Raw genomic sequence first — 72,089 nt, forward strand, 5'->3', positions numbered from 1 at the left:
AAGCATAAGAATAACTGGGGATGAATGGATACTCTATAAGAGCGAGTAATTATCTGTAGGGGTATTCATGCGGCAAGGACTGCAGGGCAGTAAGCATAAAGGATCCTCGGAATATCGAATAGTATTTCAGGACATCTTGTAATAACAAGAGCAACTGGGGATGAAGGTATGAACAACAAATGTAGGTAGTTACCCATAAGGATTTATTGGTGGTAGGGATCGCAACGACGAAGGGTACAAGGGTTTCAGGAAAGCATCCGAGAGTATCTTTAGGACCTTCTGGTGCACCAAGCAATCATCTGGAGTGAGGGGCTCTTCGGGAAAAAGTATTTACGAGAACCTAGAGTTGTTAGCAAAATCGTTTAACCTGAATAGAATAGAAATCAGATTCCCAGAGTATAGACGAGGAGTAAAAGATCCTAATACCACCCAATTGGCGACGTGGGCCCGTAAGCCACACAGCCATGTTAGTACAACAATTTTTCAAACGCTAGACTCAACTTCGGCCAAGGAGTTGGAAAGGGGGATCCTACAGGCAGTTGGCTCTGATACCAACTTGTGATGCCCCCAATTCAATCATACACAAATCATACACGCAAATGTGTACGATCAAGATCAGGGACTCACGGGAAGATATCACACCACAACTCTAGATACAAATAAAATAATACAAGCTTTATATTACAAGCCAGGGGCCTCAAGGGCTCGAATACAAGCTCGATACACAAGAGTCAACGGAAGCAACAATATCTGAGTACATACATAAGTTAAACAAGTCTGCCTTACGAAGGCTAGCACAAAAGCAACGCGATCGAAGAGGCAAGGCCTCCTGCTTGGGACCTCCTAACTACTCCTGGTCTTCGTCGACCTTCATGTACTAGTATCCGTCGGCGGTGGCATCTGGCTTCAAGGATCCACCATCTGGTTGCATCAACCGGAAAGAAGAGAGAAGGGGGGAAAGGGGTAGCAAAGCAACCGTGAGTACTCATCCAAAGTACTAGCAAGCATCAGATCTATACTAAGTATGCATTGGTATCAAATGGAAGGTTTGTATCTGTGGACTGAACTTCAGAATGTCAGAATAGAGGGGGAAGGCCTAGCCTATCAAAGACTAGGATCTTCACGCAGCTCCTCGCATCTTGCAGCATGTAGAAGAGTAAAGAATAGCAGTTTAATATTAAACAAGCATGTTGTAACATTAATGCCCAGAGATCCTTCCTCGACTCCCTGCGAGAAAGCAATCCCGGAGCCACATATTTCAAGTATCCATTTGTAGTTGTATAAGATCAGGATATAAGTCTGAACGTCTATTACCGTGGACACGACTATTAATAGATAATCTTCCCTGCAAGGGTGCACCATGTTTTTCAACACGCTCGATCACTCTGGCTGGACACACTTTTCTGGGTCAATGCCCGGCCTCGGAAGATCAACACGTCGTAGCCCTACCTAGGCTCAGTAGAGAGGTCCCCGCCGGTCTACCTCCTAAGCACTTCAGGGTTTGGGGCCATCGCCTGTTGCACTCGGGGTCGTTGCGAGCAGGGCGAACCAGGCTCCACCACTACAGGATGGTGCAGGCCCAGCCGTGCCGCACTGCTGAACAAGACATCTGACAAAGCTTCGGCTGATACTACGACGTCGAGGCCCATAACTATTCTCACGTGTGGTTGGTGCGTAAAGGCCAAAGGCCAACTCAGAACAAATACCCAAACCATAGTGTATTATTAGCTTGCGGAGATGAGCAAAGACTCACGATCAAAAGTGACCCCGTCGCCCCGTCTCGTGGACTTACGACAAGGGCCTAGAATGCCCGGCCATGCCACGTCATTATCTTGCGGGTGCTCTCCGGGCCCGCACGACTTTCACCAAGGTCTCAAGTAAAGTCAAGGTAACTGTGTCCAGACATCAAGGGGAAAACCCGAGGAATCACCCCTGGTGGATTCCACTCAATGTAATCATCAAGGTGAACGTAAGAGGGACCACCCTCGAGGTTCACACTTGAGGTGTTGAACGACAGAGCCGTATCGGGAATGGTGAAAGAGGAAATCACCCTCGATGACCACGACCGAATAGCTACACTATAGAATTATCATTAGGGTTGTGTTATGAGGGATCACCCTCGGCACTCGATAGTAGCTTTGCAGAGTCGAGCAACAAAAGGGGCGTGATGTGATGTGAGGTGTCGGGTTCTGGTCGTCGATCACGTTGATCGAGTCGTCGATGATGAAGCAGGGGCAACAAGAACAAGTGGGGGGTCACTGATGGATCACTAACCAACCTATACTAAGAAGTTTAGGATAAGCAGGTAAGGTACAACAACAGGTTACAAATGCAGGCTATGCATCAGAATAGGAGCAATCAATAACAGTAGCAAAATCTAATGCAAGCATGAGAGTATAGAATGGGCAATATCGGGAAGATCAAAGGGGGGGCTTGCCTGGTTGCTCAGACAAGAAGGAGGGTCATCAGTGACGTGGTCGATCACAGTGGCATCAGCAATGGTCTCAGGTCTACCGGAGAGAAGAGGGGGAAGAAACAGTACATACAGAGCAAACAGATACATGACAAGTCAACAAGCAGAGCTAGGGGTGACCTAACGCAGTACTAGGCGATATAGGTGAAGGGGGAATTCAACCGAGAATGTTTTCCCTGTTCTGGACCTGTGTCAGACAAATGACCAGAGAGGAATGTTCCATGTTAAACATGCTAGGGGCACGTGACAGATGAATGGACCGCATATTCAGATTCGTTGGATTTTTCTGAGCAACTTTCATATAGAAAACATTTTCAGCGGAGTTACGGTTTAATTTCTATGAATTTTCAAAGTTTAAACAATATTCTAGAATTATTAACATTAACAGGAATGGAATATGACGTCAGCATTGCGTGGGGATGATGTCAGCAGTCAACAGAGTGGCTGACCAGGTCAAACCTGACATGTGGTTCCAGTGGGACCCACATGCCAGCCTCTGTTAGCTTAATAGTGGATTAAACTAATCTAACAGGCTAATTAGAGGGGTGGGCCCCTGGTGTCAGTGACTAACTAATGATTAAAACTAAATAACAAATTATTTATTTATAAAACATTTAAAACAAGTGGGGCCCACATGTCAGTCTTACTAGGCAGCCCAGTCAGCAGTTGACTGGGTCAACCCAGTCAACTGGGGGCCGCTGGCAGCGACACTAGGAGTGTCCCCAGGGCGGCCACGTCAGCGCCAGGTCAGCACAACGGCCGGAGCAACGCCGGCGAGCCTACCCGCGGCGGTGTGTCGCCGGAGTTGGCCGGAAAACGCGTACGGGGCATGAAAAGAGGTGCGGCTAGGCGCGTTCGAACGGCCACTCGTCCGCGCGTTGAGTGGTGGTGGTGGCATCGCCACACCTGGCCGGAATCGTCGCCGGCGACGAGGTCAGCGGTGGAGCAGCTTCGGGCGAGAATGGGATCAGGGTCGCGGGGTGCTAGCTGGCTAGCTAAGGGGCTCTCTGGCCTCCTGAGAGGGCCAGGAGCACGTGGGGATCACCGGTGCGGGCAGAGAAGCACTGGGTGCGCGAGCTCGACTGTCATGGCGGACGGCGGAGCTCGGCTAAGCTTTGAGCTAGCTGCGGTGGAGGCGGAGATGCGCGAGGAGAGGGAAAAGGGGCCGGAGCCCACCTTGGGGGCACACGGTGGCCCGTCGACGACTTAGTAGTTGCAGGGCGGCGCCGGAGTCGAGGGAGATGGCGGCGACCGCAGCAGATGGAGGTTGAAGACGGGAAGCCAGTGCGTTCCCTGGTGGCTTCCGACCCGAGCTCGTGGTCGGGGAGAGCGTAGCAGAGGCCGGCGAGGCAGGTGAACACGTCGGAGGCGCCCGGGGATGGCAGTGGCCGTGGTGGTGGCACGGCGACGGCGACGAAAGCATCGGCCCCCTTCTCCAGATTGGCGGAGTGGGAGTGAGGAAGAGGAGGAGAGAGAGGGCGAGCGCGGGAGAAATATCTCGGGGACGGCCTCGGTGGAGGCCTTATCCTCATCGTCCTCGACGATGAGGTGGTGCGGCGGGGCGCGGCACTGTCACGGCGCGGTCGGAGGAGCAGTGAAGGGGGAAGGCGACCCGGTGGGTTGGGTGGCATGGCTGGGCCAGCCCAGGTGGGAGTTAGGCCCGGGGGGGCAGGGGCCTCTTTTCCTTTTTTTTTTGTTCTTCTGCTTTTCTTTTTCTTTTAAACTTTCTGCTTCCTGATAAGCTTTATTTTATTTTATTTTTTATATAAAATATGATGTTAGCACCTAAATCAGTATTTATAATTAGGCTACTTCCGCAGTTAGTTTGAGATTTAAATAAAATGGTTTAGCATTTTTATAATTTTAAAAGCATTTAATCTATTATTTTAGCCACCATTTTGATTATTAAAGGGCATTAAACCACTTTATAAAATGTTGGTTCATCACCATAATTGGTCATGGAATAATTTCCACACTTTGAACATTTTTGTTTGAATGTTTGAGAAATTTGAATTTTTGGGCTTTAATTTGAATTTGAGTTTGAATTAAGATTTGGACCAAGCAAGGATTAGCAACAGTAATGTGATGACCTGGCATCATTACCAGGGGATTACTGTAGCTTAATTATCCGGGCGTCACACTTGCGAACCTGGCCCTCCAACAGCTATATGCTTGATATCATTGGCGTCATCATCTGAGAACATAGCTTGGAGCTTGGCCTCGTCCCACGCATCGCCTGTGGGGTTCAGCAAGTCGGCCACCTTCTGCATGCCCAGAATGAAGTCTGCGCCTAGTGGCAGCAGACTCCCTTGTCGAGGGATCCATGGATCATGGTGGATGTTCACCACCGAGCCGTCACCGATGCGCCATATGACACCCTCTTGAAGCAAATCTCTCCCATGCAGAATACTTCTGAAAATGTAGGATCCACCCGATGGGCACGTGACATTCATGATGGAACTGTCACTAAAATACCGGGCTCGAAGAATTCTGGTACATAAAGACGTCGGTGTCTGCAAAATCCTCCATGCCTGCTTTGCTAGTAGGGCTTGGTTGAAGGCCTCCGAGTCCCTAAAACCCATACCACCCGTGCATTTAGATTGACACATCTTATCCCAAGCAATCTAGTGCACTTTCCTCTCACCGTTTGTTGCTCCCCACCAGAATTTTGAAGAGATTGAAATCAGGTTCTGGCACATCTTCTTCGATAGGTGAAAACAACTCATGGTAAGAGTAGGTGTGGCCTGCAAGACAGATTTCACAAGTAATTCTCTAGCCTTCTTCGAGAGCCCTTCCTTTTCCATCCCGTAACTTTTCCTTTAGAGCACTTCCTCACGTATTTGAACGTGCCATCCTTAGATCTCCCCACCACCGTTGGTAGGCCTAAGTATCACTCACTGAGGGCCTCTTGTTCAATGCCCATAGCTTGCTTGAGAACATATTTTTGTTGTTGTCCACATCCTTTGCCAAAGAAAATAGACGACTTTTGGAGGTTGATCTTTTGGCCGGATGAAGCCTCATACCTGACTAAGATGTTCTTAAGCACATGAACATTTTCCGGAGTACCCTGCAAGAACACAATACTGTCATCTGCGAATAAGAGGTGCGTGACTTGGGGGGCCAGTGCTCCCAAATCCAACTCCTTTGATACTACCATCTATTTGTGCTCTCCTCAACATCGCTGAGAACCCTTCAACACAAAAAAAAGTACAGGGACAGTGGATCCCCTTGCCTGAGCCCCCTTGATGGCACAAAACCCCTTGCGAGACCCCCATTAAGCTTCACAGTAAATCATGCTGAAGTGACACATCTCATCACCATCTTGATCCACCCCTCCGCAAAGCCATATTTAGCTAGCATTTGTTCTAGGAACATCCACTCAACTCTGTCGTGAGCTTTTGTCATATCCAACTTTACCGCACAAAGGGGTTTCTTCCGTTTCCGAGTTCTTATTGCATGCACACACTCATATGCCACAATCACATTATCAGTAATAATCTGTCCCGGTACAAAGGCACTCTCCTCCTCTGAGATGAGAAGCGGAAGAAAATTCTTAAGTCTATTCACGAGCACCTTTGCAGCCACCTTATAGAGGACATTACACAAGCTAATAGGACAAAACTGTGAAAGTAACTCCGGTGAGTTAACCTTCGGTATCATTACTATCGTAGTCGCATTGAAAGAGTCCGGGGCTGCAACACCTCCAAGGAAATATTTGACCGCTCGACATACGTCCCCTCTCACCAGCGGCCAGTGCCTCTGATAAAATAACGCAGGCAGGCCAACAGGGCACGGGGCCTTTGTTGGTCCCATCTAAAAAGGCGTAGCTTCAATTTTGTAATCTGATAGCCCGGCCATGAGCTTGCTGTTCATCTCATCCGTCACCATGGTTTGTATATTCTCCAGGAGCTCATTCACTCCCGTTGAGCCTTCTGATGTAAATAAGGACTCATAGAATGCCGCTGCCATCTCCCTCATCTCCTTGCCGATCATGCACCTCGACCCGTCTTCTTTCCTTAAAGCCTGAACCATGTTCTTTCTCTTCCTGTGCGAGGCTCGGCCCTGAAAATACTTGGTGTTCTGGTCGCCCACCTTGAGCCAGTCCACACAAGATCGTTGTCTGTAATAAACCTCCTCTCGGGCATAAATATCTTTGAGCTAGCCTTCAAGATCGTGCACCTCCAGTGAGGAACCCGACACCAGTGCCCTCTCCTTTGCGTCCTTAAGCTGTGCTTTGAGCTTTGTGATTTGTTTTCAATCAACCCAAACACAGCCCTACTCCACCTTTGCATATCACCAGAGACTTGATGGATCTTGTCCAACACCGCAGCAATCCCGTCCGCTCCAGTTGACGCTTCAGCCCATGCCTTCGCAACCATTCGCTCATAGTCATCGTGCCTAGTCCATGCCTCTTCAAACCTGAAAGAACACGCCCCCTGCCGTTTTGTTAGAGCCGTCTCCAACACGTGCACCAGAAGGGCCAAATGATCAGACTCTTCTGTGATAAGGTTCTCCACATTAGTCTCCGGGAACATCTCTAAAAAAGCGTCAGTGCACGTTGCATGGATAAGCCGGACCTGCACATTAGCATCACCATCTCTCCTATTATCCCATGTATACCTATACCCTGAGAAGCCCAAGTCGGCCAAGCCGCAATCTGATAAAGAAACTCTAAAATCTTCCATTTGTGTAAAACTTCTCAAGTTGCCTCCCTATTGGTCGGATTGGAACATGGCCTCATTGAAATCGCCCACACATAGCCAAGGTAGATTGTCCTGTCTCCGTAAGAAACGTAAAGCATCCCACGACTTCTTCCTTTTATTTGTGTATGGTTCCCCATAGAATCCAGTGATCCTAAAGGTTTTACCATCCAACACCACTTCCGCATCTAGGAAGTATTGGCACCATGGCCTAATCGTTACATGCACATGTTCTCTCCACCACAGCGCAAGACCCCCAATTTTGCCCACACAGCAAATAGCCACACCACTTCTGAAACCCAAACTCCACTTCAGCTTATCCATAGCCCTGTCACTTTTCTTTGTTTCACTCAAAAAAACCACCGCTGGGTTGTGGGACCTAATCAGGTCACGAAGTTCGCCAACTGTCGAGTCCAACCCCAAGCCTCGATAGTTCCAGGCAATCATATTCATTGCTCCCGGCGGCCCCGATGCCCGAGGTCCACCGATCTACTCTTGTTGTTGTCAGAAATGCAATCAAACACTAAGGAAGTTTTCTGCCTCGTATCGCGAATGAACACATCCGCGTTGCCCCTCCTGCCTGGATCACCTTTAGTCACCCAAACCTGTCTTGGCCTCCTCTTCCTTCCTTCCCCTTTTTGATCATCGCGGAATACCTCCCTCTGCCTCTCCACAAAAACCTGGCTTGGCTTCCTAATGTAGCGCCCCCTTGATCTTCCATGCATCCCATGCATATCGGGTTGACCCAGTGGACAAACCCGACCCGTCTGCATGTAGTGCTGCTTGTACTCCGGCATTTTATCCTTCCCCTTTCTCTCATTTTCTGCATCCCCGTAGTCCTTTCCTTGCCTTTGAGATTGCTGGTCCATTAACTTGGTTTGCAGGTCTTGCTCCCTCCTGGACTCCAGTTCAGCTCGAAGATCTTGGTCCCTCGGCAGTCCATGGCTACGCTTGTCCTTGCGAGGGCTCTGTACCTCCCCCTCGAAATTACCCTGCCTACCGCCAGTGCGATTTTCAGCAGAGCGGGAGAACTCAGAGCCTAGGTTCCTCTTGGTAGGTAGTGCACTACTAGGGAAAAGGCTAGCAGCAGCGCGGGTTTTAGGTGTAACAGTAGCACGGGGAGTGGCGCTACTAATAAGGCGCTATACCTAACACATAGCAGTAGCGCGTGCTCACCGACGCTACTGCTACACAAGTGTAGCTGCAGCGCGGTTAGTGGAAGCTCGCTACTGCTAGTAGCTCTAGCGCGCTTTGCCTGGACGCGCTACTGCTATCGCGGCGCTGCTCCTAACTTTTATGCACTCGCTACTGCTAATTTAAGTAGTTTTTTGTTTTTTCGGCATATTTGTTTTGTATTTGAACAGGCTTTATAGAAGAATCTTTAGCACATAGAAATGTCATCATGATACACATACAAATGCCTGCGAGACCACAAATGTAATCATAGCATATACATACAAATAGTCTCATCATAATCATCATCCAACACAAAGTGGTATCTTGTCATCATCTCGAAAATAGCGATACATGCAAGTCTCGAATACTTGCAACTACAACAACGTCATCCATCTAAACAAAGGTATACGCAAGAAGAGCTATCACTATGAGTGAGAGCGGAACTATGCAGTACATGAGGTGGCGGTTACGAGCCCTCTCTCGTGCTAGCGTGAACCTCAAGTAACTAGCTTCTCCTTCTTGTCTGCTTTTGAAGCCTTTATGGCTGGCGCCTGTGAACCCATTCACTTGCGCCTGACACTCATGCCACTCGTTGTACACCCCCGGAACCTTCCCTTTGTACACGACATAGCAATTCCATCTCGCCATCAAGAAACTAGGTACCTGTTAGAGATGCATGTTCATGAAGAGGATGTACAATCATATATATGCAACAAAATATACTAGAGCAACACCGAAAAAGAAAAGGTTAGCAACTAGATGCAACATACAGTACGCAAATTAATTAACTAGAGGTACGCAGGTCATCATACGCAAACTAACAAAGTAGCGTTGCGCAAGTTCGGCAGGGACCGTGGACATCACAAAGTTTCATCACTACAAAAAGTATACAAGTTCAACCGACACATATCATCATCATCGGCATCATAAATCACTAGAAGTTCCATCCTTCCATATCATCGAGGATGAACCCTAGCTTCTTGAACGGCGTGAGGTCTAGACGTTGCATGCCTATGCGAGTTCGAACGTCAGCTCGCGATATAGGGCCGTGGTGGAACATCCCCTTCTCATCGACGACTTCTTTCATGATGATCGTTGCAATGTCGCTTTGGATGTGAAAGAAGTCATCTCTAAGTTTATAATCCGCTTCTCCATGAGATTCTAGCCACTTGTGGATATGATCATCATTTCTGCTTCTCATGCGAAGCTTTTGGTGATCCGTGTTGAACTGAATCATGAGATGGACGATGTAGAATCCATCCTTCTTGCTTGGTTTTGGGACATGGATGCAGGAGAAGTTAGTTTTATGCGTGAAACCCATCTTCTTGTTCCTTTGTTTCCTGATCTGCACGTGGCCACCTCTAAAGCTGAAGCCTTGGAGAGCATCATCTAGAATATTCATTATGTGGGTGTAGTCTTTTTTCTCGTAGTCTCTGGAAGGGTCAAAATACACGGCGTGGGAGACTTGCGGGTAAAGAATGATAAGGACGGCGCGCCCGTTGCTGCGGGGAAATGACACCTCAAATTATTCCCCATATGAGAGAGAAGGAATGATTGAAATGTACGAAAGGGTTGTCCGGAACTGACTTACTTAGGATGATAAGGCACGAGGACAATTTCCCGGTCCTTATTCTTACCATGAAGTTTTGGAGGTACTCCCTAGCAGTTTCACGCTCAAAGTCGCCGAGACTCAAGAAAGACTCGTGCATGTAGTACGGATCCGCCACACAGATTTGCGAGACTTCTTCACTCTTCATGACGGAGCTCATATGTAGCGCAAAAAGGCGGGCGGTTGTAAAATCGAGCCGCCTTGTTAGAAACATCTCAAAGATATGGTCAAACCGCAGGAAGAACACCTCCGCGGGCCGTGTCTCGACGTAGCACTTCCCCTCAGGCACACGAGCCGCGTATGTCGGATATCCTGGATCCTTTGAGGCTAGTAGGCTTTTCTCAGTCAACAACACATGGTCGTGCAGTCTCCTGAGATCCCCTGATAGTGCCTCCAGCGGTTTTGGCGGTAGCATCGGCTCGCCCATGAGATGGAACATGACCGCACCTTTCACGGGTACACGCTCTTCAGAATGCATTGTCTGGCTGCTATGTGCTCTAGCTTGTTCGGAGGCAGTTATCTTCCCCGATCTCTTCCTCTCCTTTTTCTTGGGCACACCTTCCAGACCCTTCCTTAACCCCCTGCCCCAGTGTTCCCAGGCTAAGTACTGTACGACCCTCACGCCCGGCTAGTTGAGCCTGTGTTGAGGCGGCATCTTCAGGCGTGTCCTGTGAGGATTTCATGAAGAGAGACCTTTTGCAATCCCTGCTATGACCCTGCCCGGGCATATCATCCATATCCTCATTAGCAAGCTGATAGCCCGATTCGTCATATGGTTGACTCATCATATCTATGTCACAGTCATACGCGTTTGTATTGAGGAAATCCATAGGTTCGACCTCCGTCTCATCATCCATTCTCTGTTCTACAGGAGAAATTACATCAGCCAGTACTATTGCACCCCCTTCATCATGTTGTCCGCCGCTCTCACCTGGCACTACAGGAGCTGGTAATTGCGTAGGCGGGGTGGTGGTCTCCGCACATGCTTGTTGATGTGTGGTTATTGGTGTGCTCTCGGCCGGCTCCAGACGAATAAGATTATTCGGCCATAGCAGCACCCAACCCTTGCAGCTTCCAATCCACGGCGGGGTCTCGTCGTCCGGTCCCACATGCTGTACTGGAGGAGGCAAATCCTCGTGCCCCGATTTCACACTGGTCAAGCTAACCCTGAAGTGCCCAGCGGGGATCGGCCGGTTGTGGAACGTGGGTTGCGAGGGGTCCATTATCATCCCCTTTCCCACGTCCACCTTCTGGCCTTTGATCAAGTAGAGTATGGTGCATGGGGTTTCTTTCGCCTGCAAACACATATGTCTATGGCGTAAAACAACCGAAAGGCAACAAAAATGGAATATTATATATATATATATATATATATATATATATATGTTGGTGCGACATGTAATTACCGTGACGGCGTCGAGCTCAGCCAAAGACGAAGGCCCACCTAGTGCGCCTGAGACTGAGGACGGGCTGCTATGAGCGGGAGAGGCTGCGAGAGGAGGCCCAATTGCGTGAGCAAGTGATGGTGTGATGGTGTTGTTGTTCATGGAGTTGCTCCCTACGAAACTGGGCAACGGGAAATCATGTACCGTCTTGTCTGGATTTTCCTGCGTCCAGTTGATGATAACTGGAACCAAGTTAGTAGCAAAATCATGTCTGCAGGCAGTTACATCTGCATTGACTGCGTGCTGTAGCAACTCATATTTGTCCTCGGCTGCTTTTTTCGCGTCCTCAGCTGCTTTTTTCTCGACCGCAAGCTTCACCTTTGCGTCGATGTCCGCCTGACTAAACTTCTTTTTCTGCTTCTTGGCCTCCGGGTCCTCGTTGTAAAACACCTTCCACGTGGCGCCGTCTCCAGCGCCGTGCACACGATCATATTGCGGCCGCTGGCCCAAAGGAAGTCCCTTAAGTTCGTTCAAGGCCCGGTTGAGAGGGGTGTCCCACTTGGGCCTCATCGGAGAAATAGGGCTTTCGGCTGCAAGCTGGTGTTGCTTCTCCAGTAGTCTAATCAATTTTCTCGTGATCTTGTCCGTGTAAAAAACCTTTTTCTCCTTGTCCCACTTGTAGCGGGCCTTGATGAAGTCACGCTCCAAGGGGTTGGTGAACTTCGCGAAGGGGTCTGGGAGACCCGCGGCTTCACGTTCCGCGTCCTCCTTATCCCATATGGGCCTTTTACCGAGGTAGCCACGGCTTCCGAGGCGATGCTTCCCCGTGTTCCTTTGCTAAAGGCTCTTGAATTTCGCAGCCTTAGCCTTGGCTGCCTCGGTAGCGAAAGTGTCCTTGAACTTTTCGAACTCCTCTTCCGTAAGTGTCGGATTTTCCTCCAGAATCTTGGACAGGGGTTCATCAGCCTCAATAGCTCGTTTCACCTTCCCTTTCCAGGAGGCCAAATCATTGCTGAACATGCCCATGGCGTGATTGTTAATCTTTTTCATCTTCGGATCATCCCACGGTTGTTCTATGTTATCATCCCGGTCGGGGAACTTGAATCTCTTGTGCAACTTTGTTAGGAGCAACTGCGTCAAATGTTCTTTACTCCTTAAGTCATCGTCGTTGATGCTCGTGCATTCCCGTAGGATGCATCCTACTTGGTTCCCATAGCACTTGTGAGGTTCTTCCGGCTCTAACGGCTCAAACTTGCCAGGTACCATCTTTGTGATCACAAGTCGTCCAATCCCTAGTTTGTTAGGTTTTCGTATTCTCTGCTTCTTATGCTTCCTCTTTTCGGTAGCGGCATTGGGGCCGGTACCTTCCCCGCCGGTATCTTCCCCGCCGGTACCTTCCACACTGGTCTCGGCGCCGCCATCGGAGCCGGCGCCGTCGGTGTCAATGTCGGCGTCGGTACCATCATCGAGGCCGACCTGCAAACCTTGCTTAGCAGTCAAATAGTCGAGGTACTCTTGTTCACCCTCATAATCCATCTCGTCTGCATCTTGGTCAGAAGGCCCAGTTTCTTCGTTGTTCGACATGTTTCCTATGATTAAGTGTCCTCATTTATTTCTAAAAGTATGAATAAATGAGAAATGACATAAAAAGAAATCTATGTGTCAGCACTCGATATGCCAACTATGTAGCACAAATCATGCCTTTATTCACGGGAAATTTCGGCATGACCTTTGCTAAAAAATGGACATATCGAGCGCCTGAAATTCACCGGAACGGAAATGAATCAACATTCCGGCGTAACATAGGCCACTCGGATCATTTTCCAAACATGACATGTCCAAAACATGACATATCCACATATCACATGTCCAGTTCAAATTTGCATATAAATTCAGCTAATTTTGAAACCTAGCTAAATTCATAACTAAATAGATAACCTAATTAACATACTGCCCTAACTAAAACCTAAGTAAATTAACCGAAGAACCCTAGCAGAGAGAGGGGGGGGGGGTTTACAGAGGGTGCAGGGGCGAGGAGGCAGGCCCGACGACGGGCGAGGTTGGGAGGGGAGGAAGCAGAGGAGGGAGGCGAGGGCCGACGGGTCGGGGGCGAGCGCGCCGCGGTCGGGGGCGAGCGCCTGCGTCGGGGGCGAGCGTCGGCGCCGGGTCGGGGCGAGCGATGGGGGAAGAGAGAGTGGGGATTTGGGGGGAAAAGGCGGGATAAAGCAGAGATAGTGAGAATTTTGGGTTAAGTGGACGTAGCAGCAGCGCGTTTGGACAAAACACGCTTCTACTACCTTCAGTAGTTGTAGCGGTTTATACGAAATGCGCTACTACTACTGCTAGTTTTCCTTTTTCTTTTCCTTTATTTTCTCCCACTTTTATTTCCCGAGAGCAGTGAACGAAGGGAGGGCGATATATATTGCATCATTTGACGGTTAAATATGTATGCAAAATAGGAACATATATATTACATCATTGGACCCATGCATAATAATGGCTAAGTGTATATAATATATATATATATATATATATATATATATATATATATATATATATATATATATATATATATATACAGACGGTCTATTCTGCTAATATTAGCAGAATAGTTATTCTGCACACCACTTCCGCACTGCACACTGAACGCACGTGCACTGCATCTTCTGGACGACGAGCACTGCAATAGAGACTAGTGAACTTCTCGTCGGAAAAAACTGTACACGTTATTTTTTCGGTACTGTTTTCGTTCTAATTTTTTAACCGTTTATCGGAATGAGGCGTGTAATATACCGTTGAAAAGCTATGGATTAGGCGCAACTTCGACATGTTGAACACTTTTCGAGATTTCACACGGTTTAAGAGCAGTTTTGAAAATGGTGCGGCGGATGACGAGTGGCAGCGAGCATTTTTTTGTGTTGTTTTCTAAACCGCTTGTCGGAATGAAGCAAATGATACGCCGTTGGATAGATATCATCGAGGCGCATCTTTTTCATATATAAATCTTTCTCTAATTCGTTACAGTTTAAGAGCAGTTTCAAATTTACTAAATCACGGAACTCTGTTTTTCAAATTTTTTGAAATTTTCCGTACTGTTTTTGCTCCAGTTTTCTAACCGTTTGTCGGAACGAGATGTATGATACGCCGTTGGAAAGCTACGGACAAGGCGCAACTTTGATATGTTGAAATGGTTTTGAGATTCTTTACAGTTTTTAGTTAATTTTGAAAATCGTGTGGCTGACTTCGAGAGGCAGCGGCTGTTTTTTCGTGAAATTTTTACAAACGGCTGGTCAGAATGATTTAAATCATACGCCGTTGGCAAGATATCAACGAGACGCAACTTTTTCATGTAGAACACTCTCTCTAATTCCTTACAGTTTAAGAGCAGTTTTGATTTTACCGAAAAGCGGACACTCTGTTCTTCACGATACCAAAATCGTCGTATGTACTGCATCGGACAGAAGAACGCATTGCTTCAGACAAAATACCTCATGTCGTATGTACTGCATCAGATGGGCAAGTGCACTGCATGGTTTCTTTTGTGGGACGTAAATTTTCGCAAACAAGGTGTAGTGCACTTCATGTCGAACGTTGGTGAACCGCAATACTACGAAAAGTAAACCTCGAGACTACCGTAAACGGGTCGTGTCACTACCGAAAGTGAACCTCGTGAGTTTTTTCCAAACACAATAATTTCTTTCGTGCGTAGACCGGGCGAGTGGACCGCTGGGACTGAGCAAGTGAACCACATTTAATGAGAAGTGAGCTGCTTTGCAAGATGTGTTTGTTTTTGGATTACCAAGTGAACCACAAAGGAGTTTTAGTTTTTATAGTGAACTGCATGAAAGAACAAAGTGAGCTTAAAAGCATACATATTCATTCATTATTTTTTACACGGCCACAGAATCAACGATGCAGTGCCCAACAAAACTGCACTAGGGAAAGACTTGCTTATACAAAATGACCATCCATTCTTACTACCTTTTTCTCTCTGTGTTTCCCATAAACAACAAATCAAACTTCAAAATGAACATCGATGTTCTCTTCTCGTTCTTACTAAGTGCACTGCAAATGATTTCCTGAAAGAAAAAAAGAGTGAATGCAAAACAAAAAGTAAGCTGCTGCAAAACAAAACTAAACTAAACCGCAGGGACGAGATGAGTGGCCTGCATCAATTTTTCTTCCACACAACGACAAAGTGAGCTGCATAGAATATTCAACATTTTCCAATTACAATCTTCCAATTTTTTTACATTTGGCAACAAAGGGAACTACTGTTAGAGAGAAGATCACTGCAGCGATAAAATGATGCATGTTGCAGAAAGGTCATACATACCACAACCGTCGATGGATGAACTACATGCCACACTACCGATGGCCAAGGGGAGCTGCTGGTGCAAGAACCTCGCACGCATAGATGATAAACTGGTGCGAGCGGCATGTACAACACCCACGTTGTGGTCGCTGGAGTTCAGAACCACTGGAGAATTGGGGACCCAAGCTAACCTCCCTGCCAAAAATATGAAGAACAAAAAAATGCGTGGATGATGCATCCACAAGTGAACAACACGGAGGCTGTTTCCGAGCTGCACATGCGCCACCTATGAACCCCAGGACATGCACAATTAGCCGGCGAACTGCAAGCGAACGCTGGGGGAGCTGCACATCATGCTTGCCCGAGCTGCATGCCAGGCATGTTAATGGACCTCGCCGCGCTCTGTAGGCTAGCGGAGCAGCTAGATCTTGGCGGCGGTGAGGAAACGGGGAGCGAGGGAGAGGACCGTGCGGTTGGGTAGGCCACGGCAGGGCGACGGGGGCGGATCTGCACCGGCATGCGCGCGGGGTGGATGGGGGCGGCGCGCCCGGATCCACGCCAGCAGCCGCACGGGGCGCCTTGGGGCGGCGCGCCCGGATCTCCGCCGGCGGTCGGGGGGTGGTTGCTGGACGGTGGTGCATCACGGGGCGGTGCCGGGAGTTGAGCGGCGTTGTGGGGGCAGGTGGTGGTGTCCTACCGGGGCTGCGGTAGGGGGGCGGTGGAGGCACTCCAGATCGAGGCCGCGTCCGCGTTGGCTGCGTGGCCAGCCATGGATCTGGAGATAGCGGCTCGGCCGGGAGTGAGAGAAGGCAGTGGGGTGGGGCGCCGCGGTGGTCGGGCCATCCCCGTGGTCGCCGGCCTCCAGGCAGGTGGTGGGCGACGGCGGTGCGGGAGGCAGGTGGTGGTGTGGTGGGGTACCGTGGAGGGAGGTTGGTGGAGTAGTGGGGTTTGAGGGAGAGTGGTGGGCGGCCGTGGGAGGAGGGGTGGGTTTTTCTGTTGGTGGTGTGCAGAATAAGGTTTGGGTGTGCAGAATAAGGTCTTAAGGGGTGTTATCATAATAGACCCACCCTATATATATATATATATTACATCATTTGACCCATAACATACGCTTCCTTAGCGCTGACGTTTTTGTTTTTGAATCAGCTTCTTTCCCTTCTTGTTCGTCGAAGAATAATTGAGCCCCTCATTGTGACTTTGCCTTTTCCATGGAGTATGATTTTTCTTAGGTAATGTAGTATTGATTCTTCTTTTGACGTATACTTCATCATCATCGTCATCTTCCCTTATTGGGTTGTCGTACTGATCATAGTCTTCCTCATTGGCGACTCCATCCATTCCAATGATGTTCCTTTTGCCTCTCCTCACGACAACACGACTGGGATTGCATGGGTCGGTTATGAAGAAGCATTGTGTCACGTGCTTAGCGTGTACCCATGGCTCATTTTTTGCGATAGTGTTCACGGTAGCGCTCTAGGCGTCGGGTATACTCATGGTAGTGAAAATCCGGTTTTCTCTTTCGACATTATTTGCCCATCTGACACGGAACATCATCGTGTTGTGCAGTCCAGAGTAGTCAAGCTCCCAGATCTCCTCGACCCTTCCATAAAATCGTTCAGTTGCATCGTTGTCGCTGCCGGTCATGCATTCCATCGTCACCCCTGAGTTCTGATCATCACTGTCCATATCTTTGGCCTCCGTGTAGAACGTGTATCCATTGATATCATATGCCTGATAGGTTACGAGGTTGGGCGAGGGGCCATGTGCTAAGGTGTATATGAGCAATCCGTCCTTAGAGCCCTCCCCCGGGGGATTAGCAATAATATGCTCTTTGAACCAATGCAGGAAAGTGGAGTTGTGCTCTCTAGTAACTTCCGCGTTCGTCCTGCATACCCCCCGGTCACGATACTTCTTTGCGATAATTTCTTTGTGTAGTGCCGCGAAAGGATCTACCTCGTCTAGGTGTTGTAGCACTACCAAGTTTGCTCTGTCAAAGTCGCTGCGTCGATCTGAGTATGCCATGTGCAATTCCCTGCGACCATTGCATTGACCATCTCCTTCGAGCCTCCCATCGTGCTTGTTAACGGGCAAACCAACACTAACACCAGGCGGCTGGTCTGCGCCATATAAAAAATTCTCACAGAAAGAGATGCACTCTTGTGTCAAATAGCCCTGGACGATGCTTCCATCCGGATGGGACATGTTACGAACGAATCCTTTGATGATCCCATCCATCCTCTCAAACGGCATCATGTTGTGCAGGAATGACGGCCCCAGGTCTATTATGTCATCCACAATATGGACACACAGATGCACCATCACGTCAAAGAACACGGGCGGGAAGTACATCTCAAGCTCATTCAGTATCACAACGATCTCTTCCTCTAGCCTTCGGAGCTGCTTCACATTGATCAACTTTCGAGAGATGATGTCGAAAAAGTTGCAGAGACCAATAAGCGTGTCACGGACGTGCTTGTCCATTATCCCTCTAAGAGCAACAGGTAGTATCTGCGCCATCATCACATGACAGTCATGAGACTTCATCCCGCTGAACCTTTTCTTGTCCGTGTCTAGATATCTGCTTATCTTGCCACAGTAACCGGAACTAACTTTGACTCCGGTAAGGCACTTAAAGAATTGATTGATCTCAGCCTGACTTAAGGTGAAGCAAGAAGGGGGGCAATAATCCTCTTTCTTTATTTTCTTGCCCTTCTTCTCCCGTGCCTCTGTCTCCGTCTCTGTCTCGTCTGACATTTTACGGGGCGGCATGTGCAGATCTTCCCTGATTTTCAAACCTTACAAGTCTTTTCTTGCCTTCGGCCCATCCTTGGTCTTATCCGGCATGTTCATCAGTGTTGCGAGCAAGCTCTCAAGGACATTCTTACAGATATGCATTTGATCAAGGCAATGAGGTGTATCGAGTTTGTGCCAGTACTCCAAGTCCCAGAACACAGACCTCGTCTTCCATACCTTCAGCAGCGGCTCCGGTGCCTTTCTCATCGTCTTTCCTGGCGCGGGGCACTCCTTCCAGTTTTTCAACAGCTCATCGATTTCGGCACCGCTCTGCTTACGTGGAGGTCCTCGATGCTCAGCGTGACCATTGAATAGATCTCCACGGTTTCTCCACGGGTTGTCCTGTTCAAGCCATCTTCGATGCCCCATGTACACGATTTTTCCAGACTCGCCATCTTTCCTTGACGTTAGCTGCTGAGACGTCGTATCATCCATGCACCGCGTGCATCCGCAATATCCATGGCACACCTGGCCTGCCACATCCGTAACCGAGATAGTCCTGCACTGTCGTGATCAGCGCAGCTCTCATGTTGAAATACTCGCCTTTGCTGGCGTCCCATGTCTTGGCCGGTGTTTTCCATAACGTGTCGCTCTAGATACAAATTAATATTATTTCCTGGTTGTTTCGGCCCTTGAATAAGCATGCTCATGTGAATGTACTTCGATTTCATGCACAACCAGGGGGGAGGTTGTACATCCATACAAACACGGGCCATGTGCTATGGTTGGTGTTCTGGTTGCCAAACAGATTCATGCCATCGGTACACGCGCCGAGCACGATGTTCCTTGCATCACATTCAAAATACTGATAGAAGCTGTTCAACGCTCTCCACTGGCTTCCATCCTTCACGTGTCTCAGCTTCGGATCATCTCCATCGTCGGGCTTCTTCCTCTCTGTGTGTCAGCGCATTAGCTTTGCTTCCTTGGGATCTACAAAATACCTCTGGAGATGGGGAGTGATCGGTAAGTACCATACAACTTTCTGGGGACATTTCTTCCCGGCCTTCTTGTATCGAGAAGCATTGCACACCGGACAACTTGTTTTTTCCGCGTGCTCCTTCCGATAAATTATGCAATCGTTGATGCATGCATGGTATCTAACGTGTGGCAGATCAAGAGGGCACATGATCTTCTTGGCCTCATCAACACTAGTAGGACATCGGATTACCCGCGGGAAGAACATCCTTTAGGTACTTGAGATGCTCATCGAGGCTAGTGTCGGTCCATTTGTTTTTAGCCTTCGTCTTCAGGAGTTGGAGCGTGAAACTCAAGCGGGTCACCTCAGGATTGCAACCATCATACAATGGAGTGTTCGAGTCTACCACCAGTTGCTCCAGCTTAGCCTCCTCTCTAGAAGCAGCTCTCTCAGTACTCGTCTCCTTGCGAAGCAATGCTTGAACATGAGGGTCCCGCACGATTGAACTTAGTACCGACGAACTCTGCTGCGTGGAGTCCATGTCGTTCTCTTCGCCGCCATGTCCGGCCCCTTCTCCTCCGCCATGTCCGGCCCCTTCTCCGCCGCCATGTCCGGCCTCTTCCCCACCGCCATTATGGATCATCTCTTCGTCTTGCCCCGTGTCATCATTGCCTGCCCCGTCAGCATCCTCAACATCGTCATCATCATCTTCAGTTATCCACCGAGTATAGCCATCCATGAAACCAGTCATGAGCAGGTGCGCTTCGACACGACCATCGTCACAGGGGTCGAGCCAAACTATTCCTTTGCATTTTCGACACGGACATAAAACCTCTGTCAGGTTATTTTCTTTCATGTCCTGCACCGCCGACTACAACCACCTGTTCACCATCGTTCCACTGACCATCATGAACGTCTGCACGGTAATAATAAACCAAATTGATTATAAAAATGCGTGCATGCATCAAAGTCATACAAAAATTCGGCATGACCTTCCCTAAAAATAGGACATATATGGATCTAGAGTTTGCCCGGAATTCGCCGAAACGGAAATAAATCGACATTTCGGCAAAACATAGGTAACTCAAAAGCACAATTTGGCGTCAACTCATGCCACACACACAATTTCCACAAACATATCACACACACATAAACATATTTCCATTTTGCAAAAGCATGAAATTTTCATCACCTCTATCTCGAGATCGAGCACACGGTGGAGATGATGTTGTAGGGAGATCAAAAGTGCACAAAGCTCTTCTTGACAAAGATAGATCTAGTTAGGGGGCAAATTGGTCACTTAACTAAATCCTACATCTACCTAGCTACCTAATTTGGGAGGAGACAACTTCAACTAGTGGAGGGGAAGGAAAAAGAGAAAGGAGATGCATTAATGGAGGTGGTGTAGTTAGGTAGGAGTAATGAAGAGAGAGAAATGTAGATAGAAGAGAGAGAGAGAGAGTAATGAGGGAGAAGTATTGAGGAAGAAGAAGAGTGAGAGTGGGAGGTAGGGGAAAGGGAAGAGAGGAGGGGGAGGGGGGACGGTGGGGAAAAGGTGGTGGGTTGGTGCGGATTAGCAGTAGCGCGGGACGTAAAACACGTTGCTGATAAGAAAGTAGCACCAGCGCGCTTTCGGCAGAAGCGCTACTGCTAAGTGGGATAAAAAGTGTGTCCAATTTGAAAATTAGCAGCAGCGACCTCAGAAAAACCGTGCTACTACTACAGCTTTAGCAGTAGCGCGGCTAGTGGAACCGCGCTGCTGCTAAATGGAGTTTGGGGGGCACTGTCGGTCGATATTTGTAGCAGCGCGGGTTACATAGAGCGCGCTACTGCTAAACACTTGTCAGTAGCGGGTTTTCCACACCCGCGCTGCTGCTAATTAGCAGCAACGCTCCTTTTTGAGCCGCGCCGCTGCTAAGATTCTGTGTATATGGTTTTCCCTTGTAGTGGTGCTTTCTCTCCTGACTGCTGATCTCTCCCTCCAGATGCTTCTCCAGCATGAGAGCTGCCTCTACTATTGCCACTGCTGACCACTGCACTTGCCACACCTTCCTTGCTAGTCGCATTCCTTCCGGAATCAGACCGCAGCCAACTACCCCATTGAGCTGCAGGTTCAACAGGGGTTTCACAATGGCCATTAACATGAACCAACCTCCCACAATCAAAACAGAAATGAAGGATCTTCTCGTAGGAAAATTCAAACCAAGTCTTCTCATGATCATCAGCCTTTTCCTTAAGAAAGAAGCCCCTAACCAGAGGCTCAAAAACAGAAATCTTTGTTCGAATTCGTAGTTGGTTTCCACGTGCAACGCCCTCCCTGTCCACATCAACTTCAATTGTTTCACCCAGCCAATTACCAAGCGCCCTCCCAAACACATATGTTCTCTTGTCTTGTCAGGTGGGGAATCAGAGGCCGTAACCCAGACATCTATCTTATGAAACACCATCTCCGAGGGCCTCGTACCTCCTTCATAGTCCTTCATTATCAAAACAGCAAAGTCATATTGCCATGGGCCATTATTGAGAACATGCCTCCAGTCACCCTCGCTCCCAAACTGAACAGATATGATTTTAGGACCGATCTCTCCAATCTTCGAGGCTTCTCGGTGCAGCCCCCACGCCCTAGGCAAGGTTTTCTCTAACACTGGCATCTTCAGCGGGCGCGGCGAGCAAACTTTCCCCACCGCCGCCCATCTATGTCGTCTCTGAGCGTTTGGCGTTGGATCTTCAAACACAAGTCCCGCCTCCTCCTTCTCCGTTAGGGCCATCCCGCCCAACCTCGCCGAAAGACTCGCCGACGGATCTGGCGTTTTGCTCTCCACAGGTGATGCGGACTTTCCTTGACCAGCAGGTCCCGCCTCCTTCCTCGCCGGCGTCGCCGCCACTAATCGGCGAGTTGGAGTTGCTTTGACAATGGCTGAGAGATCAAAGACCGACCGAACAAACAAACAGCGACCCTTCCTCCGTGGACCGGACGCGTCGCCGTCCCCATCGTCCCGTCCCCCGAAGCAAACGGACGGGCCAAATCCACGCCGTGTTTTTTTCGAAATCCAACGTCCGCCCCCAGCACAGCACACGCACAGCTAGCCCAACACCGAAACCAAACCACCCGAGCCGGCCGCCAGCCTAGCCCACCCCACCACGCCACGCCACTCCGCCAACCCCCCCCCCCCCCCCCCCCCCTCTCCCTTTCCCCACTCCCCCATCGTCGCCGTCGTCAACCCCACCACCGCCAAATCCCTCCCCCCCCCCGCGGCGCCCCCCCGAATCCCCCCCGCAGATCCGCCCCGCCGCCGGCCGGCACCGCGGCAGCGCTCCCCGCCCGCCCGCCCAAACCCTAGCCCCCCTCCCACCCCACCCCCCCGCGCGGAGATCTGACTGACTGACAGACATACGCGGGCGAGGCGGCGGAGCCGGAGCCGGGGCCCCGACGAGATGGGGGACTTCAACGTGGCGCTGGTGATCGTGGCGGCGGTGGTCAGCGTCCTCGTCCTGCTCGTCAGCGTCTACCTGCTCGTCAACTACCAGCACCCCGACGACGCCAACCAGGCCTGGTTCCCCAAGCTCGTCGTCGTGCTCGGCATCACCGTCGCCGTCCTCTCCATCCTCATGCTCCCCGCCGACGTCGCCAACCGCCAGGCCTGCAGGCGGGCCGTCTACAGCGGCGCCTGCGCCCTCACCCTCCCCATGAAGACGCTCTGGCTCGTCGTCTACATCGCCGACGCCGTCCTCGTCTTCCTCGTCATCCCCTTCGCCATGTTCTACTACGAGGGCGACCAGGACAAGTAATTTTCGATTCCTCTTCTTCCTTCCTTCCTTCCTTCCGCGCTCGGCTTGCTTCGCTGACTGGATAGATCCGCCTGCGTCCAGGTCCGTCGGGAAGAGGCTCAAGAGCGCCCTCATCTGGGTCGTCGCCTCCGCCGTCGTCTGCGGCCTCGTCCTCGGCATCCTATACGGTGCGGATCGCCCTTGACTTTTGTCTGCCTGAACCCATTTGTTTTGCTCTGCTCTGCTCACCCTTAATCTTCTTCGAGAGAGTTTGAACGATTTGAGCTTCAAATGTGGCCCTGCTCACCTGAATCTCGAGGTGTTGCTCTTGTAAATTGGAGGAGCCTCGAGCTTCAAAGCTTTCACGTTTTTCATCCATGAGCAGTCAATGCTGTATAGCCAGATCTGAAATTGCTACTGTTTTCATTAGTCGATTCATCCTTCCTCTGCGTATCTAGTGGTGCCCGTTCTTAGACCTCTGAATTGTCTACTCTCACCACTTGTTTTGCTGTCCTAGGTTGCAGCTTATACATCTGGACTGGTTAATCCTACCTGTGTTTGTCTATTGCCCATTGTACCTCTGAATTGTGTTTTTCACAGCTTGTTTTGTTGTACGGCGTGCTTTACTTTCACTGTTTACATTCACCTGACTAGATATGTTGTCCATGCCCATTGACTCTGATTGTGTTTTTCACAGTTTTTTGGTCCTAGTTCACCTGTTCTTTCACCGTATTAGCCTTGTATGTCACTGACCTATGCATCTGTTTTTTCACCTACATTTTTGTTTTTCACCGTGTACATTCTTTGTTTCAATTGGTAGTTTTACATTTGTTCACTGTTTAGTTATATCACCGTAGGAAACATAGAGAACTACACATCATTTTGTCCATGTCATTTTCGCAATGGTGGGCAGTGTCCATGTTTCTTCATCACATCACATAGAACTTACTTCATGTTACTACTGGCCAGGCTTCATTCCTGGTTCATCCTTGCTGTGTGTATCTATCTTTTACCCATTTAGACTCCTGAATTTTCTACTGCACCCACTTGTTTTCTTGTCCTAGGTCGCAGCTTATACGTTTGGACCTCTTAGTTTCAACCACCTAGGGAACGTAGACAACAGCATTTCATTTTGTCCTGCTCATTTGGCACATCTCCATGTTTCTTGGTCACATCACATAGACCCTTCATGCTTGTACCTGCATGGGATGAATTGTACCTCCATTGATGTGAACTTCTTACAATGCGTGATGTTTCACTTTATACCTCTCGTGATGTTAACTTCTTACTAATCCGTGATGTCTTGACTTTACCTGACTGCACTTCCACTTTGTTCCTTCAGCACTTATTGGTAAAGTGGACTTCACTGTCAGGCACCTCTCTTCATCTGTCCAGGCATTTCCAAACCCAAACCAGTTCAGTGCATTCACAAGTGGCCAACCTTGCATCGCCCCATTGACCCGCCAGGTTAACCCGCTGATGGAATTATGCTTTCCTGTGTTTCACTTCATCCAGCTCATCATTTCATATTTTTCATCTGGCGACTGACTTGTTTTATGGTTTCTTTCTTCAGTGTTCAGCTAATACTGCACCTCCTAACTCCCAAACAACTTGGACAATGCGCGCTACATTCCCCGAATACGTGGTTGCCCTTGCTACCATTGTTGGATCTGTGCTCTTCACAGTGAGTTTTACTTCAATGTTTACAATTAGGTTGATCACTGTTTTTTGTAGAGCTAGCATCTGATAGGTTAGTTTGTACTTTTGTTTGTTTCTTGGACAAAGCTGTACTTTTCTCCAATTGTTTAACTGCTGCATGCAATCATGCTGGCCTCTTTCTGTACAGTTCTGGCTTGGCATATGTTAACAACTCTGTTTATTTTATAGATATTTGGTGGTGTTGGCATTGCTTGCCTTCCATTGAGTCTTATATTCTCGTTTGTCCGGCGTCCAAAGGCTGTCATCACACGCTCACAGTATATAAAGGTGTGTATACTGTATAGTCTCATATGCTTTATTTTAGTTCTGAAGACTGTTTGCCTCAACTGATTACAGAGAAAGTTTCTGTTTCATGTAATTATTGTTTGATTTAGATATCGATCTGACCTTGAGGTTGAAAATGTTTCCTTCAGGAAGCTACTGAATTAGGTAAGAAGGCCAAGGAATTGAAGAAGGCAGCGGAAGCCCTTCACCAAGAAGAGAGAAGTGGGAACAAAGGCAGAAAATGGCGCAAAAACGTGAAGGCTGTCGAGAAGGTATGCTTGCCCTTCAAATGGATGATATGCTTTGAAGCTTTAGTTGTATTCGTATGAACCATTCTCTTTAATATATTGTACATCTTTCTGTGATGTTCTGTTATGCTATTAACTAATATCATGTTTAACTTCCCATCGTAATCATTAGGAGTTGTTACTTTTGGAAAATGACATGAATGCTCTAGAAGAGATGTACCCTCAAGGAGAGAAGGTAACTACTCGTGAATTCTTATATTCATTGTTTTTTATGGTTGTCACTTACTCTTGTCTTGACATCCATTATGGTGCAGGCAGAGGCTACCTGGGCTTTTACAGTGCTTGCTTACATTGGGAAACTCATATTCGGCATTGTTGGGTAAGTGTAAATATGTATCTGAACTGTACATTCATTCAGTCTAACGTATTTGCAGTTTGGTTCGTCTGACAATGATTTATGTTCTTAGGTTAATTGTATCGATTGCTTGGGTTGCACATATTATCATATACTTGTTGGTTGATCCTCCTCTATCTTCTTTCCTGAATGAGATCTTCATAAAGCTGGACAGTGTTTGGGGTACATTTCTGATCCTTGATATTGTTCTGAACTCATCCAGTTATCCTCTTTATGAGAATAAACCGGTTAATCATTTGTTTTTTGTACCAGGTCTGCTTGGGACTGCTGCTTTTGCATTCTTCTGCTTCTATCTCCTCATCGCAGTGATTGCTGGGGAAATGATGCTTGGCCTGAAATTAGTTTTCATCACCATTCACCCAATGAAGTAGTTGACTGTTCCATGACACTATTTTCTTTGTGGTGTCCTTTTTTTTACATTTACTAACAACCATTTAACTTGTTTCAGATGGGGAGGAACTTTGATGAACTCTTTCCTGTTTAATGTTGGACTGATCCTACTTTGTTCCATCAGGTATGCTGCCGATGTCTTCTGTTAGAAGTCCATGTCTTCCTCTAACTTCCAATGAAATGTTTGAAGGCTGTAACTTTACAAGAATTAAAAAAGGTAGTGGAGATATGTGGCAGATCTAAAGAAGTCGTTTTCAGAAAGCATCAGGACAGTAGTTTCTGTTATCAGTCAGTAATAATGAATACTTGGAAGTGCACATCCCTGAAGCATTGATTTAGCATGGGTATATAACTTGGGCCTGGGTCCAAATCTTCTGCTATTGCTGTACCACAGTTACGGTCACTGCTGTGTTGTGGGTGAATAATGGCCTCTGTATGAACGCAAACCACTCGTTCTTTAAGAAGCCCTCTCTATTGAATTTCCATGCTTGTGTTTTATGCAGTGTGATTCAGTTCTGCGCCACAGCTTTTGCGTACTACGCACAAGCAACTGCAGCTCAGGAGATCTTTGGCCACACGCTGCAGTCTCTTCGTGGAATTAAGTATCTCTACAAGTAAGTCTTGAGCCAGCATGCAGTCAGTAGAACTATCAACCTGGTTGCTTGAATAGTTGAATCTATATTGCTGTAGACACCATAATCCCAGAGTTTTGTATTCATACTGCTATTGAACATCTGAATATGCAGGTACAATGTTTTCCAGTACGGCTTTGTTGCCCTTGCCATACTCACCCTCTTCTACTATGCACTTTTTGTAAGTCCTTTTTTGAATTACTCAGCAAATTCTGTAAAAGTTGAGCTTATTTTAATCACCATAATCTTTGTCCAGGGATGGCGAAAGAGGAAACCGACAGGAAGATTCCAGCTCTCAAGTTAATTTTCGGTTTGCTCTGTAAGCAAAGCCTGACAAATTCAACATCATATTTGTTCCTGAGTGATAGTTTGGTTAGCGATGTATATGATCTTCAAACCGCTTTCTGGAAGAGCTGGGGAGTTTTCATGGTTGTAAATTAGCGGCGGCGAAAATCTTGGAAGATGGAAACACCCACGGACACGGATGTTAAAGTAGAAGAACCTAGTTTCCTTTGTAACGTACACATTCCCCGTCTTGGTTCTTTTCTGTATTATTGTTTTATGATCATCGATCGGCTGATGTTATTATTGAAGTTTGATTGGTCTGCGAGAGAGATGTTCTGTGTGCCCCTTTGTTGTTCCTTTGCAGTTATGAGTTAAATTAGTCCAGTTCTTTTCTTTTGTATATATCATTCTGTGATTACCATGCAAACTTGTACTCCCTCCGTCCCAAAATAAGTGTTTTAACTCTAGTACAACTTTGTACCAAAATAAGTGTCTCCAACTTTGTACTAAAGTTAAGACACTTATTTTGGAACGGAGGGAGTAGATTGTACGTATCAGGGATGGCTTGTCTTGATCGTCTATTGTTGTCTATCTGTCTTTCTGGAAATTGCACTTTGCTTTTCTTTTAAAACTTTACATCTCTGCTGTTTGCGTGTCTGATCACTATTTACCTTGATTTCTGTATTGACAAGTGCTGATACGGCAAGACAACTTGCAAAACAAAGAGTAGATAAACTTGCAAAGGCTGCTGGGCAGGGTTTGGTAATCACAAACGCATTTGGGAATTGTAATTACACAGAATTATTGATTCATAATCTGTAAAAGCAAAATGGAGCAAGCGCAAGCTTTACCATGTGAAATGTGAGTGAGCACAAAAGTTGTATCTTCATACTAACTGCTTTGAGCAAAAAAAAAAAGTATGGCTTCATTCATCCAACACACTTTGAGCACCAAAAACGCTCTCATATTAACGCTCTTATATTATGGGACGGAGGGAGTATGTCTTTGCTAGTGACGTGAGAGTTTAGAAGAAACATATAGAGGTAGAGCGAACAATAATGAATAGTCAAAACTTTAGTCAACTTAGCAGCTCAGAAGGTGTGATGCTGCTGAATGGTGTCTAGCTCATGAGGAGTTAACTAGCATAACCATAATAATGGAATAAATGCATGAAGGAATTCATCATACGTTGTTGATGCGGGCATTAAGCTCAAATGGATCGGTATCTGGTTTTCCTAAGTCAAAGTATTATGCAAATAAACTCTGTAAATCAGCAGAGGTACTAGTTAGACTATCTGAATGTGAAGAACAATCACTTCCCTCGGTTCATTTCTCGTATGTACCATACTGTGATTACAATATAAACTTCTCGTATGTTTCATACCGTCTTGATCATCTATATTTGCATGCCTTCCTAGAATTGCAGTTCGCGTCTAAACTGTAAACTATGATTATATGCTGATCATGCACCAGACTTGCAGAGTTAACAGAGATTGCATTGTTCTCAATGGGGCAAAAAGTCTGTCAGAGAATCAGGTTCATGATGTTTGGCCTGCAGCAACACACTTTCCTATCAAATTTTCATGGTTTCTTAGCAGGCACATACGCGCCGCCGCTCCGGACTTTGTCCACAATTTATTCCAGTTTCTTCTAAAATCTCAACTCATCGGCAAGAGAACACATGAAATGTTTAGTAATGATTCTATAGTCATAACCCGATGACCAATGGAAGCAACATAGAAAAGGTGCATACGGTTTAGAGATATATAAAGACAGAGTGGGGAATGCTTAAAACTTCGGTCAAATTAGCGTGTGATAAGTGTGATGCTGTCGAATGGCATGTAGTTCATAATGAGTAACAGTGTGTTAGTAAAAGATATAAAGTTTCAAAAGAAAACAGAGGGCTGGCACCCCAAGGATCTGGATGTAATTTCTTTGATTGATTTGGGTATGTTGTATCATTGGACTTCCCTAATGTAGTTCTAGGGTCCTTTACGCAAAAAAAGAATAGCTAGCAGATCCTCAAACCAACTAATCTAGTAATCTCTCAAAAATTAGTGTTTCACCTTCAAAAGTTCTCTTCTCTAGCTTACTTTTCTCTAGAAGAGTGCAAACTAAATAAAAATGGGGTGATTGTTCCCCTCCCCCACTTCGATGTTGATGTAGTGTTAATGTAGTGAGTAGTGGATTGTTTAATTGTATTATGTATGATGTTAATGTTGTACCGTTGATCTGTTTGTGCAATGAGCTAGTTTAAATTTGTGTTTGAAATGAGTGTGTGCATAGAGTTATGCCATTGGAGTCCAAAGATATGTAAGTTTTGTTTGTTCATTTTTCTTGCTTGCTTCATTTCTTGCATTATGTTGTCCTGTGATGTCTGCTTGCGAGATGGGATTGTCCGCATGTTGTACCAAGAATTTGGGATGAGGCCATTAACTTTGTCCCATTGTTTGTTGGAGTTGAATGGGAAACCCAAGTAGGAAACCCTCTTTCAAGATCTCAAGAACTCAACTAAGAAGAACAAGAACAATGATGAGAGAAGGTCCCACCAATCTATTGGATTCAATGATGATGATGACCAAGGTGGAGGGGTGGCAAGAGTTGAGACCAAAACAAAGAGTAGTAGACACTTGAGGGGGAAGAATTCGGAGAGAAACATTGTTGATCACATAGTTCTTCATTTTCTTTAGTAATTTCATAGTCCATTGTTTTTTCATCATCGAGAGAAGATCAATTATTTTCATTTATTTATTTTTATTAATTTTCAGCCATTTGGCTCTCTTTCATCGTTCATTACTTTTGTTACTCAGTCTATAAACTTGCCTTCTCACTATTTTGTGCATTATAATTCTTCATTTATATGTCGTCATTCTCTCTCCCGCAAGGCGATTAGACATTTTTTGCCTCCCGTCGGCGCTGCCACGGATCGACATCGTCTTCTCTGGCCTTAGGGCCATGGAGGCGTGGTGGATCCCGGTACTTGTCGACGGGAGAGCACCTACATTGCTTTTAGGTGTTCTTTTGTGTTCATTTAGGGTTCGTGTCCTGTTTAGGAAAATGAATCGGCAGCGGCTCTCTGAAGTTGGAATATGGTTGTCCCTGCCTAGCGTTCATTCTGGAGGTGCGTCTAGCGTCTTCGGAGGGTGTGTGGAGATGTGTCTCAGATGGATCTCATGTGATTCGATCGGCAGTTGTGTTTCATGGATCCACTTGGATCCAGTCTTAGTTCGTCTGTGCTCGTGTGTCTTCAGTTTGGAACCTTTTGGTTTACGCTTCTTTTCATCGAAGGAGGTCGCTGTTCTGGTGCGTTGGTCCTATTGGCCTTAGCACGACGACTTCCCGGATGTCTACTACAACAAGGTTTGCCCAGCTCCAGTGAGGAAGATGCGATTACGGCAGCGCGCCTTCGACTCGCTCTTGTGCTTGTAGTCGTTGGTAGGTGGTCTACAGACCTGGATGTAATTTTTAGTTCTAGTGTTCTTTGTACTGCCTTGACAGATGATGAATAGATCGGAAGTTGTTCTCGCAAAAAATGTCTTCATTATGTATCCTGCAGTTGTCATGTTTCATTCTTATTTCATTCTCCCATCCATCAATATTGTGGTAGCTTTTCCTCATTGTTATTATTTCACTCATATCATTGCCCTTTATTCAGTGTATTGTTTGCTATGCCTATTCGTATCTATGTTCCGGTTAGACTACTACAGTAGAGGCTTTATTTTTTGTATAAGCTATTCTTCGGTCTGCCTGATATATACCAAAATGTTGGTGGAATTATGGTCTTTGGGTACCTATTTAATATTTTCGGTGTTCATTTTTTGATGTTCTGCCGTAATCTAGGATTGTTCATATTTCCTAGATAACATCGTGATAATTTGCCAGTATTAGTGTTAAGCCAGTGAAAATTCGGTCTAGATAGTTTAGTCATGATCTTTCAGTTAGTTTATTTTTGTAGCTATCTACAAGTGTTTGGGTTTTTTCATTTATTTAGATAACCTTACAAGGTGGGTGCCTCTAGTCCAGTTCTGATTGTCAAGATAACTCAACAAGGTGTTGCCAAATGTCGCGTCGCTTGTGGTATGTGGGTATTTCTCATGAATGTGTTCTTGTCAAGAGTGTGTTTATTTTCTTCTTTCTAAAACCATGCGTGATATAGCTTTTTCCTAGTTTTCTCTTGGCAGTCCTTCCGGTTACACACAGTGCAAATGTTAATCTAGTACACGAGGCTGGTGCCTTAGTTGTTTACACAAAAGGACTAGGTCTTAGCACATACCAGTCCAACCGTGCATGGTTTGTCTACTAGACCGGGAAAAGTATATATCAAAACAAGCCTTGTCTCCGCTTCATATAAAGCGCTCAGCATGTCCATACAACAAGTTCAATTGATAGAAAAGTAAAAGTAAGTTATTTGGGGCAACAACACAGACATGCCATGAAACAAATAAGTAGAAAATGGCACCAAGCAGCTGGTAGAGTGGCTATGTGGTAGGGCAAGACAGCGCAATGCTCGCGTCCATCATGCTGCCAAGCCGGTCCTGATCACACGTCCTAGAGAGCGATTGTCCTTGCTGGAAAAGGCCAGAAATTTGAATACAACATCAGTGGCCTGCTGTAAGAAAACCAGCTCAATAACCATCTTATTGTGCATCGTCCAAATGGTCAGTTCATTGCTGCGAATACTAACTAGAAGAGGCGTCTCTCTTCCTCCCGGTATAGTTGGCCCGAGTTGAGAAACCCAGCCAGGCTAAGGCCTCCAAATTAAGCCCCACCACCTCAAAGAAAATGGGCAGCATGGAAATTGAGAAAGTTATGTGTCCTAGTCCCCGGGACACCACAAAAGAGGCATAAACCATCCCCAGGCACATTCCACTTGATGACCTCCATCCCAGATGGAAGATGATCCCGCAGAAGCTGCCACACAAAGATCTTGGTCTCCAGAGGTAAGGGCGATGTCCACAAAGGTCCAATGGGAAAAAGAGACCAGCCCCCCTTTTGTTCACCACCTAACTAAAATCCGCATTGAGCGGAATAAGTTGGTAAGTTTTGTGAATTTATTTTCTTTTTATCTTATTTACATTCTCTGCTAGTTTTTTTTGTTTGCTTTTTATGTAGTTAGTTTCAGTTTATCAGTGTCTAGGTATCCATGCTACCATCTAAGTGCATGTGTGGTCGGACGATTTTACTGCTGTTGTCTTTGTTTTTGTTGTTCTCTTTGCTTTTCCAAAGACTACATCCACTCATATTGTGAGTCCATTCATCAGTTAATTTTGTTTTGAGTGTTCTAAATCCATGCTCGGTCTTCTCTAATTCTGCTCAAGGTACTAACCTAATTATCTTTATTCTTTCAGTGTCAGTGTGAAACACTAACCAAGTTATCTTCATTTTTTTCAGTTTTATGATTATTTTTCACTCTTTCATCCTTAAGTTTGTCTCGCAAGCTACAACTTAAGATACTAAACATATTATCTGCACTCCTTAACCTTAGCTTTCAGTTCAATTTTATCCAAACTGTGAAAGCATTACAACGTGATCCTTCTCAAAATTTATGTGTGGACTTGTAACCTAGTCTCCCCACTTTTCTCTTCCTCCTGTATAAGATAGAGATTGAAGTTGGATCGCTTTTGGGACTTCTCCCTCCTTGCCTTGTCCTCCCGCTCCTCTACACAGTTGCCTTTCGTTGCGTCCTGTGTTATGCTATTCATTCCACAGTTGGACATAAAAATTGTCAGACCAAATAAAATTCAGATATAAGAAAATATGATACAATCATCTCGGCGAGTGCACTATGAAATCAGGCCCCAAGCAAACACACGAACAAGTGGCACTGCATTCCATTGTGATTGGGACGGCCATCAGTGACCTACCGCACGGGTCGTTGGAGGAGAGTAGCGTAAGGGTGTTGCGGTCGCTGCCGATCTCCCTTGCGTGCACCATCTGCAGTCTTTGAGACATAGAACTATATAATTTCTGGGACCACGCGCGGTTCTAGCATGATGCATCATATGCAAGCGTACTGATTAGAGTAATCATAAGCACGCACGCTATATCTCACTCAAATAAACGACCGAATTTTTAATCTCAACAAATAGGGTTAAAACAACAAGCAAATTAGCACCCGTTCATGTTTAATCTATAATACTAAAACTCCATCAAAACACAAGTAGAAAAAACTCACAACCTTCTTACTAAACTCGCATGCTATTTATAAAAGCTAACCTAAAAGATATCGCGCCAACTAGCTAGCCATCATGCTGATGCATTATGCAATGTAGTCCTCATCAAGAAACTCCGTCAAAGGCTGTTGCAGCGCCTTCATTACAGCCTCCCACCCAGCATGTGTAGGGTGTGTCTGGTCCCAGTAGAACGTCTTGTCGGGATTTTCGCATAGGTCGTAGAGGCGCTTCCCTGAATGGCTACGCTCTCCACAGAACCCTCCCTCACCGGTACTCTCGCAGCATGGGGTCAGCTTGCCATCGAAATCCTTGGACTGATCCGATCCTCCATCTGCATGCACAAAATATATATGCATGGTTACATAATCGAATCCATACATAAGGAACACGATTTGGCTTACAACATCAATGCGCATATATGTGTAGTTACCAGGGGCGTGATTGACGATGTCAGTGAAAGCGGTGTAGAGGTCCAGAATGTGAACGTTGTCCCTTACATCGATCATTTGCTTTAGATACTTGTTGTGCACGGACGCGCCATAATTGCCGAGAAGGTCGCATGTGGTGTAGTTGTTCGAACTAGTGTGCAAAGGTGTGCAACCAATGGGATGCAAATTGTTTACTAGCACCTTTCTCACACCAAGCATCTGCAGTTGCGCCACATTATCTAGGATCTCAGTCGCCACGTTTCCGATGTAAGTATCGAGCTGCATGCAGGAGAAGTAAATTAGTAAGGTGGAGATCAGTATAATTAATTGACTTTAATTTGTATGTGCGAGTATGCTAGGTACTACTTACATCATCGAAGCTTGTGTAGAAGCCGGTCTCAATGTCGGAGTCGCTCATGTAGTCATTGCCGGAGATGGCGATGAGCGCGACGGAGTGGTGAAGCTGATGTGTTGAGATGACCCCGTCGTTGACAAGCCTCTTGAAAGTTTGAACCTGTGCGGCAAGGGTCGGCACCTTCTTGGTCTTCACCTTGAAGACACCAGCGCCCCCAAAAGCAAAGGTCATGCCAGATGAGTCACAAGATTGATCTGATGTGAGCTCGTACGCTGGAGGGGCTTCATTGAGGCCCAACATCCTTGCTGCAAGGACAAGGCAGTAGATAGAAACGATTATTTTGGATGCATGCACCTTGATGTATATACTTGAATAACATATGAGTACATCGTACCGATAAAATCTGATTGCATCCTGTAGTTGGAGAAGCGCCCGGCCAAAACAGGAGACGTAGCATAATGAGTGTTGAGATAGGAGCCGTATGGGTAGCTCCATTGACGTGATGTCTTTTCACCAATGTTGTTCGGAACATTGCCGTTGTCGACAAAGTCGTCCCCGAAGACAAACATGCTTGACCATTGGTTCTTGGGCCGCCGTGAGGAAGGTGTGACTCGGGCCTCCACACGAGCAGCTGCAACATAGATCGATCATGTCAGTACGTCCTGCGTGCATGCTGCTGGAAGGAACATGAAGAACCGGGCAAGATAGAACTTGAAGTGATCGCTAGCAACAGATATGATGTACTAAAAGGAAGACATGGCGGCACGCTAGCAACAAACATCCAAAAGGAAGACATGGCAGCAAGTAGTATGTAATCCGTGCATACCAGCAAAGACGACGACGAGGAGGAGAAGACACGCAACAGCCCGAGGAAGCTTCATGGCCGTGAAGCCTGCGGGGGCAGCCGTCCGGCGCCCGGCGAGGAAGGAGATGATGGGAAGGGAGGGAGATGGGGATGGGGATGGGGTCGTGGCGTGGGCGTAGGGCTATATTTATAGGAGGAAGTATGCACGTGTACCTTTCCTGCTCCTGTTAACTTCGATTCAAACTTCTTACCTCGGACGATCAACTTGGAGGGATCATGTCTTTCACCGACCTAATCTCGTTGACGTTCCATGCATCCTCACGATTCTCTTAACCTCCTCACGTACTCATCCCGGTCTTCTTTTATCTGCCCATAACGAAATTTCTGCCCATTGTTCCTTCTAGATGGTCGCCCCATTCTCCAACCAACACGACACCACAGGAGTGGCCCCCGTCATTGTTCTTGGATGGTCCCAATTCATCGAGAATCTAAATCCCCTTAAGCAGGGCGGCGCCCTCCACCGTCAACTGTTGGAGCTGACTCTCTCCAACTCCCTTCTTCTCTCACGGCTGTTTCACACAACCCACACACACACACGAGATAATGGAGAAGACGATATTTGGTGAGCTGCCGTATCACACAGCCAAGCCCTTTTCTTCTATCTATTCTCTTGACTGCTAAACAAATATGCTCTGTTTAAGTACACAAACGCACGCACTAACCAGCCGCTACTCTCGGCAACAGACTCCCACTAACCCATGCATGCACTAACGCACTACCCATGACTATCTTACTCCTGGAATCTCTCCAGCGGCCACACGACTCGGCCATGCAACTGAATACTTATGCATGCTAACAAACTAATGATGACTCAGCCAGATCAGCCGGCTCAACTTGGCCATGCAGCTCGTCACGCTTCACCTGCTCACTGCTCGCCGCTTCACACGACGTTGCCGCGTCACACGGCACTACCGCACCGCATCACACGGTCGGATGGCATCTCGCTGCAGCAATGACTTTGCCGGAACAGTCCTAAGCTAGACTACATGCAAGACTGAAACAAACATGGAGATACAAAATATCAAGATTAAAGCTAACATCAACTGCTCGCTAAATTGATAGCGCAGCGATGTCGGATAAGTAGTTCTTGTTGGGGCTGATCGGAGCAGCTCCTTCTTCCTCTTGCAGCTCACAAGGGACACACAGAAACACAAGTATTTTGGTGGCCGCTGCTCTTGAGTAAATAGGCAATTTTTAGATTAATTTAATCCTAGAAATAATCATGAACATGGTATTGACAGAATTAACGACCTGCTGATTACGATCTAAATAAGCACATACTACACAAACAGTAGGTTAGTACGGCTAACACAGAATAAACATGAGAGGGATAAGCGAGTTATAGCCTCCGATCGGCCAGGCAGAGGCCGCGGGAGCGGCGGTGGCTGCATCGGCGTCCTCGACAGCCTTCTTCTCGGCCGCGAGCTTCTCAGTGGCAAGACGAGCGGCTCGGTTGACTAAGACATGGTGATGACGAAGACGTAGCTGAAGCAGTGGATCAGTGGCGAGCAGTCCCGTAGTCGCTTCCCAAAAGGGCAGTGATCTGCGAGGGCGCACCGGCCCAACGTTCCGGCCGGTCGCGCGCGGGCCGTCAGATCAAATCGCGGAGACCGTCAGATCTAGGTAAAAAAACGATTCGCCCAGCTCCCTTCTTCCTCTCGCAGAAACGTTGTCTCCTCCCCCCGAGCGCCGCCGAGACCACGCCATACCGCGCGAGAAAACGGCCGAGCTTGAAGCACCACCGCGGCGTTCCCTCGTCGCCGGTGGGCGCCCTCGCCAGCCTTCTGCGTTTGCCCAAGAACAGCGGTCGCCATGGATGCAGCTCCGCCGCCCGCGCTCGTCGGAGATCCGCGCTCGCCATGGATGTAGCTCCTCTGGCCGCGCTCGCCATGGATGCAGCTCCGCTGGCCGCGCTCGCCATGGATGGATCCCGCCTGCACACGCCATGGATGCAGCTCCGCCTCGCTGACGATTGACTGGTTCCAGCAAATATAATTGGCCGTTGTAGCATTTTTCGTTGTTGGTCGTAGCAAAATGGAGACATGGTTGCAACAAAAAAAATGGGTTGTAGCGAACATTTGCATTCTAAAAAAATAAACGGATGTAACAAAGCCCGTTGCGGGACGTAGCAAATACCTATGACAGTTGTAACAAAAAAGCCGTCGTCGTCGTCGCGGGTCGCAGCTCGGCCATGATGGATGTAGCAAAACATTATGCCGGTTGTAGCAAAAAACGATGCTAGTTGTAGCAAAATCCTGCTACGGTTGCAGCAAAACATCGTTGTCGTCGTTGCGAGGTCCGAGCTCCGCCTGATGGATGTAGCAAAAAGCTTCGCCGGTAGTAGCAAAATTCAACTATGGTACCATTGAAGCTTTCTATGTCTATGGTTGAAGCTTTTTTGAATGGCCGTTGAAGCTTTTTTAGGTGACGGTTGCAACACTTCTATACGCGGGTGGATCCGGGCATGGCGGGCAGGCAGTTATGGCGGGCGGCGAGCGGCCTGGCCGCCGGCGATGGAGCTTGTGGTGGCCCAGTCGCTGCTCGGGAGGAGGAGGAGGGGAGGGGATGCGCGCCCTTGAAGGCTGTAGGTTGGGGATGGATCTGGCCATCGCAGCAGGCAGCCATGACGGCCAGCGAGGGAGCGCCTGGCCGCCGGCGATGGAGTTCGTGGAGGCCCAGTCGCAGCTCGGGGGAGGGGAGGTGCGCGCACGTAGGCTGAAGGTAGGGGATGGAGGCACGTAAGGAAGGAGGCGGGGATGCGCGCGCGCGTTTGCCAGCGTGGCGTGTGAACCGGCGGAACGGTTCGGCCGGTGCGCCGTTTCTAAACACTTCCCTTCCCAAAAACCTAATAGCCCATCTCCCGTACAGGATCTGAAGAGGCGGGTTCGGAGACCTGCTCTCCCTTCAACCGTGTACGCGGTAGACGGGATGAACCCGCCGGTGGCAGCAGCAGCAATGGAACGCCTAGATGTGACAGCTAGGATTGGCAGACGCCCCACAAATATATGCGCAACCGTGTGGAGAGACGTGGGCTGAGCCCACGTCCGAGTCGGTAACAACCCATGATCTGATGTCTTAGATCGTGGTCCACCTGTAAATGACTCTTCGTTCCTGACCGACAAAAATAAGCGCATAGATGTAAGCTCAGCTCGTCGTGGCGGGCGGTGGAGGAGGAGGAGTGTGCGAGGGCCTCTTCTCTTCTCAAGTTCCAATAACACGTGGAAGAGAACCCCTTATAAGGAGGTCCAACTCCTCTTCAACTAGCAAGGTGGGACTAAACCTCCCACCACCCCTATTGCCATATTACCCACATGGGCCCTTAGAGATTTTCAGAAATTGTTAGATGGGCCCTAGGCCCACCGTAAGATTTCAACAATCCCCCACCAGATCTCAAGGGCCTATATTGTCCTTTGTTCCAAACACTATTTTGATATACCAGTATTTCAGTGGAAACCTGTTAAGGTTGATCTCCACCTAGAGCAATTAGCTATGCTCCTTCACAACTGAACAATGGACTATGTCTTGAATTCTCAGTTTAGCATAAAGAAGTTTCACCACATGTCTTACTAGTACTAGACAGCCAAAGGCTGACCCCTCGGGTGGAGCATATTAGTCACACTCCTGGCCTATTCATGAGCTTGCTAGAAATTAACCCAATCTCATAGACTGTGACCAGCAGTCGGGCTCATATAGGTGTGTTACTCCAAAGATCGCTCTGTAGGATAGCATCTTGCTTACATAAGGTTTGGAACACATTAAGACAATAGTCATCCTACCATACAGTATTGAGAGGATCGCATCTCCAACGGAGTGGGTTAGTAAAGTTACTCTCCTCAGTTCACCACTGGCTCGTCTTTTTAGGTCCTACATCACGGGATCTCCGATCACATAGGTTGGTTTACCACCATGTCAACTCATGTGGGTCTCATACCCATCTCCCTCGATGCATTGTCTATCACAACACATGATAGCCCTTTAGTAAAGGGATCTGTCAGATTCTTAGCCATTTGTACATAATCCAAAGCTATTACTCCGGAGTTTCTTAACTTTCTGCCAGCTTTTAATCTCATTCTTATGTATTTGCTGAACTTCATGTTGTCCTTTGAAGTCTTCACCTTGGCAATAACAGTCTAATTGTCATAGTTCATAAGGATAGCCGGAACCAGCTTCTCAACCAATGGCAAGTCCATCAAAAGATATTGAAGTCATTATGCCTCAACACTAGACGTGTCTAATGTTGTTCTACTTCCATTGTCGATCTCGTTAAGATCGTTTGCTTGCAAGACATCCAGGAAACAACACCACCTCCAAGAGTAAGCATATACCCACTTGTGTCCTTCATCTCAACAGCATCAAATATCCAATTCGCATCACTATACCCTTCAAGTACTGACGGGTATCCAGTATAGTGAAGTCCATAGTTCATAGCACCTTTTAGATAGCGTATAACTCTTTCAATAGCATACCAATGTACATCATCTGGTTTGGAAACAAACTGGCTCAGTTTGCTCACAGCAAATGCGACGTCAGGCCTCATTGCGCTCGCTAGGTGCATGAGTGAACCAATGATTTGAGAGAATCTCAATTAGTCATTAGCCGTGACTTTGAACTTTCGAATCAACATAGTAGAATCATATGGTGTTTTAGATGGTTTGCAGTCCGAATATCCAAAACGACTCAACATAATGGGATTGCAAAAGTGTTAATTCCACCCTCATCATTTCTCAGTAGTTTGATGTTCAAGATAATATCAGCCACACCAAGGTCTTTCATCTCAAAGTTCTGGTATAGAAACGACTTGACCTCCTAAATGACTTTGAGGTTGGATCTAAATATCAGTATGTCATCAACATACAAGCACAATATAACTCCTTCACCACCACCATGGCGATAGCATACATATTTGTCAGCTTCATTAATAACAAAGCCGACAGATGTCAGAGTTGTATTAAATTTCTCATGCCATTGCTTAGGTGCTTGTTTCAAGCCATATAAAGATTTCAGCAACCTACACACCTTTCCTTCCTGGCCATCTATCACAAAGCCATCTGGCTGTTGCGTGTAGATTTCCTCGTCTAACTCTTTGTTTAGGTAAGCCGTCTTAACACCCATCAGGTGGACGAGAAAACCATGCGGCCGCCAATGAGAGTAATACTACAATGGTGGTCAGTCTGGCCACAGGTGAACAAGTATCGAACAAATCTTCCTCTTCTTTATGGGCATAGCCCTTGGCCACAAGCCTAGCCTTGTACATTTCAATCGTACCGTCGGGTCTAAGCTTCTTTTTGAACACCCACTTACATCCCAATTGTTTACAACCATAGAGACGTTCAGTAATCTCCCATGTCTCGTTAGCCATGATGGAATCCGTCTCGCTACGGACCACATCCTTCCAGTAGTCAGCTTCTGGAGAGGCATACACTTCTAAAATAGAAGTGGGAGTATCATTCACGTGGTAATCATCACCAAAGGTCTTTGCAGTCCTTTGTCTCTTGCCCCTACCAAGGGTTTCCTCGTCATCCTCATTAGGATTCTTATCATGTGTGTGTTCATAATATTCCATAGGAATGGAACGCTTAGGAGTCTCCTCAGATTCCTGTCTAGAAGTGCTTTGCATATCTCTCATAGGAAAAATATCCTCGAAGAATATAGCATCCATAGACTCCATAATTGTACTGACCTTCTGGGCAGGTACCTTAGATTTCACTACTAGAAATCTATAGCAAACACTATTCTTAGCGGAGCCCAAATTAACACAGTCCATGGTCTTTGGTCCAAGCTTATGCTTTTTGGGGATCGGCAAATTGACTTTCGCCAAACAACCCCAAGTATGCAAGTACGAGAGTGTTGTCCTTCTCTTTGCCCATTTCTCATAGGAAGTGATCTCATTATCCTTTGTCAGAACTTTATTCAGGACATAACATGATGTCAATATAGCCTCCTTCCACCATGCCTTGAATAAACCAATGTATCTAACATGGCATTAACCAAATCAGTTAGAGTACGGTTTTTCCGCTCGGCAACCCCGTTTGACTAGGGCGAATAGAGAGGCGTCCTCTCATGAATAACACTGTGTTCACTACAAAAAGAATCAAAATCACTCGAGAAGTACTCTCCATCACGAATGATCGGACTCGTTTAATTTTCTTTTCTAGTTGATTCTCAACTTCTGCCTTATAGATTTTAAAGTAGTGTAGAGCCTCATCTTTAGTATTTAAGAATACACGTAGCAATATCTAGTGGAATCATCTATCAATGCCATGAAGTATTTCTTTTCACCTTTAGTCAACACACCATCCATCTCACAAAGATCAGAATGTATGAGTTCTAATGGCGCCAAGTGCCTCTCCTTCGTAGCCTTGTGAGGCTTGCGAGGTTGCTTAGCTTGCACACACAAAAGGCACTTAGAACCTTTGGCTAAAATGAAACTCGGGATTAGCTAGCTGTGTCATAACACCAAAACTTTGTGACAAAGACGTGAATGCCAAACTTCAGATTCATTAACACTTGAATGAATATTGTTAACGACTTTATTACAAAAATCTGCGAGGGAAGGTGGAACATCCCTCTGCACTCATAACCTTTTCCAACAAAGAGTCCATATTTCGTAACAACTAATTTATTAGACTCGAAGACCAACTTAAACACTTCTCTACATAGAAGGGAGCCACTAATGAGGTTCTTCTTGATGGCGGGGACATGCTGCACGTTCTTCAGCTGCACGATCCTTCCCGAAGTAAACTTCAGATCGACCGTGCCAACACCATGAACAAAAGCACTCATACCATTCCCCCATCAATACAGATCTGTGGCCTGCGACCTGGGAAGAAGAAAACAATGAAATCTCAGCACACACACATGAACACCTGCACCTGTGTGCACCCACCAATCGGTGGACTGAAACACTGAAAAAAAATAGTAAATAAATTACCGTACCGAGATGTACCATTCTCATTGTTGCCCACAATCATGTTGACAGACTTGATGTCCTGCCCTAGCTTCTTGTACTTGTTTGGGCACTTGTTGGCCCCAAAAATAATAATTAGAAAATGCGTTTTTTTGTTTCCGAGAGGCATGGACGTGCCTCTTGAGGAAGTAAAACCGTGCCTCTCGAGGAAGAAAAACCATGCGTGTCACGGAAAAAATACACATTTTCCGGCGGAATTCTTTTTGTTGCCGAAAAGCTAAGAAAGACCCTCATATACACTAATGTTGTACTTATACAACAATTATACATATTTTTATACATTATCAATGATATAGCAACTCATCATCATCATAATGGTATAATAACTCATCATCATTGTAGTGATATAATAACTCATCATCATTATCATAAGTTAACCACTACTAGCTGATTGTTATCATTAGGTAAATAACTTTCGAACACATGACAAGTACTATGACCTTGTCCTCTTGAAAGTGCAATCATGCCCTTAATCATATTTTGATGTTGATGACAACACATATGCTAGGGACTAATCATGTTTATCAAGTATATCTCAGGATTATGTCTCAAAGACCGTGTGCATGGATCATGACTAGGGACAAAAAGCATATAACTCAAGAATGGAGATACAAGATATTGACTTCATTTATGGTTTGTTCTTGAGTATAGGGATCCCGCACTATTAAGAGGGGGTCGTTGGATCTAGTGAAAAACTTGCTCAAAAGCCACTTTTTCTATACCTTGCCTTCGGACGTCTGGTGTTCTACGGGCGTCCGGTCCCTCTTGATTGCCCGGGCGTCCGGCCACTCCCGGACGTCCGGCCACTTCCAGATGTCCGGTGTTCCTTTACAGAAGCATTTTTACGGATGTCCGGAACTCTCCGGACGTCCGACACTTTCACAATAGAAGCATTTTTACGGACGTCCGGACTCTCCGGTCGTCCGTGCTCCGGATGTCCGGCCCAGCTCGGACGTCCATATCCTGTACACTGGGTTGTGGCTCACATTTTCACAGCGGCCGGTCGTCCGATGACTGTCGGACGTCTGAACCTATTTGTGCCTCCGGACGTCCGACGTTCTCCGGACGTCCGACCCATCCTGTACACTTATGTTTCTCCAAACGGTCACTTTTACCCACCACCTATATATATACCTTTCCCTTCCACGGGATAGGGTTGACCATTCACTTTGAGCCTATCAAGAACACTCCTCACTCTCTCTCTCATTCATCCACACCAAATCCTAGATTCCCAAGTGTTCTAGGAGCATTTGAGAGAAGTTCTCCAATCAAGTGATAGATCCACTCCTTCCCCTTCTTTGCACCAAAGGAATTCGTGACTTGAGCAAGTTTTGAGCTTTTCCCCATTGTTCTTGTTACTCTTGGAGGTTGGAGACTCCTAGGCGGTAGGAGTCATTCGGAGAGGAATCGAACTTTGTGATTACCCTCGGAAAAGTTTGTGAGGGTTTGGAGACCACCCCAAGGTCTACCACTAGTGGTTGAGAAACGCCTCCGTGGTGTTGTCTCAAAGGGAGAATAGGGTGAGCCTTCGTGGCGTTGGTGTGCCTTCGTGGTAACATCCACCTCTCTAACGGTGACTAGCTTCCCTCCAAGGAAGTGAACATCGGCATACATCCTCGTCTCCCGGAGTTGCGGTTATTCCTAACCCTAACTCTCTACTTGTGGTTACTTGTCTCTTTACACTTACGTACATTATATTGTGCTTGCCTACTTACGTGTTTGTGTTGTTTGCTTAGTACTTTATGCTCACGTGCAATTGTTAGGCTCATCTTCATATTCCGCATTATTGCCTAAAATTCCCAAGTAATAATTAAAATTTGTAATTGTACCTATTCACCCCCCCCTCTAGGTCCATCTCGATCCTTTCACCTCTCTCTTATGTAAAACAGAATAAAACAGAAAAAACCTCCATCTACATGATCAAGCATAGAGATCCACCGGTCACCAATTTGTGGCCTACACTCATTCACAATTTGCCTCCATCCTTGAATTTTGAGGCATCCATTTGGTTGATGTTCAGTCGTGTATGTATATTTGAAAATGTTCCTCAAAGGGCAAACAATTGTCATTAAGGATGGCAATGGGTCGGGTTTGGATCGGATTGAACAATATCAAATTCATATCCATGAAGACAGTCTTTGCCCGCCCATGAAAAATTCATGGGTGAAAAATTGTGTCCATGTCCAAACCTGATGGATATCTATACCCAATGGATATCCATTGGGTCCTCTTGAGACATATAAATAAGACATAAAACAATGTTAACACAAGCTCTTCGATTCTTCACCTCGTGTCGGGCTAGGCTTCACTTATGGTAAACATCAACTTATGGTAAATCAACGTCCACTAACAACCTAAGATCATTTAGTATTTTTCTAATAGATGAGAAAGACGAGGCATTTAACAAGGAGATAAAAATAAGGGAAGGGGCATTGGAGTATGTTACGAAGGGGATTGAATGCCAACTAATAAAAGTTACGATGAGGATTGTGTAATTTCTTTTGCATGTTTTAGATAACAAAGTATAAAATTGAAGTGGGACATGTGACTGTGGGGTAGGGATAGCAGATTTTTGCCCATTAAGTCATACTATCGGGTCGGGTTTGGGTATACCCAGGGGTACAAGATTATATCCATGCCCTACCCATGAGCAATCAGGTCGGATTTGGGTGCCGTCCATGCGCACAAAAGCATATTCAAACCATATCCATTCGGGTCGGATATCCATGGATATCCATGTCCATGGGTAAAATTGCCATCCTTATTTGTCATCTCATCTTCGACATCCATCAGCGGAGGCACAACAACATTTGGGAGCTTATGTTGACGAACACCATAGTAACATAGTTAGCAATGTAGATTACTTAAGATGAATGTATGAAAAGATGTACTAGTGATACAATAGTAAAAAAATCTTACGATGATATTTCTACGGATGTTAGCATCGTTCAACTTGTGGACTAGTGATATGTTTCTTGTAGTATTTTGGCCAGCTCCATAGAGGCTCTTAAAAGGCATAACATCATTAACAAAGGAGATAAGAGAATTCTTATCATCCCAAGTTAGTTCTGAGCCAGCAGTATAATAGTTCTCTTTTACTATCTTTCGTGTATTTCTTGAACATAGAAAATAAGTTGTTAGTTATAAATAAACAAGTTCAATAGGGGTGAATAACAACCATTTTTAAATAAGACTATATATTATTTAACAAATTTGTTTGACAAACTCACACGGAGGTGCAATTGGAATCATGTCCAGATCCACTCAAATGTCTTTATCATGTCGAGGATCAGTGACTGGATCATACCGAGAAATGCCAACATCGAATGTTGTTCTCGTACTCTCCTCAAATCCGTAAGCCTTGCATAATCCTCTCCAATTTGCACAACCAAAATATGTGTGACCTACTTCATTGCAGAGCTTAGCCTAAAAAATGAAACCATGTTTCATCTTAAGGTAAGCTTTCTTCGTATCCACTTTTACACGCCATCGAAACAGATATTCTCTAGGACATACCGTCTTGCATAATAGGGGATGCACTAGTCGATTATAAAAAAGGGGAATTACATAAAGCAAAAATCTTAGGACATGCTTAATTAAGAAGAAATATGTGCCGATTAAGTTATATACCATAAGATATTCGAAGGCCTTCTTAAGTGTGAGGGAGAAGCACCTATCATTTTCCAAGTAGGATTGTCACAGATACCCCCATCGTCGTAACAACCATTGCACTCAGGGATCCTATCATTGTCAGCAATTTGCCGTGTTCATAATTGAACGATTAAAAGTCTACAACAAATAAAAGAAAGTCAACACATAGATCATTATTCATCATGGGTTGACTTTCCGTCTGTCGAGTCTCCCTTAAACAACTCTCATCTCTCAAGTGGTCATGTATATGGTGCACACTCCCTCACTAGTATTTCGATTGTTGGTGATGGTCGCTTCTCCTTCTTCCTCGAGTGCATTAACAAATGGTCTAGCACAAGGAGAACAAGGAAAAGCGACCCCCAAGACAATTGTCGGGATCCTTCCCTCAAGAATTTCGATCTACACTAATAATAATAATGTTGGTGTATATATGGTAGACACTCCCTCACTAATATTTCGACCAACGGTGATGGTCGCTACTCCTCCTTTCCCTAGTGCATTCCCAAAAGGTCTAGCACAAGGAAAAGAAGGAGAAGTGACCCCCACGACAATAGTCGGGATCATTCCTCCAAGAACATCAATCTATCACATAGGGAGCCCCATCAGACTAAAAGTCAACCCTAAGCATCGATCAACTTTACATATTGTAGAATGTACATAAAACGAATGTACAATCATTTTTCGCTGCCTTGGCAGCATTATCATGCACGCCCTTAATGTACTCGGAGGTGTGTCTGTTACCGTACATCCATTGCCGGTTCATCTGCGTGCATTATATATAATTAAGTGTGTCAAAACTCATTACAGAACATCATGAATAGATAACTAAGTGACCAAATTAATAGAAGTTCATCATCACATTAAAACCAAAGTACATAGATAGTTCTCATCTTCAAGCTAAAATCATTACAGAACAACATAAAGCTCTGCAGAGCATCTAAATTAATTAAACCATACATTGAAACTATGCAAAACATTTCAATGCGAAAACAAATGCGATCATAATCGCAACCAAGGTAACAACTGATCCAACGGCATAATGATACCAAGCCTCGGTATGAATGTCATATTTTCTAATCTTTCTAATCTTCAAGCGCATTGCATCCATCTTGATCTTGTGATCATCGACGACATCCGCAACATGCAACTCCAATATCATCTTCTCCTCCTCAATTTTTCTTATTTTTCCTTCAAGAAATTGTTTTCTTCTTCAACTAAATTTAACCTCTCGACAATAGGGTCGGTTGGAATTTTCGGTTGAACAACCTCCTAGATAAATAAAATGAACCAATAGTTATGAAAAGATAATATATACCACAACCGAATCATAGACAGGACGAGGGCCGACGGGGGCGGATACCAAAACTATCGCACTATATAAGATGCAATAATAAAAGTAAGAAAATAATACAAGTATCTATCTAAACATACAAGTAAGAATATTTTTCCTTTCAGAAAGAAGATAAAAACAAGAGGCTCACCACGGTGGTGCCGGCGATGAGATCGGCGCGGGTGATCGACGGCGGTGAAGACGGGGACGGGGCGTGATGGATCGCTAAACCTAGACAAATATTAAGGAAAATGGAGCTTGGAGGTCGAGCTTGGAGAGGAGAAAGCTTAAGTAGTGTGGCTCGGACATTCCATTGAACACCTTGTGTGCATAGGAGGTGAGCTAGAGCACCACCAAGCCCTCTCCCCCTCGGCTGCCAGAAAAAACAGAGCAGTGTGCTCTGCTCTTACGCGAGGGGGTATATATAGGCACCTCATTGGTCCCGGTTGGTGGCGTGAAGCGAGACTAAAGGTCAGCCTTTGGTCCTGATTCGTGGCACCAACCGGGACCAATGGTGGTGGGCCAGGAGCGAGGCCCATTGGTCCCAGTTCGTCCCACCAACCGAGACCAAAAGGTCCAGACGAACCGGGACCAATGGCCCAGGTGGCCCGGCCGGCCCCCGGGGCTCACGAACCGGGTCCAATGCCACCATTGGTCCCGGTTCTGGACTGAACCGGGACTAATGGGCTGACCCGGCCTGGACCAATGCCCCCTTTTCTACTAGTGACTCATAACCCAGTGACAACCGAACGAAACCAACTAAAATGGTGTATATGGTCAGGAGATATATAAAAAGGCATAGTGGGCAATGTTCAGAACGCTGGTTACAACAGCATGGTAAGCGTGATTCCGCTGAAAGGTGTGCAAGTCATGAGGAGTAATAGTGTTTCTCATGTTGGCTAGTTAACCTATGCATAGTTTTTTCTTGTTCACAAGACGATCCCAAGTATATGGTGGGGTAAATAACCATTTTAGTTCAAACTAATATCTCAGCTCTTTTTTTGTGCGAGTCAAAGTTGCATCCTTTTTCTTGCCAAACTCATGATAGAGGAGGATACTAGACATGGCTTTGTTGCTCTTATTGCCATACTCAGTTATTCAAACTCTTTTTCTACCCAAAATTTTGAAGTCTTTTTTTTAGTACTTAGCTGATTCTGGCCATATTCTGTAAAAGCTGGGCTTGCTTATTTTAACCATAATCTTAGCCCAAAGATGGTGAAAGAGGAAACCTACAGGGAAGTTGCATCTCTCAAATTAACCATGGTTTTCTCTATTAGCGCAAGCCTGAAGAATTCGAAAAGATATTTGTTCTGGGGTGATAGTCTGGTTAGCGAAGTATATATGATCCTGCAATCTGCTTTCTTGTGGTAAACTTATTACGTGGTGAGAATTGCTGATATGGCAACACCACTTATCCAACAAATAGAGGAGACCACCAGATGTTAAGAAAGTGAAGGAAACTAAATCCAAGTCATCCATAGATCCTCACCCTAGGTAGATGAGATCATCACAATCAAAGATTTAGGAATCATAATTTGTAAGAATAATTCCTGGTTAACTAACTGAATTGATAATTCATAGTTTGCAAAAAGCAAAATGAAGCAAACAATAATTTCATGCCGTATAATAAGTTTGAGCTCTATTACTGGATCAAAATTATGGCTTGGTTCTGCACACTTTCATCTGTGAGCAGTTTTCCTTGGATACAATCTGAACATTATCAGGTCAATGTCATACTTGTTTCCTGCCCTAATTTGTAGAAGTGCATTTACGATAAAGGGTTTCCCCCGCTTTATATATAAAGGAAAGGTCCGATACAACGCGCCTGCCAGGGCCACGGCACAGAGATCCCAAAATGAAAGACAAGAAGGAAAAAAGAGAAATAAACGCCGACACCAGCAGATCAACGGAGAAAGGAAGCCCGGCAACCGCTGCACCCTCCGAAGAAGTACCACCACGCTCCCAGCACCCCGAAGCACCGTGTACCAACCAACACCTTCAGGAAGGGATGAGACGGCGTCGTCGTTGTTGCCCGAACAAGTTCTAGGGTTTTCCCCGGTACACGGGGGATGGTGGGGAAGGGATACACCCAATGCCCTTGAGGAAGGACCGACGAGGCCCTCAGGCGTCACCGCATCGGTGCCAGACAAGCAGATAGGGATTTCTCCTGATCCACGACCACCACCACCACCCCAGGCACTTCGAAATGCACCACCCCATCAGCTGCTCACCAGCTTGTGCCACCACGGTTACTGGACAACCCTCGCCGCCTCACTGGAGCTGCCAACATGAGACCTAGCGAGGGAAAGGCGACACCGGCCACGGGAGCGAGCACAACTCAACCGGAAGGACGGGACAGCCTCCACCGCCGCAACGTAGCCGACCGGACGCGGTGATGAGGACTTTCCGAGCCGCAATGGCCCTGCCGAGTCCACATTGACCTGGACAGTCCTGCCACCACGCTGCAGCTCCCCGATCGATGGAGTCCTCACCGCCCGCAGACAGCCGCCACGCCACCACCACCAAGAAGCGCTGCCGCGGAACGCCGAGCCATCGGCCCGCCCCAAATGGGCCCAAATCTGGGTTGGATGCGCGCCGCCAGCCACCAGCGCCACCGCCCCGCCCCACGGCCAACGGCCGCACCGTCGCATCAAGAGCACTTTGGCACGCAGCAGCAGCACCGCCGAGCCACACCAACACCGGCCGAAGCACACCGCAGCCAGCCATCACCGCCCGATAAGGGAAGACCGCGCGCGGGGAAGGGCTGGCCCGCCGACGCCAGCACCATGCGGGCGGGGCCCGACGGCGGCGGGGGGAGGGAAGAACGAGGAGGAGCGCGGAGGGGAGTCGGGGACGAGGCCCCGGTTGCCTCATTCGGGGAGGCAACGCGGGGGTTACGGGGGAGGGAGGGGTCGAGGTGGGGGCGGGGGAGCAGTGGGGGAGGGCAAGCGCCAGCGGGGGCCGGCGGCGGCAGCAGCAACGCGTGGCTGGGGAGCCGGCGGCGGCGCAGGGAAACCCTAGGGGAGTCACGGGTGCTCCGCTCCGATAATAGGGGAACTGAGGGTTCAGTTAGCTAGGAGTGCTGAGGATCAGCATATGCCCCTTCTCCTAGCCCCTAGCAGTGCATTTTCCTGTTGAGATGTACTCCCTTCATAAAGAAATATAAGAGTGTTTAGATCATTACTTTAGTAATCTAAAATCTCTTATATTTCTTTACAGAGGGAGTACTAGAGTGCACAGTACACTTCAGTAATCCAAACAACTATTCATATGTCTTTTTGGTTTCTTCTAGTATCCCATCTCATTAGTAAGACCAAGTAATAGTCTGTTTCAGCATCTGATAACCTGATGACCAACAAAGGAGCACAAAGAGAAATGGTGTAAATGGCCCAGAATTATATATAGAGAGATAGTGCAATATTCGAGACTGGAGTCAACTGATCAGCTCAGATATTTCAAGTAACACATACACATCACAATTTTTAGTTGCAGAAACCAAGAAAAAGAATTTTGGTTCGGCGGACAGACTGAGGACTTCTTAATCAGACATAGTACAAAGTTTCATTCCAACAAAGGTGATGGAGCAAAATCTTGTCTACAGATGCTGGATTTGCAGCAGAATATTTTCGTTACGAATTTTCCTCATTTCTCAGTATGTACACGCAGATGCAGGGATGGGATGGGTGATTGTCCATATTTTCTCAGTTTCTTCTAAAATGTCAACTCATTGGCAAGAAATCACATCTAAATTATGGTACTGTATGTATGTACACTCATAACTTGGTAATCAATGGAAGGAACACCAGCAGAAAAGATGTCTATGGTTTAGAGCTATATAAAGAGACAGGTGGGCAATGTTCACAACGTCGGTTAAAATAGTAGCGTCATAAGCATGATGTTGTGTGTTGAATGGTGTGCAGCTCATGGGCAGTAACAATTAGTGTTCCTCATGCTGATCAGCTGCGCATAGTTTTGAAACTTTCACATGCCGATCACATGCTAAGGTAAATAGTCATTGTCAATTCGCTCAAAATTCTCAGCTCATTGCATTGGGGTCTGTTACGTTCATATAGATGCATGCCCTGACATTCAAAATACTACTATTACTGCACAAGATTGGACTGTACTACTTTTGCTTCATGTATGGGTTTCTTCTAATGCTCTGTTTCAACTAAGTTGAAGGTTTAGGTCTGTCCTAAGTAACCAAGTCTATTAGAAAGTATACTAATACCTACAATACCAAATTAGTTGCATTGTATAATTAGTGTTATAGAGCTTAAAATGTTTTCATACTATATGTATATTTGATGTTATATATCTTAGCATATTTTTGTATGATTGTATAGGACTGATGCTGGACTCTCTGAGATGGCAGAAGTTGCACTCAAGGAGATAGGTAAGTAACACAACTTGCACTCGCCGGCTCATGCCACCGCTGCCACTGCTGCCTCCGCATGCCAGAATAGCGCCGCAGTGTAGCACGCCCGCCTGCTGCTGACCAAAAGGGGAAAAACAGAGTACTAGTTCAGTTTGGACAGAGAAAGGGAGAGACAGGCAGTTTTGGACAGGGAAAGAGTTTTTAGGCAACGAATGCCTTTTTTCTTTTTCTTTCAGCTGTAACAAATACAGCAACTTTAGGAGAGCAACGAATGCTCAATACTCTTAGTTATACATGGTTCTGAGCAATGCTAGGAACCGACTTATATAGTTATATGCTGCAATACATGCAGACAAAGCACTGAACCCACACTTGCCAGCTCGTACACGCACACCTTCAGTCAAACTTGCATCTAGTTGCAAGCCGTGCAGCCCACAGTTACGCAAGTGCATTCACATTGCAGTAACAATTGTTTGACTGTAATCAGGTTTAAGCTAACAAGCATTGCATGAAGCATTAAGCCAGCAGCAGCGGTGGTGTCGGAAATTATTCAGTATACACTATACAGAATAATGTTAACAAAGTGTTCCGCTCCTTTCAAAATTTCAGCTAACTTTGTATTTCAAGAGTAGATACAGTAGATGTTGTGCAGACAATATACAGATTGACCCCATCTCATGTTCTAACTGAATAGGGGAAGGAGGTTTTGAAAAGCCAGAGATAAACCCACTGTAAATTTGCATTAGCGCAGTTCATGTGTATTCTGGAGAATCATCAGCCACCCCCTGCTATCCAGTAGCACCTGACTGCCCCTAGAATCGGTCAACATTATCCTAATTACTGCAAAAAATTCCACATCCTGAAACCATGTTGACACTCTAATGACAACCTTGGCCACTGCCGACAGACTTGTTCTCGTCGATCTGCTGCTGAAACGATTTAACAACCGTGGCGGTTCTGAATCCGACGTATGCAGTCGACCTTCTCCGAATACATGCTTTGCTGGCTGGCGTACTGAACATTTGCCATGTATCCATCTAGTGTCTCATAACATCAATGATATTTGTAGCGCACTTGTCCTTGTCGAGCAAAAGCGCACAACATTCTCTTACTGAACACTTCCTTATTAGTGTGACAAGGAAACATAAGGCAGGCATCCATTTTTAACTGCATCTGAAATTAAGAAAACAATATTTCAGCAAGAAAAGGACTTCAATCTGAAAGCATGATCCATAATAACGTAATTTTTTTTCGAAAGGAGGTTACCGCCCGGCCACTGCATCAGAACGATGCACGCGGCCATCTTATTAATAAGCAAACAGTTCAACAAAGTCTCTAAGTCTCAAAACGCAAAATAGCTCACAAAGAGCAAAAAAATAAGAAAACGGGATAGCCACAACCGGCGGAATAAAGATAGATTTTGAACTGGTTTAGAGACAGCTCGAGGCAACGCTTTGGCAGTGCAGACAAGCCCTCAAGACCTCTTCGTGCTCACGCTGCCCCCAGGGGGGCGGCTCGGGCGAAACCTAGCCGCCGCCGCCCCCAACCCAACCCGACCCACCCTCCCCTGCCGCCACCGGAGGAAGCCGGCGAGCAAAGCTCGTCCAGTGGACGAAGGTGGCGGGCTCGCCCTTCATCCCGGGGGCGAACTCCGGCCGCGCGCGATGGCGACCCTGGGCGTCAAGCGTGGCGGCGGAGATAGGAAGCTGGAGCGGCGGCTCCAGGGCTTTTCGGCGGGGCTGCGCCTCCATGGTTGCTGGGACAGCGTGGTGGTCAGCCATGGCGCGTGGTGGTGGCGGATCTGGGCGCCCCTGCCCAAATTCGTCCTACTGTGGGTGGTGGCGGCCCGTGGTGTCACCGACGCTTGGCTGCGCGGCCGGGGTGGTTCTTCACCCCGGCGAGTGGAGGTGGTCGTCGGCGCGGCGGGTGCGTCGGATCTGGGTGCGGCCAGATCACTACTAGGAAAAAGCATGCTAGTGGCGCACCAGTTTTGCCTTCTAAAAGGCATGCTGGTGCGCCACTAGCCTCACGCCATTAGAATTTTTTTCTAATGGCGCACCACACGTGCGCCATTAGAATCTGGTATTCTAATGGTGCACCACGTAGTGCGCCATTAGTATTGCCCACAGTGCGCCACTATTATCTGCTATACTTATAGCGCACCACATGGTAGTGCGTCATTAGTAACAATTTTTTTAATTTTTTTTTGTTTTTTCTTAATCTCAGGTCACTATTTCACATATGAGATATTCAACACATATATATACAACAAGCATCCATATAACAATCATATCCAACACACAAGTTTCATCATATATACATACATAGCCAACACATAGTTCCGTTGTTACATATTACAAAAGTTTCACATTGTTCATCCAACACCGTTATCCATCAATTCACAAAAGTTTCACATTGATACAAAATAAAAACACAAATGGAAAAGAAGCACTCCATCCACGCAAGCTTCCGTCAATTAAATCAAATCTGCAAAATGATAAACAAGAAGTTAGAAGAAGAAAAAGAAGAAGACTAGAAGAATACTAGAAGAAGAAGAACACTAGAAGAAGAATAAGAAGAGTTTTGGAAAAGAAGAAGAATAAGAAGAAGACTATAAGCTTATTATGTAACCTTGATCATTTTGTGCTAACATAAGTTATTTTGGAGCTAACCTATAGGAAACTAAGCATATAAGCTCTAAGTTAGTATATTAGAGCCAACTTAGGTAAAATGAAGCTAACCTATGTCATTTTGGAAAAGAAGAAGAATAAGAAAAAGACTATAAGCTTATTATGTAAATTTGATCATTTTATGCTAACATAAGTTATTTTGGAGCTAACCTATAGGAAACTAAGCATATAAGCTCTTAGTTAGTATTAGAGCCAACTTAGGTAAAATGAAGCTAACCTATGTCATTTTGGAAAAGAAGAAGAATAAGAAAAAGACTATAAGCTTATTATGTAAACTTGATCATTTTGTGCTAACATAAGTTATTTTGGAGCTAACCTATAGGAAACTAAGCATATAAGCTCTAAGTTAGTATATTAGAGCCAACTTAGGTAAAAATGAAGCTAACCTATAGGAAACTAAGCATATTAGAGATAGCATAGGTAACTAAGTGTATATATATATATATCATTTTGGATAACTAACCTATAGGAGATCTGACATACCGGACAAAGTTCAGTTCTCATGCATTGTTCTTCTCCTTCTTCTCCTTCCTCTCCCTGATGCGCCTAGAGCGGCGAGGCGGTGGAGGCAGTGGAGGCAGTGGGATATAGTCTTCTACCACAATTGGCGTGGTCATGTCGCCCAGCTGTGGGATCGCCGGCGCCACCACCGGTGCGTGGTCATTGTCAGGCACCACCACCATCGCGAGGCCACCTTCAGGTACGACCATCGCTAGGTCATCCTCAGCCACCTCCATCTCTTACCCATGGTCAGCCACCACCATCTCTTGCACTTGGTCAGCCACCACCAGCGCTAGGTCATCCTCAGCCTGATGCCCATCGTCATTCTGCAGCTCCTCATCCTCACTCTGCTCCTCTTCTCCCGCACTCCAGTCCGGATCATCCTTCTTGTTGTCTATGCTGCTGCCAGAATCGCTGTTGCTTTCGCTACAGCCAGAATCGCTGCTGCTTTCGCTACAGCCATAGTCGCTGCTGCTTTGGCTGTAGCCAGCGTTGCTGCTGCTGCTCCCATTACCTATCCAAAATGCAACAATGACCGTTAACAATCAATGTGAGACAAAGCCAAATGTAGAGGAATAAGAAGAGGCCGAACGTACCGGCATCATCATCGGCAGCGTAGCGCATGCGACACATAGTCTTGTTGAACACCTTCACGATGAGCATGTTGGCGGCGTCGTCGTATCTGAAGAGAAGGAAGTACCCCAGCTGCAGGTCGTAGGCACGGTAGAACTTCTCCCACTCATGAGACAAGTACATGTGGCCCTTCTTGATCACCAACTGCACATCCCACTGCCTGCGAAACCCGCTGCCGGCCTGTCGCAGCTTCACATTATTTAGCGGATCTTCACCCATCAGCATGTTCATAAAACTGTCAGGCAGCCTCTGCAGTTTGGGACAATGAGTGATGTAGCAAACAACAGATATCATAATGAGATGGGTGAAGGGGAGATCTCTCGTTTTATATACCTGCGTCATGGATGATACTGAAGCCTCAAGTATGATAGTGGAGAACTCGGAAGCATCCAACTCATACTGCGGTGTCGCAGATCGGCGGTGGCTGCTTCCCGTCATCTCTGATAAGCAGCAGAAGAGACCAATTAGTATCCTTACAACAGATCATAAAACATGCATGATAACATGCATTAGTCGCAAGTACCCCATATGTCCTATTTTTAGCAAAGTAATGCTAAAATTCACGGAAAATTTCAGCATTACCTTTGCTGAAAATAGGACATATGGAGTACCCGAATTTGCCGGAACGGAAGTTAATCGACATTCCGGCAAACTCAAGGGCCTCTCGGGGTACCTACAACATCATCACAAGTACAGCAGCAGCAGCAGCAGTGAATACAGGCATAACAGCAGCAAAACTATATATTTTTATGCAGTAAACAAACGAACACTAAGAGTAGAATGTTCTTGCAACAAACATTATTGTGTGACATCGAAAGGCATCACTCTGCTTAAAGGGAAGGATGACTTAAGTGGCAGATGTATATGATTGCACCACTTGATCTGCACTTCTCTATATTATATGATGTACTGAAGAACTTGAGCAAAAAAAGATAAATAGGAACATATTTCTCACCTTGAAGGTGTTGCTGCTGCTGCACTGTCTGAACTTCACTTCCTTTACCTCCCCGGAAACCTGAAATATGCAGATGTTAGAAAGATTAATGAACCAACAGATGCCCTAATGGAAGTAATAACAACATGACAGCAAACAACCAACAAATTATCTTGCCCTCTACCTGCAAAATTAAGAACAGTTCAGTCAGTTTCAGAGGAAATGTGCATCTTGGAATAAGATAACAGCTGATTTTTTCATGATCCTGCTACACCTCTATCATCAAATAGAGTCCATATTAAGAACATGTCAGTTTGAGAGAAAATTTGCATCTTGGAATAAGATAGCAGCACATTTTGTCATGATCCTGCTACACCTCCCCATCAGCATGTTGCTACTACATACATGATACATGATAGGTGTGTGCTCAAGAAAAATGGAGATAAAGACAAGTTGATAGTGCCACTTGGTCTGCCAGATGCTGAACTGAGTGTGACACTCTCTGAAGTTGATTATACTAGTACAGTTAACACTAATTAATGGCGGTGCAGGTCAGACCAGAAGAAGAAGCGCGTAGCTGGCATCTAGTCATCATCCATATCCAACCCAGCAAGCACAAGGATCGGCACGGTCGATCAAACATGTCGCGTGGCTGATTCGCACCCGAAAGGCAATCAGCCGGGCCGGGTTAGTGGGATGATGCACCCGAAAGGCAACCATCCATGCTTTGCCCCTTGTAGCATGTTTTAAGATAAGAAAAGAAAGCAGTATACCCTCTAAAGAGCTAGTATTGGGCAGCAGTATGTACCTAGTGTTGAGCTGGTTGTGAAACTGAAACTTGATTTGTGAAACTGAAACTACTATAATTTCTACTTAATTTCACTTAATGTCGTATGGTTCACCAGCAAAAACACCAGCAAAAACTAGTAGTACTACTATACACACAATCTAATTAATTTCACTTAATGTTTGTCTGGTTGCTCTCAAGAAGCCTCTGGTTCTTCTCCATATTTTCAGTCACATACGGTGATTTTGTCGTGTCTTAGGCGAACCACGGGCAATATATACAGGCATATATAGGCACACCGCATACGGTTCAACCACTCGATGGTCTTAGACATGAATGTATTATTACCTATCATCTTGGTTGTTTTCTTCTATCTTGTTAAAATAAATCTCCTACCAGATAATAGTTTCAAGTATCTGGCTTCTCTGCTCTATCGAAGGCAGAGTATAAATACCACACTTTCATCCACAGTAGCCCATGTATCTAACCGATGTTCTTGTCATACTCCTTCCTACGAAGATGGATTGCAAAATACGTTGCCTTCCGGGATCAATCAAGTCAAATGCCTCGTTTATAGAGGACACACACTGAAATACGTTGGGCCTCCAAGTGACTTTGGCTCAAATAAATACGTTTGAAAAACAGAGTGACACGGCACAAAGAGAACTAGAGTATATCTTCACCATATAAGAAAATAGCATCATCATCTTAGCTTCACAACAAACAAGTAGTACAAATAGAAAGACTGAATGAGAATGCATCATCATCTTACCTGGCTGTTTACTGCTGCTGCTGCGCTGCAGGGGCAGAGGAAGGGGCGCCGCCGGTGGAGAGGGCGAGGCCGAGGATGGCGTGGGGCTTGAGGGCCTGCGGCCTGGTGAGGCCGACGAGGTGGTCGTCCCCGACGCCGGCGGAGCTAGGGTTCGGGGAGAAGGCGGGCGGCGCTGAGGGGACGGGGCGGTTGAGAGGTAGGGGGTAGGTCGCGGGAGAAGAGAGGAGGAGGCGGGCGGGGGCGCAGCTTCGGGGTTGGAGGGGCCTGTACCGGAGGCGGGGCAGCGGAGGGTTTGGCCGGCAACGGTGGCGGCGGCTAGGAACCCTAGCTGTCGCGCTCGGGAGGGAGGGGGGCGCATGCGGGGCCGCGGGGGGAGGGGGACAGCGAGGGCGCGGGCGCGGGCGGAGGGGGGACGGTGAGGGAGGTGGTCGGCGGCGGAGGGTGGTCGGGTGCACGTACGACCGGGGACGGCGGGTGAGGCAGGGGAGGGATTAGAGTGTGGATTGGGGACTGGGGATTTTAGTGTGGGGGAGGCTTAGCAATGGCGCACCATCCAGGGGTGCGCCATAAGTACATCCATAGCAATGGCGCACCACCGGAGGGTGCGTCATAAGTAATTTAATCTAGCCCGACATATATACCACCTAACCCTATCTAGAACAGAACCCGCCCACTAGCCCGACTGATCAGTACGCAGCACACACATCAGGAGGTCCTGGGTTCGATTCCCAGGCTCCCCAATATATTTTTTATGCATTTTAAACCCTGTTTGATATTTATTTGTGTTTAAATATGTTCAAACTTGTTTAAATCATAACAGTAATATTTTTTTTATAAAAACAGTAATAATTATTTAGAAAATATGTTCAAATTTGTTAATTGAAAATATCATCGACGGCGGCGGTGGAGCGGGGGGAAGGTGCGGGGGGTGCCCGTTGGCGGCGGTGGAGCGGGGGAGGGTGCGGGGGGCCGGGTGCTCGTCGGCGGCGGTGGAGCGGGGAGGGTTGCGGTGGTTCGTCGGCGGCGGTGGAGCTAGCGGGGGAGGGTGCGGGTGGGATCGAGATCGAGATCAGAAAGAACCCGCCCACTAGCCCGACTGGTAAGTACGCAACACACACACCAGGAGGTCCTGGGTTCGATTCCCAGGCTCCCCAATATTTTTTTATGCATTCTAAATCCTGTTTGATATTTATTTGTGTTTAAATATGTTCAAACTTGTTTAAATCATAATAGTAATATTTTTTTATAAAAACAGCAATAATTATTTAGAAAATATGTTCAAATTTGTTAATTGAAAATATCATCGGCGGCGGCGGTGGAGCGGGGGGAAGGTGCGGGGGGTGCCCGTTGGCGGCGGTGGAGCGGGGGAGGGTGCGGGGGGCCGGGTGCTCATCGGCGGCGGTGGAGCGGGGAGGGTTGCGGTGGGTCGTCGGCGGCGGTGGAGCTAGCGGGGGAGGGTGCCGGTGGGATCGAGATCGAGATCAAAAAGAACCCGCCCACTAGCCCAACTGGCCAGTACGCAGCACACACACCAGGAGGTCCTGGGTTCGATTCCAAGGCTCCCCAATATTTTTTATGCATTTTAAATCCTGTTTGATATTTATTTGTGTTTAAATATGTTCAAACTTGTCTAAATCATAACAGTAATATTTTTTTTATAAAAACAGCAATAATTATTTAGAAAATATGTTCAAATTTGTTAATTGAAAATATCATCGGCGGCGGTGGTGGAGCGGGGGGAAGGTGCGGGGGGTGCCCGTTGGCGGCGGTGGAGCGGGGGAGGGTGCGGGGGGCCGGGTGCTCGTCGGCGGCGGTGGAGCGGGGGAGGGTTGCAGTGGGTCGTCGGCGGCGGTGGAGCTAGCGGGAGAGGGTGCGGGGGGTGCCCGTTGGCGGCGGTGGAGCGGGGGAGGGTGCGGGGGGGGGGGGGGGTTCTCGTCGGCGGCGGTGGAGCGGGGGAGGGTTGCGGTGGGTCGTCGGCGGCGGTGGAGCTAGCGAGGGAGGGTGCAAGGGGTGCCCGTTGGCGGCGGTGGAGCGGGGGAGGGTGCGGGGGGGCCGGGTGCTCGTCGGCGGCGGTGGAGCGGGGGAGGGTTGCGGTGGGTCGTCGGCGGTGGTGGAGCTAGCGGGGGAGGGTGCGGGTGGGATCGAGATCGATGTCAAAAAGTATCCATGAAAATATACACGGTGCGCCATTAGTAGTTTTGCAAAAAGGTAAAAAAAAATTATATACTAATGGCGCACTGCTTACAAGGTGCGCCATTACTTGGTAGAACTAGTAATGGCGCACTTTGGCACCATGCGCCATTAGAGTATATGGAAAAATGGAAAAAAAATCAATACTAGTGGCGCACCGTGTGCCTGAGGCGCCATTAGTGTCTTCCACACTAATGGCGCACCTCCAACCGGTGCGCCATTAGTATATAGTAGTGGCGCACTGCTTACCTGATGCGCCATTAGTATCAATCCTATCTATAGCCCTTTTCCTAGTAGTGGATCTTTGGCCAACGTTATCGGGGTGGGCTTGTTCGGCTGCCGATGTGCGCGGGCGGCGGGTTCTAGCGCCAGATCTGGCCGCAGTCATCCGGCCCTGATTAGTGGGCTTCTCTCCTGCGGGCTCCTGACGGTGCTAGCGTGGTTGCCGGGACCCTGGCCGCGTGTGAAGCTGGTGGAGGAGATCCAGGGAAGGGGAAACCCCTTGGTCAGCCACGGTCGGCCGCGCCGATGACGACGCTCAAGGGCGCCGTTTTTCTTCTTGGAGACGTCGGTCTATGGCTGCTCCTACATTTCCCCCCTCTCTGTCTCTCGGGTGAAAACCCTAACTCCGGTGGGCGGAGGCGGCGTCCTTGATGCCGTGACCTTCCTGAAGGCTTCGCCTTGAGGGCAGAGTGGTGGTGGGCACTGTGTGGGTCCTTGACGGTTACTGGTGATGGGTACTGCTTCGGGAGAAACCCTAGGATCTGGTGTTCCAGATCGGACGATGGCGGCACTGCGGTGTCGTTTCTCTCTTGGGAGCATCGTTTGCGGAGCAGCGCTGGAAGTCAGAGGCAGGAGGTGGAGCGGCTTCGTCTTGCACGGAGCTTCGGTGGAGTTGTCAAGTCATGCCTGACTGACAGGTGCTACGCTTTGTCATGCATGGTCGGCAGGTGCTACGCACGACAGATCTTCCAAGGATTTCAAGCTGTGTCGGCTGGTGATACCTGGTAGCATGTCGCTGAGGTGTATCAGTGTCGACCGCGACGTGCTCAGCTGTTTGCGCGCAGGGAGGAGGTGTCGTTGGGCGCCGTGGTGGCGTCGACGTTAGCTAGACCGAGCAAGGTTGATGCATCAGTACAGTTCTGAAGATGGAGCGGTGGCAGTTGGCGGCGGCGGCCTCTGAGAGCACGCCGGGCCAGTGTGTGCCCCAGACCCAGCAAGTGGCTAGGTTGGGGACTCAGGTCTTAGATGTTAGGCTTGGCTGCGATGTCTGTTTGGTATTAGGCCCAGGCTATCTGCGCCCTTCATCAATTGGATAGGTGTAGCGACAGTTTGTTTCTTAGACGGTGGCTTTAGTCTTACTGTTGTATGACTTTGTAAGGTCTTGTGAGAATAATTAATAAAATGGCCGTATGCATCGCCCAGATGCAGAGGCCGAGGGTCATCCTCCTTTCCTAAAAAACGAAGAGATTCTATCTAACAGTTCCACGAAGAGATTCTTCAAGATTTTGTCTGCTACTTCATCTTTTGTTTTCCAATACATTTTGAACTTCTAGCTTTACTGCAGTCTGCAGATGCTCTGTCTTGATCATCTCTATTGAACTGAAAACTATATATACTTTTTCTCTCAATCATTCATAAGATCGATTACTGCAACTTTATTTTCCGGAGTTCATCGAACCAGAAGAAGAATATTTATTTTTCTTTGGAAGCCAAAAGAAGAAAAGTTACACTCTGAGGTGAATATCTTCAGATATATTTGCAAGTGCCGGAATCATACCGGCCACAGATGCCATCACTGCTGACCATGCAGCTATTGTCGGCAGACACCGGCTTAGAGCATGGGTCATCTCCTCCGCTCCTAAAATATCCGCCCAGGTTATCTTAATACGCTGCCCTAGACGAGGAATGGGTGGATGCGAACATAACGATATACTTTTTTTTAAATAATTACTCGGAACAAGCAAAAACTAGCTCTACTATAAACACTTCGATCCACTTCATCTTGATGCACACACTAATTGCATGAAGCTAGGCCCCGAGCAACGAAGGCCACAGCCCGAGGCATCAGAAGAATTCAGTAGTAAACTATGTTAGGCAGTAAGCACGCCATGGTTTGTGTGCCGGACGTGCGGGCGCGTGCGTGCGTCGTGTGTTAGTGCGAGTTTGTTAGCTCCATGCATGCATGGATTTGTTAGCCCGCATGACCAGGCTGGGTGGCCGTTGAGGAGAGCTGCACTAGCGGCGGACGTGGTGCATGTACTTAGGATACTTCTGGGTGATTTCATACTTCTTTGGTAGACATGGTGGTTGCCTTATCTATAAAGCTGGGAGAAAGCCTATTTTGAGGGAGTTCGTACGCCGGCACCGCTGCCTGCTACTCCTACTCAAGTGCCACTCAGCATCAGCACGCCTGGAGTTTGCTTACTCCTCTTCGCCCCAACCTATGGGCAGCGCAAGCGCTGTTCCTACAGCCCCAGGTCAGTGAGAGCTTCTCAACAGGACACACTATATGCGCTTCAAATTGGACAAACTAGGACATCTTCGTAGATGGAACCCAGATTTGCAGCAGAACATTGTTATGCTGAATTTTCTTGGTCTCTCGATGGGCAAGCCTGCAACACGACACCGTCCATTGTCCACATTGTCTTTCAGTTTCTTCTAAAATCCCAGCTCATCAACAAGAAATAAACACATCAAAAGTTCAACCGTCGGAAGGAACCCAGCAAAACAAGTGCATATGGTTTAGAGGTATATAAAGAGATAGAGTGAGCAATGTTCAATATACCTGTTACATTTTTTTTGAGCATCAGTGCAGACACAAGCGCTCATATACATGCGCATACACTCACCCCTATGAACGCACACACGCACACCCTACCCCTATGATCACCTACGAGAGACCGAGCTGGCATACCATCTTGAAATTTACGAAGCCACCATAGGCGCCTCGTCGTCGACGGGAACGTCTCCTCCACTGAAAACGCATCGCCGGAAATCCTGAAATAAATCCAGGAATAATGCGAGCATCAGGATTTGAACTCTGTGGGTTGGGAATACCCTGTCCACCTAACCATCTCAACCACAGGTTGGTTCGCAATATACGTGTTACATTAGCAGCGTGATAGGTGTGATGTGGCCGAATGCTATGTAGTTCATGAGGAGTGGCAATTTATGTTACTCACACTGGTCAGCTGTGCATCGTTGTTCGCATGCTGATCACATGCATATATGCTGGGCTAAATATTTATTCTTAGTTCAAAGTTCAAACTAAAATTTCAGCTCATTTTCACTAGGGCTGGACGTACCGAGCGGGCTTTTTGGCCCGCTCGTGGACCGCGCTGACCGGACCGATGGTCCTGGCCCGCTGGAAAATATGGCCGGTTTGAGCCATGAATTTCGGCCCGAAAATCGACCAGTCCGGTCTGGTCTTAGCTCGGTTAACTCGGTTGGACCGTTAGACCCAAACAAACATGGTTGTTTCTTAATCAGGCAGTTCACATTCGAGCAGCTGGACGTGGCGATGAGGCAGTTCGACGATGGGGGCGAGAAGTCCGTCGACATGGCGCACGACAATGGCTGCCGTCCCTTTCCTTTCATTCAGCGTAATATTAGCGTAAAAGGATGGAGTTTCTTTGCCGTTTCCCTTTCCATTCATTCAGCGTAGGAGAAACAGAAAGAACGTGAAAGACGGGATCAATCTGATATGGCCGTTTCCCTTTCCTTTCATTAACGGAATTAATGGTCCGGCTTCTGCGTCCACTACGCCGACGACTAGGACTCAGCTTCACGTTAGGTCTGATCCACTAATCACGGAGGACCAGGACACACAAATTTGTGCGCTCATGCACGTGCTGCCTTATTTGCATGCGGCTAAGAAAATGCTAAGAAAGAACAATAAAGACGTGCACAAGATGTTGCAGGAGGAAATGGAAAGATAGACTGTTGTGCTGATGTTCTCTTGGCGGAGGCCTTAGCTCTCAAATTTGGCCTAAATTTAGCGCAAAGGGTGGGATGTAATCGCCTAATCATCAACTCTGACAATATGGAGGTGATTGAGACCATGCAGGACGGAGGACAGTCAGCGGGAGCGGCGGCGGCAATCTTTGATGACTGCTATCATTATGCTTGTGATTTTATCATGACTAGATTCGAACATTGTAATAGAGAGGCAAATAAAGTAGTACATGAACTTGCTAGATTAGCTAGATTTTTTTCGACTTCGGATTGGTTTGAGGAGCCTATTAGTGAAATTGTAATGTTTCTCACAAACGATGTACTGGTTATTGCTAATGAATAAAATTTCATTTTAATTCAAAAAAAAGACGTGCACAAGATATGCTAACAAGATCTGGCAACGGACACATAGCCCGCGTCGGTGGTTTTCTCCCGGAGGAACCCAGCACGCGCGTGCGTTGCTGCTAGTGCACCAACACTTCGCCGGCCACACGCTAGAGGACTCCGACGTGCGCGTTGCTGCTGTCGCCGGTGTGTTGTTCGTGGCCGCGATGGCTCGCTCCTGTGCCTTCCGGCATCCATGGTCGCCACGCAGAAGCTCACGGCGACCACATCCAGATCCTGACGCCTCCAGCCATGGTCACCACATTCGTCTCTTGCCGTCGTTGCCGACACCATGGTCACCGCGACCTCTCCATGGCCGGTCCTCTCGGTCCAGCTCGGGCTTCGTCGCCGCCGGTCCCACTAGTGCAAAACCGGCCTTTAGTGCCGGTTCGTAACGGCCTTTAGTGCCGGTTTGACAACCGGCACTAAAGAGTGGGGACTAAAGGTCCCCTCCTTTTAGTACCGATTCGTCACGAACCGGCGCTAAAGTGTCACCACGTGGCACGAGCCAGGCCCGGGTGCCTGTAGGACATTAGTACCGGTTGGTAACATCAACCGGTACTAAATGTTTGGGGGGGGGGGGGAGGGGGGTTGGCTTTATTTTCCGTTTAATTCTTTTTTGTTTACTGGTATTTCACGATACTACAAATTGTACACGTTATGCATATATATATAAATAGATTTTCTCGTATGTAGAACCGCATATATATAAATATATATTATCGAATGTCTCACAACCAACATCATTAACTATTCACACATACACATGTATATACATATACAATTTCTCCTACATGTTGCCTTGGTGCCTCCGGAGCACGATGACAAGTGGTTCATGGGGTGGTAGCGGGTAATAGTATTCTCCTTTGGGATCTATGACCTGGTCGAGCAAAAATCCGGCTATTTTCTCTTGAAGTGCTAGTATGCGGTCCGCTGGTAGGAGCTTATCCCGCACCTCTCTAAACTGCCAAGAAGGAGATCAATATGCATGTGTATTTGTTGTGTGACTAGATATTGATAATGGTGTGAATAGTGTTCTGACAAACATACCTAGTCATGTCTTTCAGATCTGCTCTTTTCGGACGCCATCATGTGAATGTTCTCAAAAACGTAGAACGCACACAGATCATTCCCCGGCGCCTGCTTCAGGGCCTTTACGAGAATGGAATTGAATCAGCTAATGATTAATCAAGCATGATAATTAATTAATGGTATTGAAATAAGAATTAAAGAGATGGTAGCTAGCTAGTACTACTTAATTACTTACCTTTGGTCGATGCCAAAATAAATTTTTTGCCCATTTGCCTGGAGTCACCTTGATGACCCAAGCCCTGCCCGCCGGCAAAGAAAATTAATACAGGGGTTATTAAATAGTTCATATCAGGAAATGATGAACTAATAATAGGCCGAGATATAGTTAATAATGGTTGAAATTGCCGGTTGACTATCCCCTTCACGATGGTGTAGTCTTTATCTTCTTTAAGTAGTGAGTTCAGTAATTCAACTGGTCTTTTGTCAACTTTAATGTCTAACAAGATCCAGTGATAGCTGCACGCGCACACGTTTGCATGTCTTAATTAAGCGGGCATGTGCATAAAATTAATTAACTACCGTAAACCGTATACACTTAATTATTAACATCTAGCTAGCTAGTAAGCAAAAACAGAATTTGTATTACAAGACAGTGTGACTCACATGAAGTTGTAAGAAAGTAGTATATATTCATTGGTATTGAGGCGCTTCAAGAACTCTAGCATGCTTTCCTCTACACCTGCTTGATAAATTGGAAGATTCCATATGTACTCATTAATGGTATTTGGGTCAATGAACCCAATGCCATAGCGTCCAAATTTTTTCATTTCATACATCTTCATCCTGCATATAATACCATACAAAAGAATATAATGAGGATAATTACATGTAATGATTGATCAAAATTATCACTACATAGCTAGCTTGAGACTTAAATTACAGAAAGAAAATCACTTACAGACAATAGCGAGACTTGTCGAGTGCGTCTTGATTGTATAACTGAAATAGTTCTGAATACTCAACGACCAGAACTTTCTCATGATAGTAATGCTCATGCTTGACATTCACCATGAGGGACTCTCGATTGGAAATCTTGTTAATGTTCGTGTACCATTGATGCAATTCATACATTCTCGTTGGAAGGTTCTTGACCTTGTCTGGCTTGATCAAAAGATGGCCCCGGACAGATTTCCGTTTTATTTCCGATTCTCTAAGCGGAGACATGGGCTCGATTTCGAGGAGTTGTCCAACAGAGATCTTGAGCATTTCAGCCTGCATTATATGCTTCTTCGTTATTACCACATCGCCCAGCTGGGGAACGCTAACAGTTTGCCCATAATAATATTGGGCGCGCGTACTCCTCTCATGTGTTGTTGGCACAACAAGCGGGGGGATCGCTTGCACCGCCTGTTCTCCCAGCTGGGGAACGGTTTTCCCGCATATTTTGCTAGCTGCTTGTTGGCTCGAGCTCGAGCTCGCTTCCTTCTGTAGCCGTGCTCGATGTAGCTTCCTGATTTGCCGCTCATAGTCTGAGTCCACAGGCTTGGGAGCTGGTGCTCTAGCCATACGAATGAAATGGTCAACGGTTTTCTCAGGCACTTTCTCTTTTGGCGGCGATGCCGGTTTCGGTTCAAAATGGGCGTCCACTTGGGCCTGCACTATGGCTGCATTTTGCTCCTTGGTCATGTTGTAAGGCCTCTGAGGAAGAGGAGCGAGGCTTGGACCATATTTATATCGCTTGTCTCCGCCTGTACTTCCTGTACTACCTCGACTCATACCGTTACGCACCATAGCTACGGCGTGTCTCTTCTGCGATTGCTGAGACGGCGGAGACGGCTAACATGGCTGACGCTATGCCAGACTTGAAGCAGGAGTCTGCTCACGCGATCGGGGACTTGGATGAGGTGGCAGACTTCAAGGAGGAGTCGGCTCACGCGTTCGTGGACTTGGAGGAGCGGAGTCTGCTGACTCGGTGGCGGACTTCGAGGAGGAGTCGGCAGACGACGCGGTGTCGGTGGACTTGGAAAGATGATGCAATCCTTTCTCCATAGGATGATACGATGTATGGCCTCTCCCAGTGTGCGCTCGCCGTCACCTCCAGCAATGTCAAGTGCTAGCATCGAATATGGCTCCACCACTTCATCAACCATGACACAAGCATAGCCCTCTGGAATTGGGATGCAATGGAAGGTTGCTTCGGGGGTAATTGTGAAAGCAACGCCGTCCGCCACCTTCATGGATATGTTCTTCATTTTGGAGTGTAGCTCACAGTTAGTGTTCTCTATGATGTCATCCACATGGTATGTATCCAGCAGTGTGTCGCCCGGGGTAGAACCAACGCTGCTTCTCGGCATGGATGGGACGGTGCTATCCAATGATGGACGATCATCCGCTTGCTACTGCCGCTGCTGAGACCCCCTTTCCTGGCTAAGTGAGTCGATCTGCTGATGCTGCTGCTGGAATTTGAGTGCCAAGTCCGCGTGCCTTGCTTCTAGGCCTTGAAGGTGTTCTGTGTCCTGCTTCCTCTGCTCCTCCTCCAGTTCCCTCTTCTTCTCCTCCTCCATCTTCTTTCTTGCACGGGACCTGTAGTTGTCGTTCCAGTCCAAAAAACCCTCATACCAGGGAATAACACCCTTGCCTCGTGTTCTTCCCGGGTGTTCAGGATTTCTCAGGGTGCGCGCAAGCTCGTCATGCTCTCTGTTTGGCGTGAACACCCCCGTTCGAGCTTCTTCTATTGCGTCAAGTATCTTTTGTTCGGCTCCTTTTAGACTTGCCTTCTGCGAAACCAGGCCTGTCTTCGGGTCCAACGCCCCCCATGCGCATAGAACCAAGTTCTGCACCTGGGGGCCAGCTCCTAGTAACCGAGTGACCCCTGCATCCTCCATCTCTTGTTCAGACTTATCCCACTTAGGCATTCCCACCGCGTAGCCACTTGGACCCAGCCTATGGAACTGCGTCTTTTTTGCGGCATTGGCCTTGTTTTTTTATCAACCATTCCTTAGATAATTCTGAATCCTTGAATTTCACGAAATCGTCATAGTGTTCTCTTTGCTTCTCCAGTGTTCCCGTGAATTCTGGAGTCTTCCTTTCTATAGCGAGGTAGTTGGCCCATACAGTTTTCTTGTGGGTGTGGAATGCAATTGCCATCTTCTTAAGAGCAGCGCCCTTGACTTTGTCCACATCTGCTTTAGTGAAATAATCTGGTAGGGTGAAATGTTCCATTAGAGAATCCCAAATGGTTTTTTTCTCTGTCGTCGACCCAAGTAACACTTGGACGTTTTGTTTTTGGCTCTTGCCATTCTTGAATGGAGATCGGGAGTAGGTCCTTCACAAGAACTCCGCCCTGACGAGTCCACTTGTTCGCAATATTCTTACACTACAGGAATCAGCTACTTTGCCGTCTGCCACGGCGGACGGCAATGGCATGAATGGCGGACGGCAAAGGTCTTTGCCGTCCGACACGGACGGCAAAAGTGGACGACAAAGAAAGGTCCGGTAAAGAGCTACTTTGTTGTCTGCTTTTGGTGGCTGACGGCAAAGGGGCCTTTGCCATCAACAGCGGACGGCAAAGAACATAGACGACAAAAATTTCACTGTTAGTCCATTAGGTGGCTAACGGCAGGACTTTGCCGTCGGCCGCTGACGTCAAAATTTGTCCTGCCTTTGCCGTCCGCCGTATGATGTCAGCTGGTCGTCACTACACGGCAGGCCTTTGCCGTCTGCCGCTAACGGCAAAACTCTTTGCTCTTTGTCGTCTGCCACTGTAGGCAAACTAACTAAATGGGTCAGCTCACAGGAAGCACAGTTGGCTGCCACAAGTCTTATTTGCCGTCCGCGGCTGTTGGCAAAGAGCCCGTTGCCATCGGTGGCGGGCGGCAAAGAGCCTGCATAATGGCTCTTTTTTTCTGTTTTTTTTAAATCCAACAATTTTCACAGCAAATATATATGACATATATAGATATATTTCAAAGGGCTATTTAACAACAAACATATGACATATCCAGCACATAAGTTTCATCGTGCATACATATATAGTTCCATCCATTCATATCAAGTTGCACATACACATAAGTTGCAACCATTAGGAAGTTGCACATACATATTACAATGCAAAGTTTCATCAAGATAGCAAGTTCCATCGTAGCAAGCTAGAAGAATACTAGAAGAGAATGAAATAAAGAACAAGCACTCCATCATAGCAAGCTAGCTTCCGATAAGTGAATGAAATCTGCAAAATGGCAAATAAGATAGTTATGAAAAGGTGACTAGAATAGGAAGACTAGAAGAAGAAGCACACCATCGTTTGCGAGGTAACTTAGGTGAAATGGATCGTTTATGAGCTAAATTAGGTAAAATGCATCATTTTAGAGCTAACGTAGGTAAGATGGGTCATTTTGGAGCTAACGTAGGTAAAATGGGTCATTTTGGAGCTAACGTAGGTAAAATGGGTCATTTTGGAGCTAACGTAGGTAAAATGGGTCATTTTGGAGCTAACGTAGGTAAAATGGGTCATTTTGGAGCTAACGTAGGTAAAATGGGTAATTTTAGAGCTAATCTATGTAAAATGGATCATTTTGGAGATAATCTATGTAAAATGGGTCATTTTAAAGCTAACTTGGGTAAAATGGATCATTTATGAGCTAACTAAGGTAAAATGGGTCATTTTAGAGCTAACTTAGGTAAAATGGATTGTTTATGAGCTAATTAAGCTAATTATGCCGTTTTTTTACATAAGTAAGCTAAGTACATGTCATTATTGAGCAAACTTAGTTAACTAAGCATATTATAACTAACTTAGGTCATTTTGGAGGAAAGAAAGCTAAGTATAGATCGTTTTAGAGCTAACTTAGGTAAAATGGCTGGTTTTGGAGGTTAGTAAGCTTATTAAGTCATATTGGAGGAAAAGAAGCTAACTCTAGGTCATTAAGGTAAGCATATTGGAGGAAATAAAGCTAAGTCTAGGTCTTTATGCATTTGTTAAGCAAAAAACTAGAGAAACTTACCTTGATCATGGAGGTGTAGGAGCGGGCTGGCTCGTGCGAGTAGCTGGAGAAGGATCGTGTGATGCTTGTCTAGAGTTACGCTGCACCAAAGATCATTTTCAATGTTTCGTTAGCATGATGACACTCAAATGTTAAGACTAGCAAGTAACATCCATTCAAAATAAACTCACCGTGGTCTCAGGAGCAATCTCTGGATCAATGGCTATGGAGCCACGGGACCTCCCGCCACCAGATATCATCACCTGCTCTGGATCAATGGGAATCTGGCTTGGGTTAAACTCCTCCCCTTTCCTCGCCTTCCCCTGACTTGCTTGTAAGAGGCAGTGTGGGCCATGGCATACAGGTCGTACCCCTCTGGCACCTTATCCATCTTATTGTAGCATGCCTGAAAGAGAGAAACAAAGTAAATTAGTAATTAAAGGGCTCAAGCTAGCATGATGAATGAATTGCATTTATCATGAAGCAAACCACATACCCAGTTCCGCCCGAACTGATATAAGCTGGAGCTACCTTGATGGTGTGGCACACCTTCAATTTGGGCACGTTTGTCCTTGGCCTCAGTCGACTCCCCTTCCATCTTCAACACCTGCCATGACAAAGAGTAAACGAAATTAGTACAACATAAAAAAAATACCGACATGAATAATAATATGTATATCACTTAAGTGTATCATCATCAAGTACAACATAAAAAAATTGAATAGCTGACACTACTAATAATCTCGATCAGTATCATCAATAAATGCATAATCATCATCATCACTATAATCAATGACGGGCTCATAGGGTTCAGTGGCATCAACATGTGGAAGGCCACCTTTACGTAATCGGTCAAGCATTGACAGGTCATCCGCAGTAGTAACCCCTTCTTGTTCCGGCTCTTCTTGTTCCTCCTCTGGGGTGATGTGGGATTCACTGTCGCTATCTACTTCAATGTTTTGGGGTGAATTATAGCGGTTCTTGAAACGCTTTTTGGAAAGACGTGTCTCTTGGAAGAATTCTCCTTCATATGTGTCTGGGTTAATGTGAGGTTCATAATCCTCTTCCTTTGGGGGAGATAGTCTAGCACGTGGCGGCACTTCATAAACGACATCCCAACCTTTCAGATTTGGATTAGTTTGGCAGGCCCACGGTAGATAGAATACTTGGGACGCCTGTTGAGCCGTAATATAGACATCGGGAACATCTAAATGGGTGCTTTGGTTGATTTCAACTAGCCCTATATGTTCATGAGTCCTTTTAGTCTCCTTCGGCTGAAACCAATAACATTTGAAGACTACGACATTCGGTGGGTTTTCACCATAGAATAGAAGTTCATAAATTGCTTCAACTCTCCCATAATACTCGGTACCTCCTTCGCCGATAGCAGATACACAACAATTTGTAGACTTTCGGTCGGCCATAGATAGCTCTTTGCCATAGGTACGAAAGCGATATCCGTTGATGTCGTATTTGTCAAATGAACGGACCTTATCACTACTAGAATCTGGCACTTTGCCATCTGCCATGGCAGATGGAAAAGGCATGGTCGGCGGATGGCAAAGGCTTTGCCATCTGCCAGCAGATGGCAAACAGTTTGTCTGAAACCCTGCCGGTAAAGGCTTCTTTGCCATCTGCTGGCTGATGGCAAAGAGCCTGTGGCTTTGCCATCTGCTGGCAGATGGCAAAGCCTCTTAACGGGGTTAGCCCCGTTAGAAGGCTAACGACATACTTTGCCGTCAGCCAGCAGATGGCAAATGCTGCAGGCTCTTTGCCATCTGCCAGCAGATGGCAAAGGATGCATGCTTTGCCATCTGCCAGCTGATGGCAAAGAGCTTTGCCATCCGCTGGCAGATGGCAATGGGCCCAAATAGACCAGCCCAAATTTTACATGTAGATGACACGTGGCCTCTTTGCCATCTGCCAGCTGATGGCAAAGCTCTTTGCCATCTGCCAGCTGATGGCAAAGCTCTTTGCCATCTGCCAGCAAAT

General features: G+C 46.8%; 2 protein-coding genes across 2 annotated transcripts; one reads left to right on the forward strand and one right to left on the reverse strand.

Annotated features, from left to right (window-relative positions):
* Nucleotides 1-22,482: 22,482 nt before the first annotated feature.
* LOC123088247 (LIMR family protein Os06g0128200) lies at nucleotides 22,483-27,490 on the forward strand. Its single transcript, XM_044510443.1, has 14 exons — nucleotides 22,483-23,152; nucleotides 23,238-23,323; nucleotides 24,478-24,602; nucleotides 24,709-24,819; nucleotides 25,023-25,121; nucleotides 25,268-25,390; nucleotides 25,539-25,601; nucleotides 25,681-25,745; nucleotides 25,834-25,943; nucleotides 26,034-26,148; nucleotides 26,230-26,295; nucleotides 26,675-26,785; nucleotides 26,918-26,984; nucleotides 27,060-27,490. The coding sequence occupies exons 1-14, from the start codon at nucleotides 22,803-22,805 to the stop codon at nucleotides 27,105-27,107; spliced, it is 1,539 nt and encodes a 512-aa protein (XP_044366378.1). The 5' UTR covers nucleotides 22,483-22,802; the 3' UTR covers nucleotides 27,108-27,490.
* Nucleotides 27,491-33,136: 5,646 nt separating this feature from the next.
* LOC123083235 (GDSL esterase/lipase At3g09930-like) lies at nucleotides 33,137-35,031 on the reverse strand. Its single transcript, XM_044505322.1, has 5 exons — nucleotides 34,871-35,031; nucleotides 34,439-34,675; nucleotides 34,060-34,349; nucleotides 33,692-33,968; nucleotides 33,137-33,592 (listed from the first exon to the last, which is right to left on the reverse strand). The coding sequence occupies exons 1-5, from the start codon at nucleotides 34,923-34,925 to the stop codon at nucleotides 33,348-33,350; spliced, it is 1,104 nt and encodes a 367-aa protein (XP_044361257.1). The 5' UTR covers nucleotides 34,926-35,031; the 3' UTR covers nucleotides 33,137-33,347.
* Between the last annotated feature and the right edge of the window lie 37,058 nt (nucleotides 35,032-72,089).

The sequence above is a fragment of the Triticum aestivum genome, chromosome 4A (genome assembly GCF_018294505.1).
Source record: "Triticum aestivum cultivar Chinese Spring chromosome 4A, IWGSC CS RefSeq v2.1, whole genome shotgun sequence".
In the NCBI taxonomy this organism is placed as follows: domain Eukaryota; kingdom Viridiplantae; phylum Streptophyta; class Magnoliopsida; order Poales; family Poaceae; genus Triticum; species Triticum aestivum.

Bases quoted from the DNA above. Each gene is read 5' to 3' on its own strand.
- LOC123083235 (XM_044505322.1), bottom strand. From the start codon at position 34,925: ATGAAGCTTCCTCGGGCTGTTGCGTGTCTTCTCCTCCTCGTCGTCGTC. The intron at 34,676-34,870 runs GTATGCACGGAT...TCTATGTTGCAG, and splicing joins CCTCGTCGTCGTCTTTGCTG to CTGCTCGTGTGGAGGCCCGA. The intron at 33,593-33,691 runs GTAACTACACAT...TTGTGCATGCAG, and splicing joins CATCGTCAATCACGCCCCTG to ATGGAGGATCGGATCAGTCC.
- LOC123088247 (XM_044510443.1), top strand. From the start codon at position 22,803: ATGGGGGACTTCAACGTGGCGCTGGTGATCGTGGCGGCGGTGGTCAGC. The intron at 24,603-24,708 runs GTTAACCCGCTG...TTCTTTCTTCAG, and splicing joins TCGCCCCATTGACCCGCCAG to TGTTCAGCTAATACTGCACC. The intron at 25,391-25,538 runs GTATGCTTGCCC...CGTAATCATTAG, and splicing joins ACGTGAAGGCTGTCGAGAAG to GAGTTGTTACTTTTGGAAAA.